This window comes from Mustela putorius, unplaced genomic scaffold (genome assembly GCF_011764305.1).
Source record: "Mustela putorius furo isolate JIRA1106 unplaced genomic scaffold, ASM1176430v1.1 tig00000056_pilon_pilon_pilon, whole genome shotgun sequence".
Lineage (NCBI taxonomy): Eukaryota > Metazoa > Chordata > Mammalia > Carnivora > Mustelidae > Mustela > Mustela putorius.
In genome coordinates this window covers 5,750,221-5,822,309 of record NW_025421263.1, presented here as the reverse complement: position 1 = coordinate 5,822,309, position 72,089 = coordinate 5,750,221, and the positions used below count along the sequence as shown (strand labels likewise).

Genomic DNA, 72,089 nt, shown 5'->3' with positions numbered 1-72,089 from the left:
TATAAAGATATATGCCAAAATGTTATTCCTAGATATATTAGTTTATTATTACTTCATAAAAAATTGCTACATAAACTTAGTTCCTTAAAACAACACACACTTATTATTTCACAGTTTCTGTAGGTCAGAAATCCAGGCACAGCTTAGGTGGATTCTCTGCTCAGAGTCTCTAGGCTGAAAACAAGGTGTCAGCCAGGACTGTGGTTTCCATCCGGGGCCCAGGGTTCTCTTCCAAGCTTACTATTTGTTGGCAGAATTCATTTCCTTGCTGTATGACTGAAATTGTTTTCCTGCCAGAATTTAAAAGCTGCCTGCAGTTTTTTTTTTTTTTTTTTTTGCCATGTGACCCCATAGGCAATTCACAACATGGGTATTTGCTTTTGTCTAGGCCAGCGGGATCATGTCTTTTAGACTTTCTCTTTTCCAAACATCCAGTGCAAACTCTACTTTTAAATGGTTCACCTGATTAAGTCAGACCCACCCATGATAATCTCCTGTTTGCCTTATGATGAAACATAATTATGGTAGTGATAGCTAACATCATATTTACGAATGCAACCTTGACTCAAAGGAGTAGGGATTACATCTGGACAAGGGTCATGGGGCATCATCTTAGAGTTCTGCCTCCTACAACAGTTTCTTTGTGTTTTAGATTTTCTTCTTTATCATTTCTTATTACATTTCTATAATTTAAAAATGCTACTAATAAAAATCTGTGAATTGTTCTCATGTAAATAAGTGCTGTTCCTAATCTCAATGCACATTTGCCCTTTTTTCATAATTATATTGGTAACAAAATTTATAATGCAATGTATTAACATCTGTATAGTCATGATCCCCACACTCAAGAATAGCTCTGTGCAAGCTGAATATTCAGTTGTCACCTTCCTGAAACTTTTGATAATTGTTATTTTTAAATTTATGTCTTATAAGTGAAGTCTACTGGGACAGTGGTGCAGAGGAGATAACGTGCAGTGTAAGTATCTACCTTTCCTTGTTGCTCTGTTCACAAAGAATGCTCATAATGCTCCCTAAGCACAGGATTCCCATACACCCATGATGCATGGGAGCTCAACAACACTGAAGGCAAGGAACCAGGCTACATCTACATCTGGTGAAGCAAAGGCACTGACAGGCCAAAGAGATCATTCATTCTGTTCAACCATAATTTACATCAAGGAGGAAAAAGCACATGGGAATTCTCAGACATGCTAATGACCAAAGAACCCTATCAGACCCTTTCTCACTATCTCAAATCCCTGGTTAAGCCAACCACTTACACTGAAAATGATAACATACAAGGAAAGGGAAATACAGGGTTTTCCATAGTTTCTTGTTTTTTGGCAACATACTTAGGTAGAATGTGCATGTATCAAGAAGTTAAATAAAAAACAGCAGAGTTCATAAGCATTTCCACTGTTCTGATAGAATGACTACATGTGCATATATGAGTTATGGAACATGAAATGTATGATTTTTGTGTTTCCTCATACTAACTCAGCATTCATATTTGTATTTAAAAAGTTATTATTGCAGGTTATAAATATGAAGTGTAAAATTCCTGCAAGTGATTATTTTTTTTTTTTTACTTAGAAAAACATTATATAGCGAATAAAACACAGGATGAGCCAAGAGACATAAAATGAGAGAAAGGTAAAGGTTGTATATTTTACTTGTTTTCTTCTTTTTGAAACAAGAGGCCCACGCTTTCTTTCTTTTTTTTTTTTTTTTGTCCAAAGATTTTATTTATTTATTTGACAGACAGAGATCAGAAGCAGGCAGAGAGGCAGGCAGAGAGACGTGGGGGAAGCAGGCTCCCAGCAGAGCTGAGACCCCGCCCATGCAGAGCTTGATCCCAGGACCCTGAGGTCATGACCTGAGCTGAAGGCAGAGGCTTAACCCACTGAGCAATCCAGGCGCCCCCACACTTTCATTTGTTACTGACCCCAGAAAATTATTTTAGGCTTTGTCTATGCTCACAGTTGGTGTAAGTCTAGAATCCTTTTACTGATGATGGCTTCCACCCCACCTCCTGCATCCAAGCAGTAGACAGATGAAGTCCCTAACTAACTGGGCCATAAAATAGAGGGTATTTTTATTTTGAAATTATAGAGACTATGAGCACCTGAGGTTCCTAACTTTTATTATTTACCTCTTCGCTTGCTTCTAGGAGTATATCTGCTACCAAAACTTCCACGGTAGGAGAAGACTTTGGCACCCTCTGGAGCCTTATTATTCGTGTCTGCTGACCAGATTCTTTCTTCATTTTTATTTTATTCTGGATGTATTTTGCCCCATATCCACATGATTTTTAGTAAAAAGGATCCTACTAGATCCGAATTTTTTCTGCCATATTTCCAAAATTCTGCCAGCTGTTTAAAATCATTAAATTCTTGTCATTTTGTTATTTTTCTCTAAATTAAAAGGATACTAACTCTCCTACACAATATAGTCACTTGTGCTAGAATTTATAATCATAGCTTTATATTAAAACTTTGTCAGAATTTATTCTTCTATAGGATTTCATATCCCTCATATAAGCTTTCCATTAAAGCCATGGTAATTATAAAAAATAATTCTCTATAGGTAATTATAAAAAATAATAAGCCACATTTTCATTGAATTCACCATACTTTGCTTTGAATCTCTTTCTGTCTAGAAAAAAATCTTCCAGTTTTTCCTTACTTTTTCATCTAAACTGATTCTAAATGTAACTGGATAAACCAATATACTGCTTTCAATTGTAGAAAATTGCACTGCAGAAAAGAATTATTATATGTGAACATAGCTTAAGTGAAAAAAAAACTATGTTTTTGCCACATACATTCTGTACAAATAAATGAGACAATGATAATAAAAGAATTAGGCAAACATTATGACTATAAAAATATTGGGTATTCATATGTTAAGACTACATTTGTCTACAAATAATGAGGTAATGACTTACATGGAATAAAGAAATTCCTTTTATTCATTCAAAAAAAAAAAGGTCAGAATTTGACGATTGCTGATCTCGGGCCAGTGGCTCAACATGTTTGTGATTGTTTTTACTTTTCTCACATGGAGCAAGAAGACTGCTAATTCCCCAGCTATTACCATTTTTGTTTGGGATTGGACACAATGCCATTCCAAACAAAACCGTGATTTTTTTTTTTCAGCATACAAGGGATAGGAACAAATATTGAATGGGCACTATTGATATTATTATTATATTATATACTATATTATATATTATATATTGTTATTGGTATTTTTTAAAAGATTTTATTTATTTGACAGAAATCACAGGTAGGCAGAGAGAGAGAAAGGGAAGCAAGCTTCCGGCTGAGCAGAGAGCCTGAAGCAGGTCTTGATCCTAGAACCCCGGGATCATGACCTGAGCGGAAGGCAGAGGCTTTAACCCACTGAGCCACCCAGGTGCCCTGTTATTGGTATTTTTAAAACTAATTTGATTGGCATCTTCCATTATTTATTATTACATGCCCATGAATGCACTTTTGCTTTTCTTAGATTTGGAACCTTTACCAATGGAAGATTGTAACCTTAACCACTTGAAAAGATGTATGTGAATAAAATTAACCAAAATAAAAGAAACAGAATCTATGCAATTGTCTCTTGATATTTAAAAATTTTTTAATTTATTTTTTATTTATTTTCAGCATAACAGAATTCATTATTTTTGCACCACACCCAGTGCTCCATGCAATCCGTGCCCTCTATAATACCCACCATCTGGTACCCCAACCTCCCACCCCTCTGCCACTTCAAAACAATCTGAGGGTTTTGATATTTAAAATTTTTAAAGGTGTACTCTGTCTTTTAGAACTTGGAAAGTCTTATTAAAATTCACATGCCGGTACAAAAACAAGAGCTGGCAATTAACAATTAACATTTTTACAACAATAACCAGTAAGAATTGAACACAAATTTAAAAAGACCATACATTATAACTTTTTAGGATCTTGTAAAGAAAAGAAAAAAGCTAGAAGAGAATATTTTCATTTGATTGGCATTGAAATAAGAGACACTTATAGCATTAACTGAGTTTTTGTTTTTTTTTTAGCTTTTTAAACATCAAGGCAAAATATGTGCGGAATCACTTGATATCTACAAAAGGCAGTCTTAGGAATGCCATTAGTCTTTAATTATAGCAATCAATGGAAACAATAAAATCATTAATTAAAAATTGTGATTTTGTCCTAATCCAAGAAATTATAAATTTTAAAATATAAAGAAAGAAAGAACACTTAGTACACTTCAATCTAATTGTAAACTGCAAGAACATTAAATATTAAAAAAATTCAGAAAGTCTCTTTCCATTGAATTAAACTCAGGTGTGTTTGATTTTCTATAATATGTCAAGGATAGAGGAATAAAGACTTAAAGACAAATTAAAAGAATTCTTTACTACTCCATCCTTTGGTCAAAATACCACACTAATCTAAGAATATTGTTTTAATACTCTGACTCTTCATCTCTATAAGTCATGACAAATTTATCTCCTTCCTTCCTCCTTTCCACTTTCTTTCTTTTTTTTTTTTTTTAAGATTTTATTTATTTATTTGAGAGAAAGAGAGCGAGCGAGAGAGACATGAGCAGGGTGAAGGGCAGAGGAAGAAGCAGACTCCCCACTAAGCAGGGAATCCAACACGGGGATTGATCCCAGAACCCTGAGATCATGACCTGAGTGAGCCAAAGGCAGAAGCTTAAATGACTGAGTCACCCAGGTGCTTCCTCTTTTCCCCTTTCAAATGAGAAATTTCCTATTTTCCTTCCTTTCGAGTGTTGAAAATTATGTCTTTTTCTTCTATTCGTTTATGTATATTATATATGTATACATATACATATATGTGTGTGTATGTGTGTTATTATTTAATATTGAATAATTCACAAAGGCTCTTTCTACAAGGTTAAACTCAAGTGTGTTTGGTTGTCTATAATGTGGAAAGGATAGGGGAATAAAAGTTTTAAGACAAATTGAAAAGTTTCTTTAATACTCCATCCTTTAGTCAAAATGTAATTTTAGGTACTTTTCTTAGTCCTGTTGTCCTTGTGTCATCAATATTAGACAATCTTTCTAATCAATATTAGACAATATTTCTAATCAATATTAGACAATCTTTCTTTTTAAAGATTTTATTTGTTTGTTTGTTTGTTTGTTTGATAGAGACTCACACACACACATGCACACACACAAACAGGAGCAGTGTGGAAGGGGAAGAGACTCCTCGCTGAGCAGGAAGCCTGATAGGGTCTCTGTCACAGGGCCCTGGGATCATGACCAGAAGCCAAAGGCAGATGCTTAACTGACTGAGCCACCCGGGCGCCCCTAGACAACATCTTAATAACCCACAGTAGAAGGTTGGAAAATCTGACTCTTACATTTTCCCCAACCTTTACTCCTATTACTTTTTCCACTTGCTGATAACTATATTTCTCACTTAAAGACGTTTGTGATAGAAAATGGAAACTCAGAGACAGTGGCAGGTCATATTGCCCATATTGGTTTACTGACTCATACACAATAGACTTTTTCTCTAACTACTTTTCAGTGGCTGGAGGAGACATATAATCCAACTCTGGTGAATCAAATGTAAGTTTAACCATATGAGCAGAGCATCTTGAAGAGGTTTAAACAGAGAACAACCCAGGTGATGGCATGCTGTTCCTTACTCCTCTTCCTCTTATCTACTTGAATGGTGACTATAATGCTCGGAGATGTATAAAGTTACTTGAATGCTAAGGAAAATCTTGAAAGTGAAGTCTTCACGCAAAAGTAGTATAAAAGCTATGAAAAGCTGCTGGGTTTCACCAGTACTCTTCGAGTACTTTTGTGGAACTTAACCAGAGAATTTTGGTTCCGTGACATAACTGATTAAACTGTTTCTTTCTTATTTTCAGGAAAGAAAAAAGTAAACTGAATAAAGTGATTAAAACAAATAGGATTTATTGTTTACTTAGTTAGAAATCCAGAAATAAGTAGTCCTATGGTTGATACAGCAGACCAAATATGCATTAGGTTTTCAGGTTTTTCTGTATTTCCTTTCAAGTAAACCTGCTATATGGACCTATTGGACTCGTCCTTGTTACCTGCCTCAAGGTCTCTAGATGAATACTGGAGCAGCCATGGAGATGCACTGCTCAGAAGTCCATCTAAGAGAATCTCCTGTGGAGAGTGGAGTTGTCTGACTGCTCCAACTGCTGCACCCCTGGATGACTCACCCTGTGAAAACTGAGACCACAGTTCCCCTGATCCGCTCCTAACTAATGACTGAGCATGATAGAGGTACTACAGTCAGGCTTTCCCAGACCAGTGCTAGATTCCACAAATGGGAAATGTTGGTCCAGGTTCACCCCACTGGCCTGAGACTTTTTAAAGCTGCATCACTAATCTTTAAAAAAAAAAAAAAAAAAAAGGGGGCACCTGGGTGGCTCAGTGGGTTAAGCCTCTGCCTTCGTCTCAGGTCATGATCTCAGGGTCCTGGGATTGAGCCCCGCATCGGGCTCTTTGCTCAGTGGAGAGCTTGCTTCCCTTCCTCTCTCTCTCTCTGCCTGCCTCTCTGTCTACTTGTGATCTATGTCTGTCAAATGAATAAATAAAATCTTTAAAAAAAAAAAAAAAACTGCATCACTTTCTCAGTCTTTTCCTCCCAAGCCTTCCTTCCCATGCTCCATTGATAGAAGTCAGAACCACTTAGTGGTGGGAAGTCGCTTCTTGAGTAATCCTGCTCCCTTTCCCTTTTTTGCTTTATAGACATTCCCCCCATAAATCTTTTGGATGTCTAGTTAGTCCTGACATCAACTTCTTGGAAGCCTCACACTAACATAGGTGTTGCTGAAAATGATTAGAGAAATAGGCAATAAAATGGGCTTTGAGGACTGGCTCACTCCATGTGGAAAGTGGGGCACCGGAGGGCAGCTAAGCACTCAAGTTTTCACCAGTGGAAAACTGGAAAAACATCCCAGTCACTGGAGAAATGTACCAGCATGAAGATTCGGGCATCTAAGAAATTGGGTGGGCGGGGCATGATGTTCCAAGGTCAACAATCTGCTAATTATTACTGAATTGTGTTGGTGAGCTGAAGACAGATAATGAGAAAATGAGAGTCATGAGCAAAAGGTTAGAGGCTGACTGACAGAGACAGAGTCTCCTTCCTAGTTTATCAAAAGGCAATAGAGGGGTACCTGGGTGGCTCAGTTGGTTCAGGGTCTGACTCTTGGTTCCAGCGTATGTCCTCATCAACTGGTTGTGGGCTCAAGCTCTGTGCCCAGCTCTGTGCTCAGTGTGGAATCTGTTTAAGATTCCTTCCCCGTCTTCCTCCTCCTCTGACGCTCACTCTCACATACTTTTTCTCTCGATAAAATCTTAAAAATTAAAAAAAAAAAAAAGTAGAGGAATAGATACATTTGAAGAGCAGGGTCAGGATTTCATCACTAGAGTCATAGCTATCCAGGAAAGGCAGACCTGTCATTGCTAAAGTCAGGTGAAATCTACGATCCAGGAGGATGGAATGGGAAATATTAGTGAACAGAGCCTTATCTGTTCAGACCCCTCTGAACATTCAAACTTGGAAAAGTAAGCCACTCCTTCATTGTAAGTTCATGTTGTTCTCCCAGGGTCCCCATTCTCCATATGCCTTTCTTCTAGAAAGCAAAGGCACCTCCCCTGGTGTTGTCCTTATCATTTTTCCTGACAGGCCAATAACTACGGCTAAATCTGCTGGGGACCTGCTGGACCTAATAAGGGAAAAAGGACAGGGCAACCTGAAAGAGCCATAGAATAGATTAGCAAGAGACATTTAACTGACTGCTGCCCCCTGGAAATACCTAATAGTATGCTTTAAATACAATTTCAAATAAAACTAACAGAATTAGAGACAAATTCAGAGTATGACTTCAATATCAAATCATCATGTAAGATCAAGAATTAATATTTTGACAAAACATATTTTTGTAAATTTAAATTGCAGATATTTTATAATCCAAGATATTTACTTAGTATTAAAATTTTTATAAAATGGTAGAACTTACTTTTTCCTTTTGCATACCCTTCTTTAGCTTCATGATGTGACATGAACTTTGTATGGAAGATTCTTACCATTTCTTTGAAAATTTAAACCAGAAATTGATCCATGCAATTTCTTTCAATCTATGAATTGACCATTCTGATGTTGTTTCACTTTAAAAATATAAGACCCCTGTTATTTCAATACTAGAACTATGTTATGAACTTAATTGTACAAAAGAATTAAAAGTTCTTTACATTATATTGTGTTGTAGAGTATAAAACAAAATGTTCCATTGCTCTCTTATTTTTATGGAAAAAACACAAACAATTTATTTTGGAAGGATTTTTGTTTGCTTGACCTTTTTTAGTCAAATTAGTATGGTGAGAAATATAGATTGGCTCTTCTTGACCATTTAAATTTTATTCTATTCTGTGATAAATGTATGAAACATGTAATTACTATAACATATATAGTAAATATATAACTATATAATATAATAATATAAATATAATACAAATATATAATATACATAGTAAATATATAATTACTATTTATATACTTATAACACTTAACAAACCCTTGTTATATGTGCTATTTTTGTAATAGACATATGTAAAGATAAATCATTTATATTCTGAGTACCTAAATAAACTTGATAATTAGATTTGCCCATAATTTCAAATTCTTATCTCAAAATGCTTCAAATTTTTTCTTGCTAAAACAAAAATGGGGGGCACCTGGGTGGCTCAGTCAGTTAAGCATCTGCCTTTGGCTCAGGTCATGATCCTGGAGAGTCGGGATTGGACTCGAGCCCTACATCATCCTCTCTGCTCAGCCTGCTTCTCCCTCTCACTCTGCCCCTCCTTCGGTTCATGCTTTCACTCTCTCTCTCAAATAAATAAATAACTTTAAAATAAAAAAATTCAAAATATGAAATGTATGACCATATTGTATTAAATAGATACCCATGTGAATCAAGATTTAGATATTTAGGTTGCTTATTTTAAAAACCAGTTAACTCATTGGAAAGGTTCTTATGGAACTGAGTATAGAGTATGGGAAACCTACTGAATTTGCAATAGCAGAAAGGTGTTTCTGATTCTTCTGGCAGTGTTTGCTGTATCAGAGCATGCAATATTCTAATGATCTTACTTATGCATGGGATCCCAAAACAAACCAAATTAAAAAACAAACAAACAAAACAAACAACAAAAAAACCCAACAGAGCTCATAGATACAGAGAACAATTTGGTAGTTGCCAGGCAGGGGGCAAAGGTGAGAGTGAGAATAGCTATGGGGTGAAATGGAAGAAGAGGGTCAAAAAGTATAAACTCCAGTGATTAAATTAATCAGGAGAAATAATGTAGAATGTGGTGAATGCAGTTAATAAAATTTGTTGCATATTTCAAAGTTGCTAAGAGACTGGATCTTAAAATTTTTCATCACGAGAAAAGATTTTTTGTAACTATGCATGGAGAGAGATTTTCATTAGATTAATTGTGGTGATCATTTTGCAATATAGACATATATGGAATCATTACATCTTACACTTGATGCTAGTAAAATGTTCTATGTCCATTATATCCCAATAAATAAATAAATAAATAAAGTGATTCTACCAAATTCTCCTTGGAATTTTGCAGAGCTGTAGGAAGCTGTGAACTTGTATTCAATATGTAGAATTTTATTAGGAGAGAAATGTTATCAAATCAACAACAGGGTTAAACAATGGCATTATTTATTGAGTCCTGAAACCATTTCCTGCCCCTTGAGGAGCGAGCAGTCTATGTCTGGATAACAGCCAACATTAAGTTCTCCCCATCTGAAGCACCATTCTCAGAACACAGCTGAAAAGGCACAGAAACACAGGTACAAATATTCGAACAGATACAATAAAGGAAAATCATTTTCCATGAATACATTCACTTTTGTGAGAATATTCAAAAACATAAGAAGAAATTTTTAAAATGGATTTGAAAGCAATGTTGGACTGATTCTCTGAAATGCATATGTAGCTGTAATTGTGTGGGTGCGCGCACACCCACATACACATTAGGCCATTTTTTTTTCTTTCAATATATTTCTGTGAACGTTGCTAAGCACGTCTTTATTTTATTTTTTTAAAGATTTATTTATTTATTCATTTGACAGAGACATAGTGAGGGAGGGAACACAGCAGTGGGAGCAGGGAGTCCCTGAGCAGGGAGTCCGATGTGGGGCTGCATCCCAGGACCCTGGGATCATGACCTGAGTCAAAGGCAGACGCTGAATGACTGAGTCACCCAGGTACACCACGTCTTTTCTTTAAATGTTAATGAGCTGTGAACATTTTAAGGAGGAAGCTCCAGGGTTATGAGAAACAGCTAAGCATTTCATTTCATGTAGTGACATAATTAAGATAGGAGTATTGGGTACATTCTCTTAAGATAAACTTATCCGTATTTCATTTAAAGAACACACAATTATTTTTAAAAATTATCATAGCTGGGAGAAGTACATATACAGAAAATATTCTCTGGCCGGTCCGCTGAGGAGCATTAATGCTACGTATGCTGAAAAATGTAAAGCAATTCAGTGGTTTGTTTTAAGAGAATTTTTAAAAAATCAAGAATAAATATTTCCTTTCTTTTATTTCTCAAAATAAAGCTTGGCTTTTATTTTTCTTTGGTAACTTAAAGAAGTCTTTAGTATAGCCAATTATAACTATGTGGTTAGAATATGAATTATGAGTTCAGATATGAAGTAATAACTGTAGGAGATTACTTGGTATAAAACCTCTCATCCAAAGATATAAATATGTAAAGGGAAAAAAAAAGTGTTCTAAAAACAGAAAGCTTCACTGCAGGTGCCTGCTATTGGCAATGTCATGTAATAAAGTAGTTGGCATTGATCTATGTTTTCATAAGCCCTGTGGTATTCTGCAGGCTTATTAGCAAAGTGTATTTTGTAAAGTTGCAGGTTTAAATGTCTTTCTAAGGGTGAGTGCTTCTCACAATGAAGAAATAAGAGTCCTCTTGCTTTTTCAATGGTTGTGATAAATGGCTCCCAAGGGGTTTGGAAAAGAAGGCCGGTCTAAGATAAAGCTGACCTTAAGATACTTAGAAGTCCTCCACCACCTGTATAATATCAACTGTAATAGTACTGAAGCATTCAGTATTTGGGCCGTCCTCATTATAAGTTAATGGAATAGCCAGATTTGAGCACAAATTGTGTTGCTAGGAGCTCCTCAACTGACCATGTATCATCCTAAGCCTTAATAGGAATGACAAGTAGTAGTACAAAAGCATTACAGGATCAGGGCTGAAAGAGGTTTCTTTGCTAGTGCTAGGACACCACAAAACCCTACTGTATGTCTTATTCATTTTAACTTTGACACTCTTTTTTACATTATTTTAACACAACTCACCTTTGCTTGTCTTTCGCAATACTTAGCATATGAGCCAAATATTTAGTAAATGATTGTTTTTATTCCTTTAATATAATGCATGCTTCCTTTTTCTCATGTAATCTTCTTATGGTATTTTGCAAGGTTGCCATTAGGATTAAATCTATAGATGATACAGCAACTATATTGAATACACTAAAAATTCATTGCCTTAGGGTATCTTATAATCTAATTTCTTATTTCATTAGGGTCTGCATGGAAAAGGCAAACAATCAAGCCCTCCAAGTGTGTGAGACTTGTACCTCTGTCTGATGTCCCCTTGAGCTTTATTAACATAACTTATTTAAGAACAGAACCATTCCTTTCAGGAAGAAACCAATACCCCGAAAAACATCAGCTCCGTTGAACTTCAAGGTCTCATTAGTGGCTGAATCTGGTTGGGGTCCACAGAAGAGAATCACGCCAAAAGTCTACCCTCACGAGCAGTGTTCATGAAAGCACATGCAATGGCAACATTTACCCTTGATGGGTACTTTAGTGATGTGCCTTTTTATGTCTGTTTTATACTGAGGAATGAGCCGAATTCTAGCCATGGCCTCTCTCTATGACCCTTCCAAACTACCCCTGTTCTCTAGTTGTTCTCTATCCTCTGTTCTTTTCCCACTTTAGACTATATTCCCCTGAGGATAAGGACCCACATCTGTTTTCCAGCTGGTAGAAAGAGATTATATTCCATTTCATGATTATACATTACTAAAGCATTTGTTTGATTCACTACAGGCAGAAATAAACTGAACATGCCAACTTTCCTTAGTAGTTTAGTGACAATCTGCTGTGCTCATCTTCTGCACACTATATTTTGGGGACTCGTATTAGAAAAGTATAAAAACTAAAGGTTAAATATTGGATTATACTGACCCACTTCTGCTATTACTATTGATTTTCAATATCTTACATGCACACTGCTACTGGAATTGATGAATAACAGAAAAAAATCAATTTAACAAGATTTTGATGGGATTGTTCTCGTATGGGAGTGATTATGGCAAAATTCTTTCCTATGGACTTAAAACATGATACTATATTCAAAAAAATAGTATTAGTATGTATTTGTAATATGAAAAGATAAATACCTATTTCTTTTAACAAGAGAAACAATTCTTGATTTCGTTCAATTTTGAGAACAATTGAAGTTATTATTACATATTATTACATTATTATTTTTTACTACCTCAGAACTTTATTTCAGAGTATTTCTGAAGCACTTATTCGGTTACAAATCAGGTAATTCCATCATAAGAAACTTTCAAAAATTAGTTATAAATTAGAGGATATTATAAAAAGATTCTTTGCAAAATATAATTGGAATTATTAGTATTATGTTAGTACAAATCACACTAAAATAAATCCAATTATAGTGACACTAGAAATATCCAGTTTAAAAATGGTACTTTTATGCTAATCCTCAAAGCTGGCTACAAATATTTGTCACATTTGCTGGTGGACTCTACTGTTGGGTCAATAATAAATGAACAAGTAGAATGCTTATTTGAATAGAGACAAAAGTCATGCTTATAAAATTTACAAAGAAATGCTCTTGTAAAACATAAATTGGGACAGGATACACACACACACACACACACACACACACACATATACACACACAGTATAAGCAAGAGTAGGACCATATTTAAAATAAGGCAGATTCCCCAATTAGAAAACATTTTAAAATTTGGTCACCTGCAAAATATTGTCACCTGTAGATCATTTTTTTAAATGATTTTATTTATTTATTTGACAGACAGATCACAAGTAGGCAGAGAGGGAGGCAGAGAGAAATGAAGAAGCAGGCTCCCCGCTGAGCAGAAAGCCCGATGCGAGGCTCAAGTCCAGGACCCTGGGATCATGACCTTAGCTGAAGGCAGAGGCTTTTTTTTTTTTTTTTTTTAAGATTTTATTTATTTACTTGAGAGAGAGTGAGAGAGAGCATGAGAGGGGAGAAGGTCAGAGGGAGAAGCAGACTCCCCATGGAGCTGGGAGCCTGATGTGGGACTTGATCCTGGGACTCCAGGATCATGACCTGTGCCAAAGGCAGTTGCTTAACCCCCTGAGCCACTCAGGCAACCGAAGGCAGAGGCTTTAACTCACTGAGCCACCCAGGTTCCCCTAGGCTCATCTTTTGATATTCTTTCAAAAAGATTATGCTCTTAATGATTTTTGGTAGGAGACACAAATTGCCACAACACAGGGGTATATGAAAAAGAAAATACAGGGGGATATGCTAGGGATGGTTATCAGTCACTAGGCAATTTTGAAGTTTTCATATGAAGAAATGAAATTGTAACATCGCCAGAAAATTTTGAAAATACATTTTCTAATTAAGTTTGAGCCATGAAATATAATGTTACCTTTGTTCTTAACAGATTTTAGTAAAGATGAATAATAGAAAGTCAATAGCCATTAGTAGTATGTTATTAATTGATCTAATTATATATCTAGTATCTAAGAGCTTCTAATTCTAAACGCCTATTTCTCCCAGATTGTTAGCAAGCATGTACATTTGGGAAATTTAGAAAAAAGTACTTATACTAATCTCTGTCAAAGGTTTTTTCTGCTTCTTTATTGCCAAATACTAAAATTAAGAAGTTTTATAATTTTTATTCTTCGAATAAAATACTGTTATTGTGACTGATATAATACCTGATGAGGAAACTTCATTTGCATTAAATCCGTTTAGTCTGTGCCGAGGTATATATGTAATACAAATATGAAAGGTTAATTGCATGGGCTTCGATTTTGAATGTTGGTTGATTCTGACTGTCCACTCTCAACATCTGTGAAAAAGGTAATAATATATAATAGTACCTTACTGAACTGTTGCAAGCACTGTCTAAAAAATAATAATAGACAATAACTGTTGTATTGATTGTTGTTTTTATTGAGACAAAGGGTAAAGGCTGGCTCATAGACAGACTTGCTTTTAACTTTTTTTTTTTTTTAAGATTTATTTATTTATTTGACAGACAGAGATCACAGGCAGGCAGAGAGGCAGGCAGAGAGAGGAAGGGAAGCAGGCTCCCTACTGAGCAGAGAACCCTATGCGGGGCTCAATCCCAGGACCCTGAGATCATGACCTGAGCCAGAGGCAGAGGCTTAACCCACTGAGCCACACAGACACCCCCGACTTGCTTTGAACTTTAAGGCCTTTTTATATTCTCTGACTTTCTAGTCATGCGTATTTATAATTTGATTACTGCACACTAATAATATAGGTCCTGCCATTGTGCCCAGGCATTGATTCCCTAACTCCCCACTGGAAGGCCATTGGTTTTCCAGGACAACAGATCTATCAGACTAGAAGATTAAAGAGCCATTCAATAATAATATTCCTATGGCCAAGTTCCCATTGCTGAACTTCCCTTCTGGCTGAGGCTTTAGTTTTACTGATAAAGTTCCATTGATTTCCCAAGTCCAAGTTTCCTAGCCTCCCCTCCCTGGACAGAAAGGCTCTGGCCAGTATTACATTTTCAGGGGTGGAGCAGGCCTGGGAGTGGAGCAGACTTTTGTAGACTTTTGCATGGTGGAAGTGAAAAAGAAATTAACATAAATCATGAGAGATGTGGGGCTCTAGCTTCGGGACTGGCTGTTTTTAGGAAAGAAAGCATGGACCATTAAAAAATTAGGGCCAAAGTTGTGTACCGTGAACAAACCAAGATCCAAAGCAAAACAATGAGAGAGAGAGAGAGACAGAGAGAGACAGAGAGAGAGAAGAGTTTAAGAGTTTATGCTTGTAAGTGTTCCCTAAAGCAGTGGCTTGCCCCTGAAATACTGGTTTTTTTTCCTTTTTTAAGATTTTATTTATTTATTTGACAGAAAGGGAGATAGCACAAGCAGAAGGTGCAGCAGAGGGAGAAGTATGTTCTCCACTGAACGAAGAGCCCAAGGACCAGAGGCTCATGACCCAAGACGAAGGCAGCCACTTAATTGACTGAGCCACCTGGGCACCCCCTGAAAAACTATTTTTTTATGGAGCATACCTGGAACCTGTAGGCACCCAGAGACACTTTGGAAAGCTATTTCCTTCAGGACTTCATCCAGGGTTAAGCCAACCAGCATTTCTGAGTCTTGGGTACAGGATCATGATGCTGACTACTTACCTCTAGTAATGTTCAGAATTTAAAATTCCTGAGCTCATTGATCCTAGTAACCGAGCTTCAGAGACCAATTTCCTCTTCCAATTTTTCTGCTTGGAAACACTTCTGATAATAGCAGGCCTCTTTTGTTCCCAAGTGTGAATTTCAAAGTCTAATTCTCTTCTGGAGGTACCCTAGACTCCATCTAGAAATTTTTGTTTCTTTGTTCCTATGAATTCTGTTTCTATAATCTACACGAGGATCCAGGCCAGCCTTCCTTCTGCCTCTTCTCCAAACCATCACAGTCCTGTGAATACCATCTTGTCGCTCGGTGGACTAGGGAGACTCTGGAGCCCCGAAGCCTCCACCCAGCCCTTCCCAGGGAAATCACCAGAGGCTCTGGTCTCACTGAAAGAAAGAATTCAAGGACAGACCAGACTCAGGGTTGGGCGATGCCAGTAGGAACGTTTATTCAAGTGACAGTATACTCTCGAGGTATGAAAGCAAGCAAGCTCAAGGGAGAGCAGTGCCTGGAGTTTGGGTCTTGACCTTTTATTGAGAGCTGGTTAGTGAGGGCATGGGATATTTACTCCTTGGTGAGGGGATTTTGAGGGGATCAGGGCTTCACATCTTTTCTCCCTTACTTAGGGTTTCTGCCTTCTTTGTCTTGGGCCTGCCTTATTTAAGCTGACGTCTTATGGTTTTGCTTTTGGAGTGCTGCCAGAACAGGTCTCTAACTTTCCTAATTTTCCATCTGCCCCTTTGCCGGCCTCCAGACACCCTGTTCAAGTCTAACTAACTGCCCGCTCTAGCAATCTCACTGTCTGCAGTTAGTGTCTGCTGAAGCCTTCCAATTCCCATATGATCCACAGCATGTATGCCATTAGCATGTCTTCCTCATTGTTGAATCCCCCATGACATTCTTTCTATTGATGCTATTTTTTAGAATTAATTCATTTATTTTTACTTGTTTATACCCATGTGAGTTTCTGTCATCATCATATGCCTTTGGGTTTATTCTCTTGGGCCTGCATACCTGTTGACCAGCTCTTTGGGTTCTAAGCTATAAAGATTTTTTTCAGTAAATTCAAACAAATGAGGATTTACATAAGACTATGCATGCATAAGCAACTAGAACTATAGGATCCTAAAGAATTGAAGTATCCCTAAGGACAAAATTATCATTCGTTCCTGAATTTCTATCTTCTTGCACATCTGTTTCCTTTACTGATGACTTTTACCTGCTAAATTGTGCTATTTGTACCCTCATGATTTGCCTTATATTTTACTTAGGCTTCTGTGGTCTTTCTGTCTCTCCCTCATAGCTGTTTTGTTTCTAATCTCTCTTCAAAGGACAGCTGGGTGGCTCAGTGGTTTAAGTGTCTGCTGTCATCCCCGGTCATCATCTCAGGGTCCTGGGATGGAGCCCTCCCTGTTCAGCAGGGAATCTGTTTATCCCACTCCTTCTGTCTAATGCTCCCCCTGCTGTGCTCTCAATTTCTCTCTCTCTGAGATAAATTAAAAAATCTTAAAAAAAAAATCTCTCTTCAAATTGACAAATTCTTTTTATGTTGTTTAGTTCAACTATCTGGTCACCAAATAAAATTTTTTAACTACATTTCCTATAGGGCCACATATTGTAAGTTATATATCAGTCTACTTAACTGGTTATGCTTGGATCAGATGTTTAACACTGGACCAGTTGTACATATGGAGATGAGGTCTCAGAATATAATATGGCCGCCTAGGTCTATTGCCTCAGAAAGGTATAAGAACAAGATGAGGACTGTGGCATCTCTAGTGTACTATTCTTGTGAGGGTATTTATTCCACATTTTTGAATCCCAAGAACTGACAGAAACCACATTTTCAGCATCACATGGGAGCAAGGAAACTTTTATCATTTCATTCTTTTAGCAATCTGTTTGAGTTTGATCCGGATTATAAAGAAATGTTAGTTAGCAATAGCTAGAAAAATTTGTTTTTAACAGTTATTATGCAGATAAAAATGATATAAGGCAAGCCATGTCTTGAAAATAATTATTCAATTTATTTGTAAGTAACCCATATAAAATGAACAGCAGCAGGAAGACTAGCTCTTATAATTTCTATCTGCCAAAGATTATAGATTTGTGTGCTTTATAATTAATCAGCTTTTAAAAGCTTTCAGATGATTAAAGAGAAATACCTCAGAAGCCAAATTTCCTTCCACAGATGGAGATGTATGAGACAGTCTTTAATGAGGAAAATAGACCAAACCTTGTAGTTTGAGCATCCAAAAAGACTTTCTGTAAAATAGAGCTGAGAATGAACACAGAGTGCCATCACTTGGTAGACATCTTTAACATCTTCCAGCTCTTTATTAAATTCTGAAGATAAAATACCTAAAATAGAGTTTTAAAACTATTGTAAGAAAAAAATATTAATTAAAGTAGTTAAAATAAAATAATATTGTTATAATTTACACATATTTTGCACTACTCTCAAGGAAAGAGAATACATACCAACGTTCAATGTCCATCATCATTTTTTACACTAATTGTGTTTTTTTTTTAAGATTTTATTTATGTATTTGATAGAGAGAGAGACAGAGACAGAGAAAGAGATCACAAGTAGGCAGAGGCAGGCAGAGGGGGAGGGGGAAACAAGTCTCCCGCTGAGCAGGGAGCCCGATGCAGGGCTCAATTTCAGGATCCTGAGATCATGACCTGAGCTGAAGATAGAGGTTTACCCCACTGAGCCACCCAGGCACCCCTACACTAATTGTGTTTTTGAAAGAAACTTCTAGACTTTGATTCAACAAGTATCAAAGGAAGAACTAAGTGCATAAATAATTTCTCTTCAGTCTAAGGAAGCCTCCAAGAAAGTGAAATGAGACTTCTAGGGAATTCCTTTCTACATAGTGTGCTGGACTCAAAACAAAGAAACATGTCTATTTAGATCATTGTAGAATTGTCTTCATCATTAACCAATGGCCTCATCGAGATGCTAGAAAAAATCATGTCCAATTCAATATTCCCAGTAATTTAGGGAGGTCGCCAAGGGCAATGCCTGCTTCTCCATGCTGCCTGTCCTCCCATTCAGGTCTCAGAAAAATATTCCTATATTCAAAATAATTGCTTGATTCTTAATTTCCATGGAAACTTTGACTAAATAATTAAGCATGTCTTTTTCTCCCCACTCCTCTACCTCTCTCCCTCTTGCTATTGGGCAACCTCAGGCCAGAACGGAGGTCCATCGAGAGGAACTCAAGATCCTCCAGCGGGCATGTCTGTGTGCATTCACCACACTGGCTTTGGTGTTTGTCCCCATGTTCTCCTTTAATCTTGATTTCCTCATTATGTATTTTGAGATTTATAAGCCAATTCAAATCCTTTATGGAACAAAGTGGTAAATACATAAATACACTGGTATTCTGCAATATGGGAAGAATACGGTCACTCGCTTTGTTCAGGTTTATATTGAGGATCAAATCTTGGGGACAGATTGGTTATTGTGATCCATGGACCTAGGCCCTGGCTGTATAAACACTGTCTCAATAACACCATTATTATCAAAACAGTTGAAGAACTGTTTTACATTTTAAGATTATAGAAATGCCATTAAAGAAGCTAATTTGAGGGGCACCTGGGTGGCTCAGTGGGATAAAGCCTCTGCCTTCGGCTCAGGTCATGATCCCAGGGTCCTGGGATCGAGCCCTGCATCAGGCTCTCTGCTCAGTGGGGAGCCTGATTCCTCCTCTCTCTCTCTCTCTGCCTGCCTCTCTGCCTACTTGTGGTCTGACCAATAAATAAATAAAAAAACTTAAAAAAAAAAAAGAAGAAGAAGAAGCAGCTAATTTCACAGGTTTAGACCTGTCATGTCTATTCCACTTGCCAAAAACAACTGTAGCACCCTGCTATCTAAAGACTGCTCACAGGAGGATTCAGCTTGGTTTCTTGGAAGAATATAATCAACCAACACAAATTGACCTTCATATCTATTTTTACTTTTTCCAGTAATTCTTAAAATTTGTGCGGAATTCCTTGTATAACTGGTTTTGAAAACACTGAAAAGGCGTTCCACCTAATTAATTCAGAATAATTGGCAGAGATGTATTAAATTTGGAAAGAATTAAAAATGATGGACTATATCATAGAAAAATAATTATATAATTTCCAAGTACTTATGGGAATAGGATTCATAAGCCAGCAGCAAAATGCTAAATATAAATTCTAGAATATTCTACCTTTCCAGAAAAGTTGTTTAAAAATTATTTTGGGTTTATGGCTAATAATGATGAATATAATTTTATGTAATAAAAAATATCTTGCTTTAAATTATGATACTATTTCCCTGTTTTTTTTTATTTTTGGCTTATTTTAATTACTATGTTCATAAGCTTTCCTTCCCCTGATGATTTAAATTTAAACTTTACCACAACCACATCTGATAAACCCAAAGTTCAGTATTCATAGAAATTGAAAAAATAGAGCATCTTACTGTATCATAAAATCTTTTTATAGTCTATTGATCTGAAATATTCTGAAAGTATTTGAATCTCTAATTATTTTTCTCAAGGTCTGCCTGGTGTGAGGTGCATTAAGTTAAGTGGGGTTATGTGGAATTAAATTCTTAGTATCCCACTGTCATATTCCAAAAGAGCAAGGTGGACATTATTCCTACAAATAAGGCTTCAGGAGAGCAGGTGAATTGTAAAAGGAAGCCCAGTGTTCACAGGAAGGTGAGTGTACAAGGATAATTCTTGTTAAAAACACCTCTGCGTGTTTTGCATGCCACTCTCACTTAGCTGCCCGGGAAACCACACAAAGACGTTCTGTTTCATGCACAGGACCAGACTCAAAATATTTATTGAGCTTTCCTAAAACCATACACACATAACGTGCTGAATGTCTAGACAGGAATAATTAGCATTTAAAGTGAAGGATAACTTGTGATGAATTGTGAGCACTGGTGACTAGTTGATTAAATGTGTATAGATGTTTTGATATTTAAGTTCCATGAAAAACATCGGTTTCCTGAGCTTGTCTAACTCCTAAGATTCTATTTCCACTCAGTCTCACCGAGCTTTCTCTCATTATTTCCAGCCCGAGACTCCACATCTGTCAAGTTCATTTGCTTGCTGTCATCCACTCATGAGATTTGCCTGCCTCCTCAGTACTATCATGTATGATTTGCTTTAACTAGAATTCTCTTTCCACCCCACGTGGCTGATCATATCCCTAATTTCCTTCAAAATGCATTCTCTACAGCTTACCCTATCTGGAAAATTTCCATAATTGGTTCATCCCTACTCAGTTAATCTCTGCAATAAATAAATACCCCCTTTTTGCAGGCATAGAATGGATGGCTCAGTGCATTCTCTATATATGTTTCTTGGGTCTGTTATGTTAAATATATCTAAATTCAAAAGTCAAATCTCCGGATATACCCAGGTGTTATATACATTGGAACAAACTATCATTTTAACTTTATGTATGATAATTATCTTTGGGTATTTAATTCCTCTTGTTTATTGATCCCATAAGTTTAAATGAATATGAGAAGTATTACACGGAAAAAAAAACCCTCTAGATCATGTAAATTCAGAAAGCCTCTGCTGAACAGTGTTGGATAAGTTTCCTTTACTGCAGAACATTTTGCGGCCATTCATGTGCTGCAGTGTAGAACCTTTCTAAGTGGGACTATAGTATACAATTGTTCCTAAACCTGTGTAACCATAAATCCTTTTATTTTTTTAATGTTTTATAGAATATCATTGTACCACTTTGGAAAACGTTATGTTAGTCAGTTCAAGGTGATCCATCCATTGAGGCTAGAGTCTCTGATAATACAGGAAATGAGACTTAATATTTGTTTTCACTTTGTAGATTACTGTTATTCTTCAATCAACCTCATTTCATAAAACAATCTAGGAAAGGATTTATGATCTTTTGAGGAATCTGTTTCTGTTAAACTATTGATTCCATGCAACTCATGATAGTGTTAGCTCTCAAATTCTGACCATTAAATTTCAAACCCTGATGAATCCCAAAGGCATGTGACCATTCAGCTTCCATGCACATGAAATCAGTTCTGAGAAAATTCTTGTGAAGCCCAGCATTCTATACAAAAAAATATCACCATAGATATGTTGGTTGAAATTAATTACAGATCTATATAGCTGGTAAGTTTTCATGACATTTTCTTGATCTTAATAGACAAAATTTTAATTAAAAAAAATACCATTTTGTCTCCCAAACAAGAGGGAAAGAATACAATTCTAAGAGGAAAGAACTAAGATTTTAAAAGAAAGAATAAGGAAAAAATACATGATTGTATGTGGTCAAAATATTGTGCAAATCATATTGACATTTGAGAAATTTGACCTTTTATATTACTTTTCTGTTAATTTTAACATTTTAACAAAATTGAAATAAATAGTATTTATTTCTAGAATTGTGTTCTAAAATTTTGAGGAAATGATATACAGTGTTTTTGAAATAATTTTAAAATATGTATTTTTGAGGAGTATGCTAATATCTCTACTAAATAAATTAATACACAGCCAATAAATAAGTGTACCTCAGGAATAATGGAGAAGCTAAAGACATATTCTTTCTCTCAGAGGAAATGGAATTTTAAATACCTGCCTCTATCTGGACAGCATGAAATTTATGCATGAATAAAGACTGTGCTTAAATTCCTTTTCCTATGATTATCTTTATTTTCACACCAAACACCTGCTGACTAGAAGATTCCATTCTGTTTCCTCTCCACTACTTGAAGTAGTTTTCTGGGATACATTCTTGGCTGGTGAGCATTCTTGATACCATTTCCTCCTTTCACTTGGAAGCTCGCATCCATCCAATATGAGCCCCAGTATTCTTCAAACCTCTGTGGAGAAGACTGCTGGAGTGGAAACAAGATGAGAGCAGAGGTACCAGGCAGGAAGAAATTGCATTGTCTCAACTTGGGGAAATCAGTGTGCAAGCCAAGATAGTGGACCTATGGAAGAAGAAGAGCACAGAGATTTAAGGGGTTTTAGACATGTAGCATTGATGTGGTAGAGTGAGTAATTAAATCTGAAAAATATGGGAAGAACGAATCTGATATTTAAATTGCATATTAAAGAAAAATGCCTTTTATCAAGATAGAAATCACAGGTGGGAGAAAGGAGAAGTCTCTTGGAGGAAGTAGAATTTCTGTAGGATGAAGACAGAGAATTTCCAGAGAAGCCATTTATTACAGTCACACATACTTGGAGATCAAGAGGCAAAGACCAAAAGAAAGCTGAAAAATAGAAGTTTGGCAATCACCAAGGTGTAGGTGATAGGTAACATTATAAAAGGAAAATACGGAAGTAAGTATAGCAAAGGGCCTTGCACACATTTTTTTAAATTTATTTTTTATTTATTTTCAGCATAACAGTATTCATTATTTTTGCACCACACCCAGTGCTCCATACAATCCGTGCCCTCTATAATACCTACCACCTAGTACTCCGACCTCCCACCCCCCACCCCTTCAAAACCCTCAGATTGTTATCCTAGCTTAAGAATGACATAGGCAGAGAAAGATGAGCACAAGGAGGATATTGGGAAGGATGGACTGGACAGAGTCGATGGACCAGGACCATCTGATCTCAAGCAGAACAAGAAAGACTGAGTTTCCAGGACCATCAATAGGCAACAAAACACAATAAAGCAGTTGTGGCACAAGAGATAATAATTCAATCAGAATATAAGCAGTAATGCTTTATAACCCACAAAACATTCCCTCTTTTTACTTGTTCACCCCAGTTTTTTAGAAAACTTAATTTATTAATGTTTAGTATATAAACTATCTCAACATTTAGCATCATGTATATAGCAAGAATCAAGAAATCATAAAGAAAACTCCTTATACAAAATAGTGTAGAGTGACTTTCTTTCAAAGAATTAAAATGTCATGCAGTGATTTGTCACACAACACATTTTATGGAGTTTTCCCACAATTTTGAGGGGGAAAAGATCACCTAAAACAAGCCATCATCCAAGTGGTTATCATGAGTAACAACAAATGTTTTAATAACATAGCAGGGAAATACATGGGATTGTCTGTCTGAGGGTCAAATATTCTATTGTGTAGTGATTTCTTTATTTCTAGTTAGTGAATTTTTCCTTCCGCCAAAGGTAGCAAGAGTAAATAAATCACTTGGTAGACAAAGTGCCCTGACTGACATTTGCAAATGAGCTTAAAAAGATTGAAGCTTAAATCTTTGAAATTTCTCGTATGCAATTGGTTCTCTCCGTTGTAGTTCATCAGCATGCAAAGACAAAGGTCAAATTCCTCTCACTTCTACAAGTGTTGATTTAGAGAACAAAATTTCAAATTCATTTCACCTTGAAATTTCAGAAGTGGAACAAAATGCGATTTGTTTCGGCCGTGAGGGAGTAGTTATTGACAGTCTTCCGATTTTGAAGAAGACCGTAGGAGGTAAAGTCACGCCAGGGACAGTGCTGAAATGCTTGTTCAGTCAGAGATGGGATCTCCGCTGTCTGAACAGCTCTTCACATTGTCAAAGCCCTTAAGTAAACACGGCTGCTTTTGGCCTTTCATTTCTTTGAAAAGCAGTTTTTCCAAAATCTTTGAAAATAAAAATAAAAAACAAATTGTTTTTTAAAGATCTTAAGAAGCATATCCACCAGATCATTGCACCACAAAATGCAGCTTGATGTCTTGCTGGATTCAATTTTATAACTCAGTCATAAAAAAATATGTGACAGGCATTTTATGCACTAGTATATTTGGGTCATTTTCTCTCAACTTTTGGAATCTTTCCTTACAAAAGTATTCAATTTAGCAAAACGGAGTTAAATGCTCACTTTCAAGTACTAAATGTTAAAATAAAGACAGAAAATTCTACCTTCTGTGGAGCAAATCAGGTTTAAGAAAATAAAAGCAGTGAAAAATCACAATGTAGTATGTGAAATTGACAAGGTAGAAATAAAAAATCTGAATTTATACATATACTTAGTAGTATAGCATGATAGATGTGATTGGCTGATTTGGAGAATTTAGTCTGAATTTAACATAGAATGAAACCCACCAAGAAGGAAACACATCTCTCTGTTAGCCTAGTAGACAAGTTAGAATTTTTGTCCTTTAAACTTAGATCTTAGGGCAGTAAGTGACCATTTTGAACACAACACAACAATGCTACACAATGATGAATAATGCCATCCATTTTCAGAAATGTTAAAGAAGATGTTGTAATCTCAAATTGATGCAGTCAATAAAGTTACAGTTACAGCTTTTACAGGATCTTGGTGTATAGTTTTTAATAAAATCATTTCAAATGTGTTTTCTTTGTGTTTTGTCTACTCTAGGTAGCCTAGGAGAGAAGCAAGTATAGTTATTTACATAACTCAGAGAATTACTATAAAACTTGCAGTTCCAATGTATTTATGTGGATCTGATTGAAAACATTGCAGATTTGGGGCATAGTCATTGTATTTCATAGTTTTTCATCTATAAAAATGCATTCTTCTATCTCCTTAAAATATTTGGTGTATTATAGTTATTTGTCTACTTATAATTTTCTCCAAAAGTATTAGATTTTAGATCTCTAGTGCTTTATTTAAAAAGATCATATCTTCTATAAAAATATTAATTTGGGGATGGTCTTACTATCATAATTTTTACTTTTGTTAGACTTGAGGCTGAAGGAATTTTCATTTTCAATAAAACAGAAGAATGAACAAGTATAGTCAATATCTCCTTTACTATTGGAAGCTAGAACTTTAAAAATATGTATTTTGTTACTATAAATTCAATTTCATCATCAACTAAAAATCAAGAATCTTACATATACTCACTAATTTCCTATCTCTTAAAATGCACACAGGTAAAGTATTCTAGTCCTGTAGAAAGTCTATCAGACTGGGCTTTTAAGAGAAGAATTTGTGACATGTCAAATGTCTACCAGGTGAGAGGCTTTATGATAAATCTTGGAATCTCATGAATAAATCAGAACAGAGAACCTCAGACAATGTTAGAATTCCCACAGGGCACTTGGTCTGTTTCACATTTTTTATTTTCCATCACTACTATTCTGATACTGATAAACCATATAATGAGTCAAATATGATTGTCTTTAAATTGGCAGTGCATATACTAAGCATATGCTATGCACACATATAAACAACATTCATTGCGAAAGAAGAAAATGTACATTTGTAATTATATAACAAACAGAACTAAATGGACATTTTTACATTTAAATAAATTGCTTCAAACAATTCTTCTGTTTAACTGGATTTTCCTCATTTTCCAAGAAGATGTTTTCACACCTTCTTCTCGCTGCTCAAGCCTTTACCACTTCTTCTCCATTTTTTTCTCAACTAATGACCAAGGTTCACATTTCACAGAGGAAAAGAGAAGTCATCAAATACAAGCCGCTCTCCTGCCTCTAACCATAGTCACTGATGGCATTTCTTCTTTAGTCTCTGTACAACAGAGGAAGTATCCTCTTGTGAACTATGAGTTATTTGTTTTGCACTCTAGATCCCAAGACTATTTCCTTTCTCCAGTACTGCTGTTGTCTTATCTCTCTCTCTCTCCTATTATCAGATGCAGCTTCTCCAATGGGTAATCCTAATTAGTGAAACATACTACCTTTACTTCCAATTCTTGAACTCGAAGGCCTCTTTCAAATGCCCCGTGTTCCCATCTCACTGTCAACCTGTTTGATACATTTGCCTAAGCTCTGTTTTTATTTCCATACTTGTGATTCATTCCTCAGCTCATCACAAACAGGAGTCGAACCCCAAAATCCACTAGGTTTACTCCTGTTAAGTTGTCAGACCCTCTGTGTTTCCAAATTCAAACTCCTCACATCCAAATCTCCCAGCAAAACAAATTCCAACACAACAAAAACGATGAAAGTGCTCATGTAATAAACAAGTAGATCTCAAATGTCTTCTTCACATGGCACCACAAGGTGGTAACATCTGTAGAATCACATCTGTAAACTTTAAGAGAATGTGTTTGTGACACAAGGATTCTAAGGCCAAGTGACAAACTTGTATGTGAAGGAAGAATAATAAACTTCTCAGGTTTTACTTAGAAAATATGTCATGCATGTATATTTCTGCCAAAAAGTACTCATACCTATAGTTCTCCTTATTAAAATAAAACTTATGAATTAAAAATTTAAGCATAAAGAAATTGGAGTTTTATGTAGACTTGCTGGAAACACAAAATTCAGTGAAATATTGAGTTACCCAAACCAGTATCATATACCCACACAGAACTAGCCATCTATTGACATATATTTATGGAACAAAATGGCATAAGTGGTATCCAAATATTAGTAATTGAATAACAACAAAGTTCTGGATTTCAAATTATTTCTATATGCAGTCATGAATAAGAAAGCAGGAGAAGGATAGAAAAGCTTATTCAAGTTCTTTCTTTTTTAAGTTCTAATAGTACACAAAGGAAATGAAAAGTTAAATTGCTCAACAATAGAGACTCAATTAAGCTTTTCAAAATTTTAAATGTAAATTAGATTTTTTAAGGAACATATATAAGTTCAAAATAAAAATAGCTGTCATTTGAATTGTGCAGTTCAGTCTGGATAGGGAAGAACTTTATAACCATGAAAGTACTGGAGAAAAAGACCTGCAATGGAAGAGTATGATAAACTTGACTATATAAAAATGAGAAACTCGGAGCACCTGGGTGGCTCAGTGGATTAAGCCTCTGCCTTTGGCTCAGGTCATGATCTCAGGGTCCCAGATCAAGTCCTACATCAGGCTCTCTGCTCAGCAGGGAGCCTGCTTCCTCCTCCTCTCTCTCTCTCTCTCTTTCTCTACCTGCCTCTCTGCCTACTTGTGATCTCTCTCTCTCTGTCAAATAATTAAATAAATTTTTTTTAAAAATTATAAACTCTGGAGCATCAAAGTACATCACAAATAAAAGGCAAATAAGCCATGAAAAATGTTTGCTAAAATTATTGCAGACAAAATGTTAAAAAGCCCATGTAAGTTAGTAAAAGGAACTGGGACACACTAGTTACTATTAATATAACTTCTTCACATTTTTCTTTATAAATATTAATTAAATATTATTGACTTATCCCCATGCCAAATTATACAATTAAATTGAGTTCCGATCTATAGTGAGTAGCTATAAGCCCTTATTTGTTTGTTCTTTCTTTTGTTTTTCAGAAATGATTCTTTATTTTCCCATTTATTTCTAGGTATTTCTGAAGTATAGAAAATAATGACTCGGTTCCAAATAGTCTAGTTCCATTTCCAAAATTAATTTAATCATTGATCTCTTGCATTACTTTCATTATGTTTTTATTTTTCCAAGTATGCCAAAATTTGGTTCTTAAGAGTAAAGCCAATAAAGATTGTGTCTTGGTCCAGCCCAAGTGGAAACATTCAGTCATCTAGAACTAACATAGAGGAGGGAATTACTTCCTTTTGAAAGCATACCTTAGAATAGGTCCCTATTTCTTGCATGAAAAAAATAAAAAAGAACTTTTAATATTGAGCCGACTTTTCTCATACTCCTGAGTGTGTGTCTACTGCGATGTTTCTAGCAGTTTCTTTGGTCTGTGGCAGAAGTGGACTTAAAATGAAGTTAATAAAACATGAGTTTCAGGCTCTCTCACTGGCAAAGAACTTCTCTTTCAAGCTGTCAGAGGGCATCTAGCCACATGTTCATGTCATTATCTGTTTTTGTCAAGAGTGCAGAAAAAAATATTGGAAGTACAAAGCTGCCGTGCTCCTGTCACTTCACCCTCCTCTCTTGTCCGGTGTCATTGGAGTGGCAGTGACACTTGGGGACACTCCACCAAAGAGGAAAGTGAGTTTGGTCAATTGTATTTCTGAGGTTCACAATCATTTTCCTGCATAAGTTCTTGCTGGCTGCCTGGTAAGTAAGACAGGCTTCTGGGATATCTGTGTGGAACCCTGAGTCCTCTAACAAGAAACTGTAGGGCCAGAAGTCATCTTGCCATGTATGTCCTATATTTTCCTGCCCCAGAAATAGTGTGGCTAGCAGAGGACCAAGAAATTTGAAAAGCATGCAGCCAGAAATAATATGTGGAAAATTTCTTCTTTTCCACTGGAGAATCAAAATTTTAAGTGGAGGATTTTATTCTCATCAGTGCCTTGCTGAAGTTTCTCTTCAGTCAGAAATATGTTTGATAATACAAATAATATATTATTTATATATATAATTATATGTATAATTATATATATAATATATAATTATAAGGGCTTCATATTTTTTCTTCCTTTTTGATAAGAATCTATATCATTGAATAAATTCTGTAAGAATTCCTGTGTTGGGGGCGCCTGGGTGGCTCAGTGGGTTAAGGCCTCTGCTTTCGGCTCAGGTCATGGTCCCAGGGTCCTGGGATCGAGCCCCGCATCGGGCTCTCTGCTCAGCGGGGAGCCTGCTTCCCCCTCTCTCCTGCCTGCCTCTCTGCCTACTTGTGATCTCTGTCTGTAAAATAAATAATAAACAAAATCTTTAAAAAAAAAAAAAAAAAAAAGAATTCCTGTGTTGGCTGGGAACAGATCTGTGGCAAAATGGCAAATAGCAACTTTTCCCTCTTCCTGAGCAAGTAACGTTTTGTGTGTCTTGACCTTTTCATAAAACATGTAGCACCCTAGCATCTCTGACCCATCCTGTCCTGGCAATGTCTGCTGGTTCCAGATGAAATTGCACACAAACTTATGATTAGAACAGCAGAATAGCCAGAAAATGGAAGTGATGGGGACAAATTTCCTATACGTATTCGTCATGGTAGGTATAGGCAATATAAGACTCATTTGGTTATGCAAGTGTGTTGTTTGATACAGTGAGAAAGCAACTTGAAAAACCCTGAATTGGGGGCACCTTCGTGATTCAGTCGGTTAAGCTCAGGCTATGATCCTGGGGTCCTGGGATGGAGCTTTGCATGGGGCTTCCTGCTCAGTGAGGAGTCTGCTTCTCTCTCTTCCCTTGCCTGTCCTTCCCTCTTGTGCTCTCTTTGCCACATGCACACTCTCTTTCTCTCACTCAAATAAATAAATAAAATCTTTTAAAATGTAAGTGAATTTTTTTTAAAACACCTGAATTGCTCCTATATGTCCCTTATATTCATCGCTTCTCTGCCTTTTGGCTAAGATCAAGTGTTGTATATCCCTTATATTCAGATTAATTTTATATACTTGTAAGAATTATTGATCATAAGCAAATTCAGAAAAATAATTCACTTGCATCCTGAAGCTTATTAATAAATTAATCACATTATTTTTGGAGTTTGCTATGTTGTGATATTTGCCATTTTTTTCATGTCTAGTTTATTGTCCTTTTTTTCCCATCTTAAATAATAAGTAAGTATTTGCTACTATTCCTAATTTTTAAATTATTTTTCTTAAAGGAATCTCAATATATAAAATAGACATTTACATCCTTCAGAGTATTGTAGTTAATAGCCCAGTGTTAGATTAATGGAAAAGCCTATGCATTATGAATAGATACATGGAAATAACCTAATTTTCAGAGCACCAACAAAATATGTAAGTCCATTTACATTTCACATTTGTTCTATAGTGAATAAAGTCAATAATTTCTCCCAGCTCTCCTTTATAACACTCTATTTTAGTTACAGTACCTGAATTATTCTGGTATTTAATCAATATATGCATGCCATACAGAAGATGGCAAATATATTAACTTTTTTGATTCAGTAGTTAAAACTTCCATATCGTGAGTGTCCTGGTATAAAGGCTTGGAATGCAAAAATTTGTGCTAATTAACTATGTTGAAGAGACATCTTTCCTGAGCTTTAGGCTTATGTGTAATGCACTTGATATCTTCACATGAAAGTCAAATAAGCACCTCAAACTTAACTTAATTCCTTGGTACCATCTAGTGCCTCTCTGTAGTATTCTGTCTCATTAAAAGTGCCAGCAGTTGTTCAAGCTAAATCCCAAGGAATGGACATCAATTCCTCCCTCTCTCTCACCCACCACAACCATATTCAATCCATCACAAAATCCTGTTAGTTCAAACATCAAAATCTGTTTCGAATACAACCACTACTCTCTATCTTCATGATTACCACTCCAGGCCAAGTGATCATCTATTGTGTGGATGAGTATTATGTAAATTTTTGTTCACAAAATGTTTAAAAATACTGGGAAACTTACATACTATTAACCTAGTATATAACCGTGTTGGCATTTTAAAGATTTTTTCATAAACTTAATTAGCTAGAAAGAACATAATTTCTGAAATACTGTAAATACTGTATTTTAAAATAAATCTGTTTCATGGGATCTAACACTATAGCAATTTTTTTTTTTTTTTTTTTTACTTAGTACCATCCTTTTAAAAAATTGATGAACAGATGATTCTTTAATGTTTGGAAATTTAACTTTGTAACATTTTTCCTTACACCTATATTTTTACTTCTCCTCAGAACTTTAATATAAAAATCACTTACTAACGAACAAAATATTTTTTTCTGAAAAGTATGTATCACAGTTTTTCATCATTCTTTATGATCCCAAGGACCCAAAAAAGGTTCCAAATTATTAGTACACGAATTGATCAAAACACCAATGTACTGGATGTTTGCATGAAAAATATTTAAATGAAAAAATATTGTAAATGCATATCTTAATGTTCTGGATATTTTTTCTTCTTGATTCATATGTGGATGGATAAATACTACTTATTGTTAAAGTGAGAAAATATATGGGACACCCGGGTGGCTTAGTTGCTTAAGCATCCCACTCTTGGTGTCAGTTCCGGTCATGATCTCATGGTCTGGGGGTCAAACCCTGCATTGGGCTCTTAACCAAGTCTGCTTGAAATTCGCTTTCTCCCTCTCCCTTATCCTCTACCGCTTCCCCCACTTGCATGTCCTGTCTCTCTCTCTCTCTTCAAAATAAATAAATAAATAAAATCTTAGAATAAAAATAAAAGAAAGTTTATAATCAATGGCAGTTTATTTCTCACATCTTAGATATAGACATTACAATTTTTTTCATATAAAAAGTAGATGGGAATGGAGAACAATTAATTATAGCAACATCACTATATTCACTGAACAGAATTACATAGCAAAAATCACAAAGTCATCTGTGAAAAGAATGTATGAAGGTTGATCAGTTGATTCCCTCTGCAATTTTGTTAAAAGAAACATTTTATCACCTGACTTAAAAAAGGGCTTTTTGTAATCAGTAAAATAATTTTCATCCTCAATATCTATATCAGCATTTCAAGCTGCTCCCTAGTGGTGCTTTGAAGGATTTGACAACCTGAAACAATGCTCCATGTATGCTTCAGGGTGCGTAAGAGGCAAATTTTCTTTCTTTCTTTCTTTTTTTTTTTTAATTGCTTCAAGTTTTTATTTAAATTCTAGCTAGTTAACAGATAGTCTAATATTAGTTTCAGGAGTAAAATTTAGTGATTCATCCATTATGTGCAACACCCAGTGCTTCTCACACGTGCCCTTCTTATAGCTCATCCCCCTACCCACCTCCCTTCTAGCAACCCTCAGTTTGTTCTCTATAGTTAAAAGTCTTTTATGGTTTGCCTCCCTCTCTCTCTTTTTTTGTTTTAATTTTACTTTTCCCTCTGTTTACCTGTTTTGTTTCTTAAATTCAAAGTATGAATGAAATCATGTGGTATTTATCTTTCCAGCTGACTTACTTTGCTTAGCATAATACATTCTAGCTCCATGCACATTGCTGCAAATGGCAAGCTCATTCATTCTTTTTGATGGCTGAGTAATACTCCATAGTCGATATATAACACGTCTCCTTTATCCATTCATCATGTGATGGACATTTGGGGTCTTTCCATAATTTGGCTATTTATGCTAATGCAACTATAAACAGAGTGCACATGAACCTTCAAATCAACATTTTTGCAACCTTTTGATAGATACCTAATAGTACAATTGCTGGGCCATAAGTAGTCTTATTTTTAACGTTTGGAGGAACCTCCATACTGTTTTCCACAGTGGATGCACAAGTTTGCATTCCCACCAACAGTGTAAGAGGGTTCCCCTTTCTCTACATTCTAGGCAACACCTGTTGTTTCCTATGTTCCTAATTTTAGCGATTCTGACAGGTGTGAGGTGGTATCTCATCATGGTTTTGATCTGCACTTCCTTGATGATGAGCAATGTTGAGCACCTTTTCATGTGTCTGTTAGCCTTCTGGATATCTTCTTTGGGAAAATGTCTATTCATGTCTTCTGCCCATTTCTTAACTAGATTATTTGTTTTGTGGATGCTGAGTTTGATAAATTCTTTATAGATTTTAGATATTAATCTTTAATTAGATATTTCTTCTCCAAATGTGTTCTTTCATTCCAAAGGTTGTCTTCAGTTTTATTGATTGTTTTCTTTACTATGCAGAAACATTTTATCTTGGTGAAGTCCCAATAGTTCGTTTTTGCTTTTGTTTCCCTTGCTTCCAAAAATATGTCTAGTAAGAAGTTGCTCTGGCTGAGGTCAAAGAGGTTGCTAACTGTGTTCTCCTTCAGGATTTTGATGGTTTCTTACTTCACATTTAGGTCTTTCATCAATTTTGAATTTATTTTTGTGTATGGTATAGGAAAATCGTCCAGTTGTATTCTTCTCTGTGTTGCTGTCCAAGGCAAACTTTCAAAGATCATAGCCTTCTCAGGTGAATCTGTTCTAGGAAAAAAAAAAAAAAATGCAAATGGTTTCTTAAAACAATCCTTGTTTGCCTACTTCTTGGTATACAGAAGGAAACTCCAGGTGGGTCTGTTGAAGATGTCCTTATGGGCTGCTGCCGACAGCCTCCACTCTGGCTGGGCCCATGCTTCCAGTGGCTTAGTTCATTTTCATTTTCCACAAAGTCACCATTACTGTTTTAAAATGCAAATCAGATGTTGTCACTCTCTGCTTAAAATACATCAATGGCTTTTTTTTCCTAGTTACAATTGTCTTGTTTATGTTCCCAGAACAGGGCAAGCTGTTTTCTGCTTCAAAGCCTTTGCCTTGTGTTTTTTTTCAGGTTGGACAAGCTTTCTCCCAGTTGTTAGAAACTGCATAACTCTTACTCTTGAGATGTGATCTCAATGTTTCCTTCTCTGAAAGGCTTTTCATAAGCATCGCATCCAAAGTAGGGTTCACATTCTTTATCCCATTGTAACCTTCTTTTCTTTATTGAAGTTATCATAATCTGAGGGAAAAAAATACCCTTTTTGTGTTTTGGTATGTATTTATTTACTATATTATCTAACTGCCTGCCTAGGCTCTAAACTCTGAATGGCTGAAATTGTACCCTGGTAATTGGCACCTTGCCTATAAGAATGCATAGTAGGTGCTCAAAAAATACTTGAGTTGGAATGAATGACTTGTAACTCTAATTTGTCCTCTCCTAATGGATAAATGAGAGGGAGATTTGTAGGAAAAGGGAAGGTGCCAAAGAAATGAAAACTGTTTTGAATTCCTGATATATAGTCTCTAGAGGATAGTTATTTTTCAAATCTTTTAATCACATGTGAATTCCTTTCACTGTTCTCTAACAAGCTCCAAACAACTAAGGTAAATGCTACACAAACACTGAGGGATTCGGTTCCCCTTATTAAAAAAAGCTTCTTAAAAATATTAAAGACTTCTTTAAAATGTTATATACAAACAAACCTTAGAAAATAGATATTTTATCCTTGTCACATAAATATTTAAATTAGTGTGAATTAAGTCTTAACATAACATTTCTTGAAATTTCTATTAAATAGTGTTTTTTGTGAACTTTAAAATATGGATTTGTCTAGATCTGCCTACACTGAAGAACACAAACCCATGCATACCATATAATAAGTAATTGACATTTTCTCATTGTATGTCTAGTATTTTCTGTTACCATGTTATATATTTATCAGATGTCTGTACAAAATTTCAGTACAGATTTTCCTTCTCTTAACTTTGAAAACCAGGAGCACAAGCCTAACTGTCCATAAATCTTATATCTGCATTTATTAAATAAAAATATGTGTGAAGCTTAATAATTCCTGAAAAAAGCAAAGAACATTTTTATATCCAAGCTTACTCATGGAAAATGTATTTTTTAATTGTTTTACTTTTAAATAATTGTATTGTCAGTGAGCCATAAACTTGATTTTTCCTAATAGCTGTGATGATTTGTGAATCAGATATTAAGATGAAGATAAATGATGTTTTACAGACAAAGCTAGATCCTTTTTTAAATCGTCTGTTGAAAATACTCTTCATTTGTTTTATTTAGTATGAAGTCTAATAGTGTTTTTCTTAATATTTAAGATGACTTTTAACTTAAATGTACAGCTGTTTTCCAATTTAAATCTTGTACCACTCCTGTGAGGGAGAAGCTAATGACAATTTTAAAGTATCTCTTCTCTGAGTAAAAAGTTTGAGAGGACTATAGAGTTTGAAAGGTCTCCCTCTTATCTCCACAAACTCTAGAAGGAAAATAAGGTAAAATATGCGATTGTCTTGTTAATTTGGAGAGAGCTATCATCACACAGAAACTTTATGAAATATAAAAGATGCAGTGCAGATGGGTTCAAGTTAAAGTGGGCCTCACTTGCTCATTTGGAAAGTGAATTCCCAGAGAACTAATTTGGTCTTAGGAGGAAAAATAAAATAGAATAAGGACTTCTTTACTCCAGAATGATCTGTCTTGAAAGAATAAGAAGTGAAAGCTAAGCAGACTTGAGAAATTTTAAATTTCAGACAACCTGGCTATCTTTGTCATGGCACTAGCCTGTCTCCATTCCTGCAAATATACCCAATGGTAACATAGTAACTCTGTTAGTAGGTGGTCTAATCGAGGTAGTCTAATCTAATGATTTCTACTCCAGGATTCTGGGAACTAGGAGGCCAGGTGTCGTCCATGTATAGATGGTCTTTCTCCAGCAAGAAAGAAGAATGAAGCTACTATGTGGAGGGCCATGATATGAAGAAAAGAAGAGCCCAGCCTGGGTGACTCAGTTGGTTAAGCCTCTGCCTTTGGCCCAGGTCATGATCCAGAGGTCCTGGTCAGTAGGGAGTCTGCTCCTGCGTCCCCCTCTTCTGCTCCTCCATGACTTGAGATCTCTCTATCTCCTTCTCTCTCAAATAAATTTTAAAAAAAGAAAGAAAGAAAGAAAGAAAGAAAGAAAAAAACCACTGTCCACTGTGGAGTAAAGAAATCAAATGCGGTCATGATTAGAGATAGTGAGACTAGTTAAGAGGCTTTCACAGTAATCCAGTTTAATTGACCATAAAAGTTGAATTGACAAAACCTTCAAATTGGTATTTCGAGGAAGTGAAAAAAAAATTGATAATAAAACTTGATGCTCTGATTCAGGTTAGACCAACTGGGTAGTGGCACTCACTGTGCCGGAATGCCAAAGGTGGAGGGGGAGTGTTAGTGAAAGGTTAATGTGTTAAATTTAAACGTGTTGATTTTTAAGTGCAAGTGGGCAGTTTAAGTGGAGATTTCCAAGGTCTGTCTCAACCATGAGAGACTGTGGACTCTGAAAAACCACCTGTGGGGGGTGGGAGGTTGGGGTACCAGGTGGTGGGTATTGTGCAGGGTACGGATTGCATGGAGCACTGGGTGTGGTGCAGAAACAATGAATACTGTTATGCTGAAAAGAAAAAAAAAATGTAAATATATAAATCTCAGTCTGCCTCAAAAAAAAAAAAATACAAGAAAGATAAAGGCAAATTATCTGTGAGTTTGATTAGGTAGTTTGGATCTGGAATTGTGCACAGGAATTACACCAAAATGTAGAAGAAATTTTGCAAATGTCATCCTAATAAAATTTGCCACGGTACTGCCTCCCTCCTCACTCTGCCAAAATGAAATAGCAAATAAGACCTACCCAAGAGATTGAAGAATGTTACAGTATACCTACATGACATTGAAAGTGCCTCAGAAAAATACAGCAAACTTCTCTATAAAAAAACAATACACTAGTTCAGGATAAAACTTGATCAGGTTCAAAGATAACTAAACAAAGCAGGAGCATCCACATGTAGACAAAACCCATAGAGGTCTACCAACATACAATATGAAAGATTCACTACAGAAAACACAAGGAAATTTCAGATGGCATATGCTTTGTAATCTTGATAAAGCATAATTATTGTGAAATAATGAAGGAAAGGGGATATGATAAATCTACAGGAAAAGGGAATTAACCCACTGAGCCACCCATGTTCCCTACAGCAGAAGGGAATTAATAGCAAGCAGACATTTAAGTGAATTCAAGTAAGATATTTATGGAACATTTTTAAATGCTAGCTATTATAAAGAAGACTTTAAGACCATATTTGGAAATAATGTTTTTTGGAGGGATGGCCCAATAATATTTGAAGGTCTATAATTATTCTAAGTTATCAGTTAATATATGTAAATGGAGTGTTTGAATACATTTAAAAAATATTTAATGACAATATTGTTTAGATTTCTGTTACTAAACAGGGAGACCCCTAATGAATTTTATGCATGATTCTCTTTTCCTCCCTTACCCATAAAAAGACTTGAAAAATTCCTGAGTCTGAACTTCTCAGGGGGATGAGCTATACAGGCCACCTCCCATCAGGCTGTTCTTATGGTCTATGGTGGCAGTTGCCCCTGCAAACTAGAGGGGAAATTGAGGTCAGAGGCATTCAGATTTGTTAGTCAGTTGATCTGAACTCATTCTAAATCCCCTCCCTAGAGCTGTGCAATGGCTTATAATTATTATGGAGCTGGAATAGTAGGAAGATTCTAAACTCAACTCTAAATTTCTGAAAGAGAGAGAGAGAAGGAAAGAAAAAAAAAAAAGGGAGGGAGGAGAAAAACCACCTATGATTGACTCCTGTGTCCTGTTAGTTCTCTGCTGACACAAGTTAGATTTGCTTCTATTGAGACCTACATCCCTACATCAGGCAATATGATCTACTTGAAAGAGAAAAATATGCCCACAAAATTAATTTGCCTCAATCACATTATGGTGACTAGAAGTTTTGTTTTTGGTTCTTGTTGTTGTTGTTGTTGTGTTTTGTTTTGTTTTGGTGACTAGAAGCTTTAAGGTAAAGGTTTATGAATGTCAGGGTCTGCCTTGACACAGTGATCCTCTCATCAAACAACTCTCACAGAAGCACTCAACTGTAGGTCTGAAATGTCCATCAAAACCTAACGAGCCACAGGCTGTTTCTGGAAACTAGGGGATTTGAAAAAAGAAAATGAGAGGTTCTTACTGCCTGGTCAGTGTCATCATTCCTAAAACCAGGCTAGGTATTTACAAGTGATTTCCCAGGATTACGATCAATGATAAATACAGAGGAGACTCTTTAAAGAGGCTTAAGGATTATATGGAAGCCAGGAGTCCGTCGTGGGATTGGATCCTGGGATGTGTCCCCGACTAGATGTGATATGGTTATGGCCTTTGTCAATTTGGTTTTCCAGAATTATTCAGTTGCTTTATAAAAATGTGGTTAATTTTCAGTTAGAGGGAGATTTTTCCCCCCCATTCTGACTTCACTATCAGGTGGTATTTTACAATGAAAAATTCAGATCAAATTCTATCACACATAAATATTTATCACTAAATAGGTAATAAAACAGTCATTCAACCTATTATGTAAACTCAATGCGGCCCAGTTTCCTGAACTTTTACCTGACATGACAGCACATTGCACAAAAGTTTTATACCAAGAGAGCTATAAAAATAGGCTAGTGGCAGAATTTAATTCTTTTTTTCTTTGAGGAATCCTAAGTAACTAAAAGTAGCATGAAGGAGTCTTAAAACCTGAATGTCATTTTGAATACTATGTGCTCCTGGACACACTGTGTTCTCGTACTTTACTCACACAAGGGCAGGAGAGCTTGCACAATATTTCCATCTGATCTACCTATCCTAAAAATCACCCTTCTCACCAATGAAAAGAAATTTGTAGCATTTCCATGCTAGTTAACAACCAGGTAGGGGTGCCTGGGTGGCTCAGTCAGTTGAGCATCTGCCTTTGGCTCAGGTCATGCTCCCAGGGTCCTGGGATTGAGCCCCACATGGGGCTCCCAGCTCAGCAGAGAGCCTGCTTCTCCCTCCCCTTCTGCTGCTCTGCCTCTTCGTGCATGCTCTCTCTCTCTAATAAATAAAATCTTTAAAAAAAAAAATGCTGTGTTTAGGGAAGATGAAATGTTGGGAACAGACTCTTCTGGGGTGTGGACTTAGAGTTTTTTGTTGTTACTGTTTGGGTTTATGTTATTGTTTGTTTGTTCTTCTTTTGAAATGTTAACTACTCATACATTTTTCTAATACTTACTAATCACCCAGTGTGTATACTTTTGACTAGAATACTTAGAATGTTAACAAACTGCTCCTATGATATAAATTGAAGTAAATATATATGTCATACCCTTTATGTTGGATATTTTAAAAATAAATTAAAGACAATGTAACAATCCTGGATCACAGGCTTTCTGAGTAGCAGTTTCTTTATCTTTAACTCTAACAGTTTGAAATACACAGTGGAAATAGAAACCAGAAAACTATTTTAGACAGGAACTAACACATCTTTTGCCCTTTTTGCCGACAGTTTAAGAAAGATAGAAGTCAGGTTACTCCCATGAAAAATTTAACATGTTTCCAAGAACTTAAAGTAGATAATATGAAAATAATAATTTACCATTTATTAAGTGCCTACTGTATGCCATTCCTTCTAATCCTCATCACAAAATCACAGCATAGGCATTAATATTCCCCTCATTCTCAGGAAAGTCCCCACCTTGTGAGTCATGCCTGTCCTGATTAATGTCAGAACTTTTCTTTAAGGATAAAGGTGGTTGAACACAGAGGCGAAGAGCAGACTTTGAAAGTTACAGCATACAACCACAATGATTAAGGTGATTATCGCCTCTGATTCTTTGGGACATGAGGCAAGGACAACATTAGTCATTAGCCAAGACTAATATAATATTATTATATATTACATATATTATTAGTTGATGTTAATACAGCCAGCATAACTACAGAACAATCTAGATCACAGTTCAGACCACGATTCCCACTCCTGTGGAGTTATAATAAATAGCTTCCAAACTGTCCTGTTTTTATCATTTGGGGGATGTTGAGCTGCACTTTTAGTGGAATTTAGAAAAATTTAAAAAGCTGATGTATCGCTCAGGAGCCTAATGTTATCTTTAATGAGGAACATGTAGTTTTTAAAAATTACGTCATGAAGAGAAATCAAGTGGGCTTTAAGTGCACATGGCTCTTTATACTCTTACCTCCTTACTAAGGAGAGACATAAATTGACCTGGGAAGACAGAGCCTCAATATTTCTATGACAAGCCATTTCCAGATTCTGTGGGAAAAAATCATCAATTTAAATTTTCTCATGTCCCCTCAATCAGATTTTATTTTAAAACATCTCTCTATTCTCTTGTGATTCTGTCATCATCTGAAATTAAAGGGAGTCTAAGTAAATCAAGGGTGACCCCAAGGAAGCCTAGAAAATGCTCCCATGCCAGAAAGTATCCCACATATTTTGAGGTTCTCTTTTTACTTCCAATATTAGTTTACCTCTTCTTATCCCGGGGGCTACATAGGAGCAGAGGAGAAAAAAAAAAAAAAATCAAGGATACACAACTGGGTTTGGCTTCCATGGATACACCATCTGTCTTTCCCTGTTCTCTCCATTTTTGGCAGCATCGTGAAGCTACTTCCTGGAGTGGTGCCACCAAGGCAGCGCGTGCACGTGTGGGCTCCCTGCACACACACACACACACACACACACACACACACACATTCTGATCCTTGTCCCTCACAAAAGAGGACCCACTAGAAGTCACTGTCCAACTGCTGCCCTCAATAGATTTGAAAACACAGGGACTGTGTATTCTTGGCCCTATTTTTTCCCCAAAGTCAATAGGCTTCTTGATTGACAATGAAATTAATAATTAAGGACTGTGATAACACTTTTGTCATTGGCTGACATGCTACCCTGAGAGATCCTGATTACTCACAGCGAGTATGAAAATACCCCGAGAACTCCCCACAGCTTGTCATCCTTTGCAGACCCCTCAATGATGTCAGAGAAACAACAGGGAAAAGAGCGTGTCTGTGCCCTAACTGGGAGGTCACCTTAGCTTAGAATGGTAGACGGCTTGACATTTTACCGGATGCATTTTTCTTGAAGATGTATTGCGATGTAAAGTGCAGTTGAAAATATATGTATAAAACAGGATCCCCCCCCCATCTTAGGAAAAAGAACCATATTCACAGCCCAGCTCTTTTTAACTGTTTTTATTGTTTTGTTTTTTGGTTTTTTGGTTTTTTGGGTTTTTTTGGCTACTGTTTAATCAGGACAGCCATGCACCAGGCAGCAGAGATTGGTTGGGAGTCAGGATATCATAGTTTCTGCCCAGACTCTGTCCCCGTGCACATTGCAACTTGCTCGTATTTCACTGCATGATTTTTCTCTAACAGATGAAAATGCCCCTGCCTCCCAGGAAAGTTCTGGGAATTCGTAAGAGAGCTTTGATGTACTCTTCAGAGAGTTCAGGTTTGTCCTGGAAAGATACAATGTATCCCATTTGGAGACAAGCAGGAGAAAACAGTAGATGGTAACCTGGAAAATGTATTAAGAGGCAGAGACAACAACAGGAAAGCAGGAGACTTCTCTCTGCAGGCAGATGGACTGAGGGAAAAGGCACATAGTCCCCAAAGTAACAAAGAATTGCTTGCAGCACTTTAATGCAATGCCTCTAGGGTCTGGCTCATATTTCACTTGTATAATAAACTATAAAGCATTTATGTTAAAAGCAATGCCAGGTTATTGTTGGTCTTTCCTCCTCCTTTCCAATCCTCCCCCCCAATAAAACATCAGCATCCATTTATAGACCCATATTTAATCAGATACTTCCAGAATTTATTTGATCCTTCTCTTTGAAAAATGCCATAAGCTCCAACTCCGAAATCACTTTCATATTTGAGTATCTAACCATTACAAAGCAGAAACTCTCCTGTCATTTTTGATCAAGTGGGGCCCATTAGATTTTATTTACTGTGTTAGCTTGTTTCTTGGAACCCGATTCTGTAATTATCATCCCTTCTAACCTTGTGCAAATGCAACTTTTGACCTTCCTTCTCCAAAGCTTTTTAGGATAGAGAGTCAACCAAGTGTGATGGGTGGTTTCAATAGCAGTGACTCAAAAAAATTAGCACAGAGGGTGGTCGAGGGAAATGTGGAAATTCAATTCACCTCTGCTGTTCAAATATGTCAAGTTACAGGTACGTGTATGTGTGGTTATGTGTGTGACTATGTCAGGGCGGGGGGTTAAGTTAATAGAATTCTATCTTGTGATTCAGAAAGAAAGCAGTCCAATATAAACTGTGTTTTTGACCCAGACTGCATTGACCCCCAAATATCAGAATACTAAGCAAGTTTCCCATTACATTCAACTCTCTAAGATGCACTGGCAAAACAAAATAAACTTCAAAGCAAACTACCACAGCTTTCTCTCAACTTTGCCAACTCACTTTACAGGCAGCTGGGTACTTTGAACTTTTAATTTCATTTGCAAAGCTTAATTGGGAGCATCTAAATCATTCCCGATTTAACATCACCAGCTGAATACAGTGATTGGATCACAAAAAATGATGAAGCCTCAGTCTTTGAAGTCTGGCTCTTAATGTAACTGGGTCAGGAAGACTTCAAAGGACCAAGTGGGGCTTCTTGGGCACCTTTGCTTACATGGCTAGCCTCTCAGCACAACTTCACAAACAGGTAGGCTAGAGGGCACTTGGGTTCTGCTAAGGAGTACACATCCATGTTGGAATAGCAAGGCTTTAGAACAAGTTTTGCACCTGCAAATCACTCAAAATCAACCATGAATTTTGTTCTTGAAAACTGAGATACTTCCTTGTTCTTTGTTTCTCGGTGTCCATCTAATTAGCTTGCAAATATTAACTATCCTGCTTCTGAAATATGAATTTCTTTTCTATTCAACGTGAAGTTCCATAAATCTTAATTTTAAAAAATGCTTTAGACTATTATTCCTACACTTAGATAGTCTATCCTTGCTCTTTTCTCATATGTCCATCCCCTCATCCTAACGGGAGTATATGTACACTAACAATAATTTTGCTTTTCTGTGTTTTGGCTTTGTTTTTGTTTTGTTCTTATTTTTATTCTTGATGTTTCTGCTACCATTTAAAGTATCTGACTATCCAACAAGATCAAGGGTTGGCATAATTAATAGTTCACAGATGAAAGAGTGCTAAAAATTATCTATAGCAAGCTTTCAATAGCCAAAGGCTCTCCACTTAAGGCCCAACACATGCATGTGGGTTTCATTGTTCAGAGATACATCTAAGAGAGATGAAACCTGAGAATAAACTCACTGACAGTCAGTTAGAATAACTCTTCAGATGCCTGGCCTAAACACAAACGTATAAACCAGTCTGTTCAAAAGGGTTTAGGTGAAATCTTGTCTGGAAGTTGTAGAATGAGCTGAAAAATCTCTTCACGTCCCACGGAGTCCTTTGATTCTACATTAAGCAGGCAGGAGACCACACACAGACAGGCACTTTTTATGACATCGCTTCCTTGAATATTTGTTTTCTTTAGGGAGCAGATGGGAAGGCAGAAGGAAAGGTCCTCTTTATCACCACAGAGACTTTCAAATGAAAATGGCTCTACAATAGAGATAAAATTACTACAGGAAAAGATAAATTATTTGTTTTTATCCACTTGACATTGAATTCTGGCTAAAGTTAAGAATAAAGAGTAAGAGTAAAGAAGTAAGTTTCCTGCCTCATTTTGAGGTAGAGTGTTTATCTTCTCCTCAGTTACTAGACCAAGAGAGAGAAAAAAAAAAAAAAAAAATATATATATATATATATATATATATATTTTTTTTTTTTTTTTCCCCCTTCTGGTCAGGGTAGTGGAAGTGTGTTGCTCATGTTTAGTCTGCACCATTACAGATTTTATGGTCTGATTTTGACTCACAAGGATAATTCCAAATAAGGAAGTATAAGAATTTATAAGCTCAGTACCGCAGAACAAACATAGGCTACATTCAAGCAGAAGAAGCAAAGTAGGGACTTTCCTTAAAATGATTAATTCTATGCTATTTTTGTGGTCCAAGAATGATTTGTAAATAAGTCTAGGAATGAATATATTGAGTTTCCTTCTTTTTTTTTTTTTTAAGGAGAAGCTGACCATGCCTTACTGAGAGCTCTTTTCACAAATCTGTGAGGCTTCGAGGACTTTTCTAAGCACAGAATTACTTGTGAGAAATTACTTTGCATACTCTAGGCCAAAGAGAAAAGGCACCTCATTACAGTAATCCAAAACTTCTTTTTTTCTTTTTATCCAAACATTTGTATTAAATACACTCATTATAAAGATTAAAATGAAGAGAAGTAAGCTTCCCTTTGATGACACCATACACCTTTACAGAAGCCTTCATACAGAATCCTTATTCATTCCACTTCTCCTTCTCCAGGACAGTCTCTTTGCACTCCCAACTGCCTAAGGTTACAGCAAGGGAAATCTCCATTTTGCCCTTGGGCTTCTGGGCTACCCGTGATTCCCTGGCTCTCAGTACTTGAAGTCATCTGAGAGTGATGGGTTTAACAAGAAAAAACCTACGTTGGCTTTAAATAATGAGCATATAAAAGTAATTATAACTGTTATTAATAAAAATAATGAATATAATTTATTGCACTTCTATTACATGGCAGGCATTTTGCTAGGCACTTTGCCAACATTATTTCATTCAGTTCAAAATATTAGCCCTTATGATAGAAATTACTATCTGCATTTTATATACAACTAAAGCTCAGAACAGTTCAGCAAAGTGTAAAATTTACACACCTAGCACTGGGCAGAGTAGGGATTCAAAACAAGTCTCATTAACTATAAAGCCTATGTGATTTCCATTCCAACCTTCTCTTCTCACTATATCCTTTCATCCTATAAAAATGCTAGATTGTTAAACAAAGCCCTGGCCAAACTTTTCCCCGGAGCTATTACTCTATCTTCTCTTTTCTTTGTAGCCAGCCTTGTTAACATATTCATTGTACTACTGCTTCTCCTTCCTTACCTCATGTCCCCTGTCTAACCTAGTTCAGTCTGGTTTTCATAACCACTTCTCCACTGAAACTTCTCTAGGTGAATGTTACTTACTAGTGGATTGTCCCATGAATGAAAAACCCCCAACTGAGCTTATCTCCAGCAGTTAGTACTCTTAACCACTTCCTGTTCATTTATCACCTTCTTTGTTCATAAGCTCCCTTCTTAAGCTTTGAAACAACATTCCTTCTGAAACTCCATCAACTATTTTGTCTTAATCTTGGGCCATCTGCCTCTGGCTATTTTAGCACCTCTTCCTCAGTGACTCACCAACTGGTTTCAACTACCAAACTAATAACATCTTTTTCTAGCCTAGTGCTTCCTCTCCAGCTCTACACCCACATATGAAAGCACCTTCCTGATTTGGCCGCTTATTTCTCCATAATCACCTCAAACTCAACCAATTTCAAACAGAATGTATTATTAATGGTCTTCTTCTAATCCCTCCATCCTGCATTCCCTATCTTTATGAACAAGCTCAAATATATTCTGGATGCCCAATTCAAAATCTGATCATTCATTATCCCATAGATTTCTTTTTTTAATTCTGTACATGCCACCAGGTAATAGTTCTCTATGACTTCTCAATAATTTAACCAATTTACAGTCTCTTGAATCTACCTCTTCCTTTTTATTCTTACTGACTTTTTCTGACTTTAGGTCTAAGCTTGTAGAGCATTTCAGGTTCAACAATTGCTTAGTTGGTGTCCCTACTTCTTCTTCTTTTTTTTTTTTTTTTTTTAAGATTTTATTTATTTGACAGACAGAGATCACAAGTAGGCAGAGAGGCAGGCAGAGAGAGAGGGGAAGGGAAGCAAGCTCTCCACTGAGCAAAGAGCCCGATGCGGGGCTCAATCCCAGGACCCTGGGATCATGACCTGAGCCGAAGGGAGAGGCTTTAACCCACTGAGCCACCCAGGTGCCCCGGTGTCCCTACTTCTATACTTGCCATTTTCTTACTGCATTCTGCACAGCATAACCCAATTCCCTTGTTTAATGTTTATCAGTAACATTTTTCTTTTCTTCATGGTAACATTCAAAAATTTTAGAAAGGCATGAGATCTAGCCTAGAGCTGAGCAAAGTTTTTTGTTAAGGGCTGAATAGTATTTTAGGCTCTGAGCACCACAAGATGTCTGGTGTATCTCCTCAACTCTGCTGTTGATGTACCAAAAGCCACGGAGCATATATAAGTAAACAGGCATGGCTGGGTTTCAATAAAATTCCTTACAAAAATAGGCTTCCAGGCTGATTTGGTTAATAGGCTGGAACTGACCAACCCTTAATGTAGTAAGTCCCTCCCCACTTCTTCAGGTCATTCCTCATGTTTCCATACCTAACGTGTTATGGTCCAGCCTACATAAAACTATTCTTAACTCTTCAACTTGTCATGCCTATTATTGCTTCTAAGCATACCTGCTGTTCCTTCTCTCCTGGAGGAATATTCTTCTAAATTTTCTTCAAGGATGCACCTTCCAATTATCTTTCAAACTTCAGCTTTTATATAATCCCTTTCAAGAAGTTCTCTTCAACTTCTCCCACACCAACTTCAACACGTTACCATGTAATTTTTAGACGCTGTTATAATCATCAGTTTAACTGTGTTTTCCCTGCACTCTGCTGTGCTGTCCCTGAAGACAGGGAGTATGACTTCCATCTCACTATTTTTTAAGATCTCCAAATACCCTTCTATGGTTGGTGTTATAAATTCTTGATGGTGAGTGAATTAGTACACATCAAATCCATTAGATCAAATCCATTCATGATCAGCCAGGTGAGAAGATTTCAGTGGTTCCTTAGCAAGGAAATCTAGTTGTGGGCAGAAGACAACTGTCAGTAAATCTTAAAGCTCTGCATATGGGTCACTGCCAACTCCTATAAGAACTCACAAGCCAATCGCTGTTATCCTTAACTGCATCACTGAGGTAAACTTTCCAGAAAAAAACATAAACAAAACAACCAAACAAAACTCAAGGATGTGGCTTCAGTTCTAGAAACTAGGCCATATAGCTCACATTTTGGAGAATTTTCAAGGATCAAGACGTTATTTCTAAAGAGACCTGGATTTGTGGGCAAAAAATTAATCTCTACAACAGGATTAATTTTTAGAAGAACCAGTATCTGAAAGCACAATAGGAAAAAGAAGGCTTTAGCCAGCTGGTTTTAAAGAGAAACAAGTGAAGTAGAAAAACAGAAGCAAAACTGAGAGCAGTGTATTATGATATATTTTGATCAAGAAAACTCTTTCACATAAATTATTTTCATTAGAAAATGCATATCATCTACATTATATGGACTGTATTTAATATATATATATAATATATATAAATTCACTGTCCTGTTTAATATATAATATACATATATATTATATATTAAACAGGACAGTGAATTTACTTTGTATCCAAATGAAAAGTTTGTTGGTTGTTTTAGAAAATGTTATGGCCACTTAAGTAGTCCTAAAGTAAGTGCAGTGCTCTTGTTATACTGTTAAGAAAAAAATAGCTCATTGTCAGTTGCCATTACAATCCTAGATCAGCTGACTTTTATTCCAGAAATCTTAGTTTTTATCAGGTATGTGTTTGGACTTTTTCTGTCAATAACGATGTTAAGGTTTCATGTGTATTGTGTTGAGAGCTCTGATATTGCACTGGACTGTCTTGGTACATACATTATACCATTTATGAGCTATGTAACTATATACAAATTACTTAATCTTTTCTGCTTCTTTTTCCAGGAGATAGTAGTTGAAAATAAATGTGACAATATATTTTTTTAAAGATTTTATTTATTTATTTGACAGACAGAAATCACAAGTAGGCAGAGAGAGAGAGGAGGAAGCAGGCTTCCGGCTTAGCAGAGAGCCCGATGTGGGGCTCGATCCCAGGACCCTGGGATCATGACCTGAGCCGAAGGCAGAGGCTTTAACCCACTGAGCCACCCAGGCACCCCAAATGTGACAATACTTTAAGCCTCATTATATTTCAGATTCACTTGTACCAACACTTTATATGATGCAATGAAACTGTTTGGCAGAAATTCATTTAGGGTTCTCTTCCAGTTGAAGTAATAACAGCAATAATAATAATTGTAATAATAATCAAAGCAAATGCCCACATTGAGCTTATTATGTAACAAACACTCTCAACACTTTACAACCATTCATTCATTTAAACTCCATTCATTGCTTCTGCAATCAATGAAGGTAGCTATGATTGTCCTCAGAAAAGGAAACTGAATTACAGAGAATTTACACAAAGTTACACAATGGCAAGGCTGAGATTCAAACCCAGGCCAGTATGGCTTCTGAATGCATGTGTTTAAATACTACACTCTACCAGTTCTCAAGCTTTAAGTGGAGTGTCTGTTTTGGAGTGTGAAAGCTACTTTTCATTTTTATGGATGCTATCCACATTCAAATAATGAAGAGAACAAGAATGGATTGAAAGTTTATGATAAATGGTTGTTATTTTACTGTCAGTGAACCAAATTCCGATTTTAACACTAGAAGCCACTGGCCTGTTTCTAATAAAAACAGAATACAAAATAAAGCATAAATCACCAAAACTCTTATAAAGCACTTCCTTAAAGTCAGCATCTAAAGGAATACAGCCTCTATATTTGCAAGAGACAATAAAGAAGTAAAATATATATTCACATTGCCTTGGCATACGATTCTAAAACCTGATAAAATATCTACGGTGACAAATAATCTTTGGGAAATTGAAAAACAATTATTACCTTATCCATTGCCTGGCAAGAAAAATGGAAGTCTTGTTAAATGGGCCACAAAAGAGATTAGTATGTTCATTGAGAATATTCTAAATTGAATAGAAAGGTAATATATTTTTTCTGCATGAGCATTCAAACAGTTCCTGGAGGAAAATTGAAAAGCTAAAGTTTATGTAGCTGGAATGAATTCTGTGGTGGTGGTTAGTGCTATTCACCCAAATGCATGGTATGTTTGCAATGATTTCTGAGTTTGAGGGAGATCATGTGACATGTGTCACTTCTGGGCACAAGCTTGAAGAACCCCCCGGACTTTTGACCACATTTCCTTCCTCTGCTACCCTGACCACAGGCAGGCACATCATGAGGCTATGTCTGCCAGGTTGGAACCTTCCATGAATATGAGTAGAGCCCTGTGGCCAACCAGTGCCACAGGAATAAGAAATACATTTTTGTGTGTTAAGCCTCTGAGATTGGGGATTTTGCTCTTGGTCATCGTAACACAACCTCTGCACATTCAGGTTGGCAAAAAAAAAATATTTTTTAAATAAAAACAAAAGATAATTCGTAAAAGGAAAGAAAGAAAAGAAAAGAAAAGAAAAGAAAAGAAAAGGTCATTCCTTTATTTTCTTTGACTGAACCAGAATCCAGAATATAACTTGAAGCCTCCATCTTAATTGGGCTGGCAGTGAATTTGATGTTACTCTATACTGGAGGTCATTTCCCGTTTCCTAAATTTTGCCAGTATTTTCACATAGTATATAACAATATAATGTCAGGGAATCCTGTTTGGGTCTTTGCTTCCTGATGATTATTCCTGGGAAGTACCCTCCAGACTTATCTGGCGTTTGAACAATCAAGACTAGGATGCTTGCATGAATCCTGTTTGTGTACAGTAATCTTGCAAACTACTCGGCCACCCTGTACATCATGTCAAGAGTGATCTCTTGGCCCTCTTCCTTCATCTCTGGTCCTGTCACTTTCCACATTTAAAACCTAGAATAGAATAGAATAGGTGAGGATCCAAGTGTTCTACAGTCCTGAACTTGGACAGTTGGAAAAGATCTCTTTGAGAAAAGAAAATAATATATAAAATTTCTTTACTTGATCTGGCTGGTGGTTCCAAGAACACATGGATTGGTACTACTTTGATAAGAATTTGAGTATTTTACTCTATGAATATTATATGGTAATAAAAATTTAGGGGGAAAAGTATGATTTAGAAATCAGGCTCACAACCCAGTAAGGTTTTCTTGCACCTCAAGGCCCCAAAGGGTAAGTTTTATGAACTTCAAGGAAAGGCGGTGCCTCTGACCTTGAAGCTTCCTTCCTGACCTCCACAGCTTTTCTGGTCTGGGTAAATCTCTCTCTTATCCCTGAATAATCCTGGCTCCTGAGCACGGAAATTTAATAACAAAAGTCAGAAAGAGGGCTTCTCTTTAATTTCCCCTGAGGCAAGGGCATTTGTAGTCCTTCTATTGGGAATACATGAAAGATGGTTATACCAAGAACTGTCAGAATTAATGTCCCAATAAATTATCCTGCCACATACAGACAGAAAGAGAAAGCTACATACATCTAATAGAATTGTACAGCAATTGATCTTGTGAATTATGTACTTGAAATATTGCATTTTTCTTTCAATAAAAGAATAAAAGAATCTTTAGTATACATGTCATCACTGGCACATACTGCCTTAGAATGCTTATAACTGTAAGAGAAATTGAGAAAAATGCGGGGTTGTTCTGGATGTAAACTTCTTTCTCTTACAATACCTAAAGGTAAACATAATCCAAACAAGGGAGAGCCCATTTGATTAAGATGTTGCCTGTCTTAACTCTGCCACATCATGAAGAAAACTTGTCATAAATGAAAGTTAAAGGTCCAAAAGAGAGTGAAATATTTGTAACCTTACTTGGAAATGATCACTTCTGAGGGTTCTGAAGCAATTATAAATCCTCCGTTGATTCTGAAGTTTCTATAAATCTTACCACCTACTTTTCTGCTATACCCTAGTTTCTCTGAAAACAAAATTATGAATTATATTTTTTTATGAATTACATTTTTTAAAGATTTTATTTATTTATTTAATTATTTAGAGAGAGAGAAAGAATCTCAGGCAGTTTCTGTCCTGAGTTCAGAGCCTGAGGCAGGGTTCCATCTCATGACCTTGAGATCATGACCTGGGCTGATATCAAGAGTAGAGGTTTAACTTACTGAGCCACCCAGGTGCCCCTGAATTACATTCTTAATGTAAAATTTCCTAAAGGGAAGAAGAAAAGCAAGTTTTCCAAAGTCTCCCATTACAGGTACCAATATTAGTTTAACAAATTAGAAATTTTTGAAATAACTTTGCCATAATAGGGTTTAGTGATTGGGTCAGTCATGTTAATTCCTTTATTTATATTTCTTTTTTTTTTTTTTTTTGAATGGCAGACCTTTCAGCCTTGAAATAATTCTATACTTTGTTCATGAACTTGATTTTGTAACATATTCTGCTACTTTCTTCCTTTCTTAATACATAGCATTAAGCTATGACACATCTTTTATTTCTAATACATGTAATTGGTTCTATAGTCCTTATAATAAGAATGAATTCAACACTGCACAGCCTCCCATGTGAACAGGTTTTGTGGATACAAATAACTACTAGGTTAAAATTGTTTACAATAAATTTCGTGGAAAGTACCAAAATTTAAAGAAGGAAATTGGACTGGCTGATTATTCATAGAAGACCACTTCGAAAAAGTCTGTTTTTTATAGTGTTTTGAAGTCTAATAAAATAGTTGAATGCAGATAGTAATTTTTCACACATGACTTATAGAACCGGTAGTTTTAGAAAATTAACACCAAAATTACAAATTGACTTAATCTGGTATGTTGTTACCTCATGAGTAGGACATTAATATTCTCAATGTGATCCTTAGAGTCACACTTTCCAGAAGCTTTCAATAAATGCCTATATATATGTATGTGTATATACATAGATAGACGATAGGTAGAGATATGATAGATAGATGTGTCTGGTCTCAAGTACACTAGCAAAAACCACTGCTTCCATTTCAAGTACCTTATTATTTGAGGGAATGAAAGCAGCTTTCCTTGTAGGCTAGTAGTTCAGAATTTCTCTCTCATTCTCTTTCTCTCACTCTCTTCCCCTGTCTAATTTCCTAACAAAATGGTAAAAGAACACTAAACAAAAACATCTGGTTGGCCTGCATGACTTCACCAGTTCACTAGGAGAGTTCAAAGCTCTCTGTAAATATTTCACTGCCTTACTAGTAATTAAACTATGTAAACTACTTCCTGAGTGTATTGCTCACCTATGAAACTTAATTAACTCTTTTAGTGCATTGGGGTATCATTAGGGCACCATTACTTTATTACATAATAACCATAACTTTAGAAGTTGTATAAGCTGAACTATGAAAATAAACATAGACCCAGAGGCTCAGAACCTAAATGAACTTTGTTATAACTAAGTAAGAATTTCATTGTAAATAAAACAAAATGAATCATCCTTACAGGTTACTAATAATCATATCACATCTATTATCTCACTCTATGATATCACATCTACTATCTCACTGTATGATATCACATCTATTATCTCACCATATAATATCTATATTCTGAAATCATTAAAATTTTAGCAAGATGACAACATTTATTTATTTATATGGCAATGTAAGACTTTTTTCTCTATAAATATATTTTTAATAAAATATTAATACTGTGACATCTGAAGAGAAAATGTAGATGGCAAAGAAAATATAACCAGAAAGAAAGTATAAAGTTAAATCAAAATTTTTTGAAAAAATAAAAATAAAAATTTAATATAAAATATTAAGTTGTTATTTATTTCATAAAATTAATTGTATAAATAATATCTGCTTACCATTTAAAAAATCTGTTTGAAAGTTATTTTGCTTATAGAATGGCTATCTGTATTTGTTTATTTTCTTTTCTTTCATTTAACTATAATTAACAGGTAGTGTTATATTAGCTTTAGGCTATCTGTATATTATTTTAAAGAGAAACAGTACATAAATGCATGGTCAAATATCAATGCTGTCTAAGTAATGTTTAAAATAAAAGCAATACCGATATACATAGTAAAATTATAATCCTATTCTTTCTGCCCCCATCAATTCCCACAAATTAGCATGTTAAGTGTTTCATGGGCTATCATTCCAGGTATACTTTTCATTAACTCAGTATATGCCTTTAAGAATATTAAATAAGATAATGCTTTAACACATATGAGTTCATGGACCATATGATATTCTGACACTACCGTATTTTTACTGGGTGATATATTGTAGATATTGTTTCATATTAATTTATAATATTTTAACTCATTCTTTATAAAAACTGATGATCATTGTATAAATACTACATCTTTATTCAAATAATCTCCTAGTGATTAAGATTTAAATTATTTACATTCCTTTCTCTCTAATAACACTGGAATACTTAATCAATAATTTGGATAGAACCACAGAAAAAATTTAGAAATGGAATTGATATGTCAAATAGTTAGAACATTTTAAGTGTTTTCTGCTGAATTGCTTTCCTATGAACACTGTATGATAGTTCCTATTTCTCTTAACACAGCTAATATCAAGTATGAATGATCTGTGTAGGCTTTGTAAATTTGACAGCTGAGTATCAATACCTCAACATTGCATATATTTATATTTGTTTTATTTTGTTTTATATTTAATGATGCTATTTTGTTTTATATTTTGTTCTATATTTTTGTTCTATATATTTAATGATGCTATTTTGTTTTATATTTTGTTCTATATTTTGTTTTATATTTAATGATGCTATTCATCATTGGCCATATATAATTCTTTTCTGTTCTCAGCTTTCATACTTTTGAAAAAGTTACAGAGGTTGATCCTTTTTTCTTTGATTTATAAATGCTTTTTAATATAAAGGATATTGGTTTGCATCTTTTATATAAAATTGAATAAACTGTGTCTGCTTTGAAATTTATCCTTTTATTTTCACCAACTACATATTTTTAGTTATGGAATTATTTTTGTTATACATAAGTTCTTAAAGAAATTTTATATGAGTATTTTAGTAGTTTCTTTCTTTATTCACTTCCCACCAAGATTATACAAAACAAAGAAAGAAAATACTTCTGTTTTAAACATTTCATGACTCAATTTTCAGCTTGAAAATCTTGGATGCATCTGAATTTTAAGGATTGATAGGAAGATACAACTATTTATTTCCAAGTACTGAGCCACTTGGCCCAGCACAATTTACTGAATACTCTTGATTTTCTTCCCTGTTTCATTGTGCTTTCTTTCTCTCATCTTTCTGATCTCTGCTGGCGCCCACAGATGCATCAGTCGATCCCTGCAGTGATGCCATGTTTGTAAAATGAAAGTGAGTTATAAAATACGTTTGAAACCTAGAAGACTGGCAAACCATTGCTACTTGCTTGGTTTTCTCTCCCAGAATTTGATAATGAGGATTCTTGAATGTTTGGTCTTCAGAGAAACTTTATGGCCACATTAGGATATTCCAAATAATACATGCTATAATTTTGACTGATGTTATATTGAAATTAAGATTAATTTTGGAAACTTGGTATGTTGAAATGTCATTTGCAACAACAGTATGACAGGGTATTAATTAAATAAGGCAACTATCATAGATTTTAGTCCTCTCAACCAAATAGCCTTAGGTGGCACATTCCTGCATCTCTTCCTAAAGGGCAGACCCAATATTAGCATATGTTTTAAAAAAATATATTCTCATCATGCACTCTCTTTATTCCTTAAGTTCTGGCCTAATCATTCTAATCATTGTGTTTTTGATGATCTTCTAAGACCAAATTTCATAATTATTGCCCAGTATCCATCCTTTTTTAACATGTGAAATCTGGGGGAGCCTCAGCATTTCACCTCAAGTGTACAAATGTTTGGGGCATTCAGTGGAATATGAGCTGCTGATGGAAAGGGCCTTGGTCTAGATCTTGGTTACTCCTCTTCCAGAGTGACTCAGCAAATTAATCCATCTGTTTCAACTGCTGTATCCTCACTTGTAAAATTCAAACACGAATTCTACCTGGAAGGATGGGTTTAAGGATTAGAGCACAAGAATTGGGTGCTCCATAAGGAACATTTCTATGGTTTCCTAATGAATCACATCTTCATATACATTTATTTAATGTGACTCCAAACTGATTGATCGTACCAAAATTCTTCCTGTATCTAAAGGCTAGAAATCGTTGGGTCAGCTATTTATATTCTTTTCCTTTTCTTGGACTTCTGATATCTTATACTAAATCTCTGTATGGATCACTCGTCCCTAACTATTATTAGCTATGCCCCTGGATACCACTCCACTTCAGACCAATGGTGCTTTGCAGATGGATTCTGCAATTGAAGCCTTCCTAACCTCCATGACTCTAAGCTTCAGAAGTACAAAAAGCATTTCATAAACTGCAAAGCTGTTAGCAAAAACTGTAATAGTGTAATTTTAGGCAATGTGCTACACATTGTTATATTTAGTGTCTACCTCTTTGTAATATCTAACCATTTAAAAATCTTCAGGGTTGTGTAAGGTTAAAGATACAAAGATAAGGAGCGGCTGAAGGAAGATGCAGATAATTCTAACTCAAAGATTGAGGCTCTTTTGTCAGGACTCCATTGACTATGACTTTTTTTTTTTTTTTTTAAATCGAAGAGTTAGGAACTCTAAGTGCTAAACACACTTGAATATATCTAGACATACAGGCCATTATTGTTATCTTGTTTCAGATTAATCTTTCAGTATCACATTTATTATGATATTTTCCAACTCTGGTAAATAAATAGTTTTGCTCTATTCTGCCACAGCATATCTAAATGCAGGAGCCCACATAACCTGGCTCAGTTCAACCTTGTTTTCCTCTAATCCCCAACTAGTCCTTACCCTTTGTTTACCCCGTAATTATGACGCTCCCATTGATAGTCCCTGCTTATAGAAAAATATATAATCTGTCGTACACACTAAACACTCTGAAAATGAGAAGGGAATGTATCAAAAATTATAACAAGATGATAGTCATATCTAATTTTATTCAATGTAAAATGAAATGTATAGTAAACCCTATCTCTTCATACCCTCCTTATTCCGCAAGAAGAGTTTTCCTTCTCTTTTATTCACACATATGAAATGTATCCTATGAGACCTGCCTAGATCCTGCCATCTGCGGATATCTTCCCTCACCCACGTTTATCTTTTCTCTAACCACTTTAGCATTTAAACTATTATCACATGTTTCAAGTGTATTAATGTTGCTCATGATCAAGACTATGAGCTCCTTTTTTTTTTTTTTAAGATTTTATTTACTTATCTGACAGAGAGAAAGAGATCACAAGCAGGCAGAGAGGCAGGCAGAGAGAGAGGAGGGTAAGCAGGCACCCTGCTGAGCAGAGAGCCCAATGTGGGGCTCGATTCCAGGACCCTGAGATCACGACCTGAGTCAAAGGCAGAGGCTTAGCCCACTCAGCCACCCAGGCGCCCCACTGTGAGCTACTTTATGGCAGATGGTGCCTCATCATTTTATACAGTCTTCTAGAAACCTATGTAGGGATGAGGGAGCAAGTACTGGATATTCAGTGAATACCTCCAGAATCAAGTGGCTAAGTCTTCATTGTTAGCCAGGTGGGAGATAAAATTAGCTGTAATTAATTCATAATAATTTAAGCTTAATAATTAAGGAATATGTGTATGTGTGTGTGTGTGTGTGTGTGTGTGTATAGATATAGCTTTTTTTTTTTTTTAAGGTAGGTTCCATGCCCATCACAGAGCCCAGCATGGGGTCGAACTCACAACCCTAAAGTCAAGTCCTGAGATAAGATCAAGAGTTGAACTCTTAACCACCTGAGCCACCAGGCGCTCCAAGGAATGTTTTAGTTGTCTCCACTCAAAATGCCTTTAAACAAGAAGCTAATGGAACACAGAATGCATATAGTTTAAAAAAAATTAAACTGGGCATCAGAACATGCAGTGCTGTATGGGTGGGAAGAACTTCTTTGGCTAGCTCCAAGCAGGAAGTCTCACTTTCCAAAGGAGGGGAAAATGGCATAGGGAAAAAGGCCAATAATGGGCAAGACAACTTTTCCTTACTTCAGAATTGTTCTTGAGGCTGGCATTGCCTGAACTCTTTCTTTCTAAGCACTTACAATGGTTTCTTCTTAACATATGATCCAGAGGCTCTTTGAAGTGTGCAGCCCTCTATCAGTCATCCATGTCCAGGCTGTGGTGGGAGACTGCCGTCATACAGGCTATCAACCAGCACTTTCATGTCAGCCATTCTTTATTGGTGCTGGAGGTTATGGTTCACAGAAGATACAGAGCAAAACTCCCAAGAACTGTGGGAGTAAAGCAACAGCCGTCGGGTAACACCATGGTTCCAGAACTTGAGACCAACCATCACCAGGCACAAACATTCATCTCCTATGAGTAAATTCTACCTTGAGCACATTTCAGCTGGATGCATATAACCCAGACACATTTTAAAAAGCTGGTGATCGAGGGTTGGTGTTAAGCTCTATCCTACTGATAAAAGTGGTACAGCTGGGTTTTCTCAGACCCAGATAAGCACGAATGCAGGCTGCCCCAACTTTGTTTCAACTTCTAGAACTGTGCTTAATTTAGAAAAATTGATACATTATCTTAGTCTAGTCATTCTGTGAGCAGTCTCAGGAATGTTTAACTTCACTGAGGACAGGAAATGGGATGAAAGCATTCATTCTATCGGCTACAGTGTTATTGGCCAGGTAGAGCTGTGTAGAAAAAACCGCATAATTCTCTGAGCCAGCCATCTCCTTGAAAAGATGCTGTTAGATAAAAACTAGTCTTCCCGTTCAATAAAGATATATATGCAGTTTCATGCTTTTTCTGATCACTAACCTGAGGTAAAGAAGGCTTCAGCTTGTCACATTGGGTAACTGGTCATTCATTAGCATTCAAATCAACATGCAAAATCTCCAAACTACTGATTTTACGATAAATCAAAAGAGGACTTTAAAGTTAGGCTTATATGGCTCTTTTAAATTAGAGGAAAAAGTGAATTAATCCCTCCAGAGACTTTGCAAAATTTCCATAATCCCTCACCTATAATAGGCAACATTTTTAACAAATAAAGTTAAGGAATTCATGTCGTTTTCCGCATGTGTCTATATTTGTATTCTAATTATGTTCTGTGTGAACAGCAAGAGAGAACATTTTCATTTGTCAAGAAATGCCTGCCCTTCCTATGTTATTAGTGAACAACACTCTGAATACTGTGTTGAAGCATTCTGTTAGCACATAAAATTGCAAGGCACTGACATCTTGCTGCCCCTTATCTCTACAGTAAAGACCTGACATTTCAGCAGGAAATGTCATCAGCATTTCTTACCTATGGCTACATTCAGCACGCTGTGTAAGCTACTTCTGTAAGGAAAAGGACAAGTGCGTGAAATGCAGGGACCGGCCCTCTAATTTGGGGACCATCTACTCTCACTGGTTGTTGCATGAATAATTTAGCTCTAATCCATTTGAAAGGCTGTATGATAGCTGTATGCAGTGTGCTTCAATCAACACAAAGAAGTAAGATACAAATGCCACACGGTGATGTGACCTTGACAGAGCAAGAATTCATGGGATAAAGTCATTAAAGAGTTCTGCCTTCCTGAATCCAGCATTTTCTTCCGTTCTTTCCTCAAGTAACATGTATTTACCGAATTTTTGAAAAGAAAAGAAAGAGTAACTCGTATTGTTCACAGAAAATTTAGAATATCAATTACATAAGGAAGCAAAATTAAATTGTCCAATATTTCTACCTATTGTCATTTGAGGAATTTGGGGGGGGGGCTCTTCTCTACTTCTATATGTAATATGTGATGTGTATGTGAGTGTCTGTATCTGTACATCTTAGTATATATGTTTTTATAAAATCCAAATTATATTGACCGTGTTGTTCTGTATACTACGGTTTAATTTTTCTCTTGGACACACCTATATTTTCATTCAGTCACATCTAAATTACTTCTTCACAGAGAGGACGAGCACTTGAGGGTTTGGGGTTTGAAATTCACTATTTACTAGGTACTTCTAAAACGCAGAGCTTTCATTAAGCGTAAAGAAAGAGGTGGTGAGGTGGGCTGCGAAGTTCAATTGTGCTCACCGCCATGACCCTGAAGCGTTATAAAGGACTCCTCGAAGGACTGTGAAGACAGGTATGACATCACTTCCGGTGAGGTACTTGGCCATGGACAGAGAAAATAAAACCTCCTTTTGTGCCCATCTCTCCTGAGTAAGAATAAACTAACAGTCACAGGTGGGAACAATGGATTTCCCAGGCTCCCCCTCCCGCTTCTATAAATCAGAAATGAAACCAGCAGCCCTGTTATCCCTTATGTCTCACCTCCTGCCCAGATGAACGTGCAATACTCTTCCCAGCATGATGTTCCAGAAGGAACAGGCACAATATAAATTTGACCACAAGCAAATTCTCCTTTGTCTTTTTCCCTTAGGTTATTATTTGCTTGCTTGCTTGCTTAGGATTCAGGAGTATGTTCTCATTACCCACATGGATGGTTTTATATGTTTTTTAATGAAAGATTAAAAGTATTTAATATAGTATATGTAAAATATATTATTTTACATTGTGGATTGCTTTGTAGTTTTTGAAATGTCTAGCATCCATTATAACGTGGAGGCATCAGCTTCTGAAAATCAGGAATTTTTGTATTAAAAAAATGACATGGTTGATGATTATAATCAGTTTGTTTAAGACACCAACATCTATGCTTAAAAAAATAATTAAGGATTCATGGACACTACGTACTTTTCACACGAAAGAGGCACTACACTTAAAACATACATGCACGTGCACACACACACATACACACACACAGGGGCACCTGGGTGGCACAGTCAGTTGAGCCCCCAACTCTTGGTTTTGGCTTGGGTGGTGATCTAGGGGTTGTGAAATGGAGCCCCTGGGAGTCTACTTAAGATTTATTTATTTTAGAGAGCACTCTCTCTCTCTCTCTAAAATAAATAAATCTTTAAAACAAACAAACACACAAAAAAGTATACAATCTAAAAACACAAAACACATATATACATATATATCACATACATTAATATGTATGTATACTAAAAATACAGCATAGTTAAAGTCATTAAGATTGTCTTTGCTTCAGTAAGGTCTATGATAAATCTATTTATTAACTTACAGTCCTTTGATATAGTAAGCAAATAGTCCTGATTTCTTTGATGAGTACCGTTTCTAACATATTATATCTCCTAAGCTTATGATACAAATTAGGCAGGGGAGTGCTATCAGTCTGAAGGCTGCCTGCTTTTTTCCTATGTCTCTGAACATCCCTTGGTCTCCTTTGGGGGCTCCTGTCCTTTTGCAGCTGTCAGCATCCCATTAATAGCCAAGATTCAATCCTCAGCCCTCTTTTATAATCCCCATGCCCTTTCCTCCATCATTTTTTTGTATCACCCACATAGTGACAATTCCCAAATCTCTATCACCACTTCACACTTTCCTCTGTGTCAGGTTTGTATATCCAATTACCCACTGGTCCTCTCCCACTGAATGCCTGAAAAACCAAGCCTGGTGCTGGGGCCAACTCTTACTAGCTCAGAGGAGTCAACTGTCAAACACAGACAGTATAAAAAAACTATACTAAATTACAGTAAAATGCATTATAGAAATAGAAATATTTTTAATAGAAATATTAAATATGTCAAACTTATTTTGAATTTTTTTATTTTGGTATTATCTATACACTCGAGGTTATTGTTGTCTATTGTACTTGCATAGCAGAAATACTGTATAATAATGTGCTTTACCAGCTCCGTGGTGAGTGACATGGGTGTTAGTTTCTTGACATCAGTCACATTGAGAGTAGTCACACCAGGGAAGTGGACAAAAGCTGCAAATTAGGGCTTTCTTTTTTTGTGAAAAGCTGATTGTTATACGTTCACCACCATTCTACTACTTAGACTGGAGTATATCTCTGCCAGTCATAGATTTTTTTGTTTGTTTGTCTGTTTTGGGTGTCTTTTTTGGTTTTCGTTTTTGTTTTGGGGGTTTTTTGTTTGTTTTGGTTTTTTTTTTTTTGCTCTGGAATTCACTCTCCCTTCCCCTGATACCCAGTCTTATAAAGGAGCCATCTCTATGAGTTGCATCTCTCAGACTCCCTCGTTAGCTTCTTTCTTCTTTCCACCTGGTTTCCATTAACAGCACATACCTACAGGAAACTGCCAGATGAAGAAAAGGAAAAGGCAGACAAGTACTCAGATAGTAACGGTCTCTCTGCTATAGTTCTTCTAGATCTTGCCGAAGAGGCCCATGTAGTCCTTGCTTCCAGTGGGTAATCTTAGTTCTAGTAACATCGCCTCTTTTTTGACCTTCCAGACCTGTGAAAGCAGCAACTTCCTGCAGATGTTAATCTCTGGGTTGCCTGAGAGCTCCTGTTTGGCTTCTCAGCTCTTCAGAGCTTCATGGTCAATAGCCTATACAAATATTTTTTTAAGGTTATTTTTTTTTTTTAAATCTCTACACTTAAACATGGGCCTCAAACCCACAACCCCAAGATGAAGAGTTGCACATTCTTCCAATGAAGCTAGCCAAGCACTCCTATTCCTTATTTTTAATTGCAAGTTTGTGTATCATGAATCTAATTAGGAGACAGAAACCACACAGTAATTATAGCAGGGGAAGGTTAGTATTAAAGAATATTTATTCTTGAGCTGTGAGAGGAGAGTCATTATGAAGATGTAGGAGGAGCTGTAAAGGAAACCTTAGAGCTGAGAGGGAGTAAAATAAAGGGTAATCTTAGAAGGAAGGACACTCTCCCAGGTTGGGTTCAGACATCATTAGAGAAGGTATAGTGCAGCCCACAAGATAGCCAAGGAATTTGCTAGGTAGCCCAGGCCAGAGTGGGGTGTAGTTACAAAAGAAAGCAGAAAAGGAACCCAGGGTAAAGGGGAGCCATGCTGGTAGGCAAGCAGGCAGAGAGAGTCCAGGTGCCACTATGGGAGCAGGGCTAATATGATGGGGGTGGAAGGAAGAAGCTTTAGGAAATTAACCCTAGAGCATGAGCAAGGTCTGTGAGGTCACCAAAAAGACTATGCCTTCCGGGTATGTGTCAAGACAGAGGGTTACTACTTCCTGAATCTATTATAAAATATAAAGGATACAGAGATCAGGAATGGCAACATATTCATATTATATCAATTGGTTATATGTTCCCCAAAATAGTGTGTGTGAATATGTGCATTTAAGTGGGAAATATATAGGAGATCAGGTCACTATCAGAAATCAGGAAACCTTGGGGCACCTGGGTGGCTCAGTCAGTTAAGCATCTGCCTTCAGTTCAGGTCATGATCCCAGGGTCCTGAGATTGAGCCCCGCATCTGGCTGCCTGCTCAGTGGGGACCCTGCTTTTTCCTCTTCCTCTGCCTGCCGCTCTGCCTACTTGTGCTCCTTCTCTTTCTCTCTCTCTCATTGTCAAATAAATACATAAAATCTTTAAAACTTTTTAAATTAAAATTTTAAAAAAGGAATCAGAAAACCAAGAGCTCGAGAGGCAGAATAATTACTGAATAAAAAGTCATAGGACAAATGGAGAAAACAGACAACCAGCCAAGATCAAAATTTGCCGAGTGTCTGAGAGAAGAAATAGAACAAGAGATTGAAAATCATGAAATAAGCTCTAAAAATAGGAAATGATTATATTTTTTGTCTGCTTTTTGAAACCAAAATCTAAAGTATTGAGCTTTGTGATTGTTGTAAGATACGACATCTAGAAAAGCTTTGTAGAAGTGAATTTTTTGGTACCTTAGAAAGAGAAGAGATTTGCCAATTAAATGTATTTTGTTTCAAGGAATACTACCTGTCAAGCATATCAGCTCAGATGAAATAGAAGTGCAATGAGCATTCTCTCTTTTCTGGTTCCAGAAGAGGAATGTTTGCAAATCCATATGGTACAATAATAATGCTCTTAGTGTGTCTGAGAATTTCTCAGTACCAGGTAAACTATGAGACTTTCCTCTAGACTGATTAACTAAACGATGATTCTGCATCATAATTTCCTATCAAAGTTCGGTATACAACTTACCTATTTCCAAAAACAAACAAACAAACAAACAAACAAAACAGCAACAACAAAAATCCATGAAAAAGAAAGAAAAAAAAAGACATCCTAAACTACCCCATTCCCACCTGAATCCAGTACATTAGAACCAAAACTGTAGGGCCCCTGGGTGGCTCAGTCGTTAAGCGTCTGCCTTTGGCTCATGTCATGATCACAGGGTACTAGAATCGAGTCCTGCAGCAGGCTCCCTGCTCAGCAGGGATCCTACTTCTCCCTCTGCCTGCCACTTCCCCTGCTTGTGCGCGTGCTCGCTCGCTCTCTCGCTCTCTCTCTCTCTCTGACAAATAAGTCAATAAAATCTTAAAGAAAGAAAGGAAGGAAGAAGGAAGGAAGAAAGAAAGAAAAAACCCACAATAGTAGTGTTGCATAGTTGTGTGAAATCACAGGGCCTGCAAAGTCTAACATACCTACTAACCTGGTTCCTTGCAGAAAATGTTTACTGATCCTGACCTAAAGTAATAAGAATGTTCTACAGGTCACATATGAAAATTCAATATTAGGGTAAAGCCCAGTAATAGGAATTCATGATAGCACAGATTGACTCCTGTCTTCCACACAGACTCATTCTCAAACAAGGTACAGTCTAAAGATTTTTTTCTTGTTTGTTTGTTCCTTTGTTTAATTTTCTATGGGGCAATACGAGAGTTGGAAATGAGTCTTCTGGTGATCACTTGGCACTTTCTCAGTCCATGTAAATAGTTCAGGTTATTTAGGATTGTTAGTCAACTCCCTTTCTACCAAATAAATGAAAATATTTTTTCCCCTTTTCCCCTGGTAGAAGATTGACAGGAAAAGATTGTTCTTCGTTAATCTAGTGATGATGTATCCCACATTTGTTGTGAATAGACCCCATTTACATTTTATGACAGAATTTTGTCATTTTATATGGAATATCCAGGATTTTAAAAAAGAATTTCTGAAAATATAGCTTCAGGAACAAAGGTAAGTTTTCCAATAAGATGCAGGACTTTGACTACTACTTATAGGTGATACAAAGTAGAGGTTTCACTTGTCAGCCATAAGAACATGTGTTTGGAAATACTACGTAGGTGAATATTAATTTATCACATAAAAAGACATTAATGTACCAGGTTGCATAAAAAACCTGAGAAAAAAGACACCTGAACAACATTTTATGAAGAAAAGTCCTGTAGTCTCTATGATTCTCCTCCGTGGACTCTATATTAAGTACAACAGTATCAAGCAGGGTCTAAACTCAGACATAACATAACTTGTTGAGAAACAAGAAATTTCCTTTGTGGGAAAAGTACCAGGGTATTTAAAATCACAAAAGTTGAGACTGATAATTTGTTACTTTTAAGGAATTATAAATCTTCTTTGTCTCCCCAAGTTTCTAAAAACGTAAGTGAGTTAATCATCTGTCTGCGTTTCCTGCTCTGAATTCCAGGCTCCTAAATCCACCTGCCTTGCTGGTATTCTAAAAAGACATTTCAAAAGAAACATATCCAAACCTCAATTCCTGATTCCTAAATCAACATAGTCAATATCTTCCTAAACCTAGTCTTCACTCTGTCTTCTAATTTACTGTAAATTATGTCACAACTGACCCAATTACTCAAGTCAGGAAAACACACACACACACACACACACACACACACACACCCCTTTATTACTTCTGATGTATTCTTTTCCTAATGCCCACAACTAAGATATCAGTATGTCCTATTTACTCTACCTTCAAAGTATTCCTGAATCCGCTTACCTCTCTAATTCTTAGTCACCATTCTGTCAATGTCATTATTATCTCTTCCTCAGCATGCTGGAAAACTACCAATCTAGACCCGCTTCCCATCTTGGTGCCCTCTAACCCACAACCTATACAGGAGCAAAAATAAGTTTTTTGTAGTGTAAAGCAGATCGCATCACTGTCTTGTTTAAAAGGACCCTTTGTTGCACTTGTGCTGTGATCTATATTTGTAACATGCCTTACAAAATCTTGTATGACCTGCCTTCTCACCAACTTTAACACCTCATCTTACGCTACTAACCTCCCCTCATTGTGACCTGCAGAAAGCAATGGGAAGGCCCCATGCATTTTTCGCTATCAAGGTTTTTATAAATCCCTATCCTTGCACTTAGAATGCACTGATCCCTGATGCCCAGATCTGCACCAGGCTGACTCCTTCTCAAACTTTCCACTTGAAGGTTATGTGCTCAGAGACAGCCTTTCCTCACCATGCTCTCAGAGGCAGTGCCCCACTCTGTGAGTCATTATTCTTCTTTCTGTGGTACATTTTATTGTGTTATGGTACATAGCATTCATTTCATTGATTCATATGCATATTGCCTGTCTCTATGATTAGATGATCCATCAGGACAAAAACCAATTTTTTCCTTCAACTAGAGTTCCCCAATACCTTGGACCTAGTAGAATAAATAACATTCAAATATATTTGAGAAGCAAATAAATATGAATTAGGTTCCAGATTTAATTTATTCCTAATTAGTGTGAAATATACAGAGTCTTGCACATATCCATCTAGAATGGAATGAAAGAAATTCATTAGTTGGGCACCTGGGTGACTCAGTTGGTGAAGCGTCTGCCTTCTGCTCAGGTCACAATCCAGGAGTCCAGGGATCCAATCCTGTATCTGGCTCCCTGCTCAGTGGGGAGCCTGCTTTTCCCTCCCCCCTTGCTCCTCCGCCTCTGCCCATGCTCTCTCTCTCTCATTGTGTCAAATAAATAAATGAACAAATAAAATCTTTTCAAAAAGAAAAAAAAAAGAAATTCTTTAGTTGATAAACTAGTGGTAGGATTGCAAGGATTCACTCCAACACTGAAAGACATTCTATTGTGGGGAAAATGTTATCAAACAACATCACACGCTATGGAGAAATCATTCATGAAAAGAAAATCCAATCAATGTGGCAAACTTCATGTTGTCTTACCTTAGGAAACTGCCACAGTCACCCGAGGTTCCAACACTCTGCTGAATCAGCAGCATCAACACTGATGTGAGACCCTCTTACCAGTGAAAAAGATTACAACCCACTGAAAATCAGGTGATGGTTAGCATTTTGGAGCAATAAAATATTTCTTAAGGCGTGTACATTGTTTTCCAGACATAATGCTATTGCACATTTAAGAAACCATAATACAGTGTAAACCTAACAATTTTTAAATGCACGGGGGGGAAAATGCACTAGGAAACCAAAAAATTCATTTGACTCACTTTATTGTGATATTGTGCTTATGGCGTTTTGGGACCACACCTGCATTGTCTCTCAGGTATTCCCACAACAAAACTGTAAAAATTACATGTTTAAAAATGACGCTACTCTAAAAAATTCATTTAAAAGATGCTAATTAGTACTTTCTTAGGTATATATCCTGTTCCAAATAAAGAACACAGGGTTTAGCATTTATAAGTCTGCCCTAAATTTTCACTTAATAGGTTCCAGGAAGTTTTTTCAGACATTTCACATACATCAACTCATTTAATGCACGTAACAATCTGATAAAATACATGCTAATATTACTTTCATCTTTAAATGAGAAAATAATTACAGAGAAGATAAGAAAATTTACATAAGACCACAGATTTAGTGAGATACAGAACAGAAATTCACTGGGCACCTGCTCTGTCAGTTGGGCATCTGACTCTTGATTTCAGCTCTTGTCCTGATCTCAGGGTCATGAGCCCTGTATCAGGCTCCATGCTCAGCAGGGCATCTGCTTGGGGTTCTCTCTTTCCCTTCCCCTCTGCCCCTCCCTTCATTCATGCTCTCTCTCTCTCTCTCTCAAATAATAAGTAAACTAAAAAAAAATTCACACCAAGGAAATATGTCTTCCAGAATTCAGACCTCCAACTACACTGTACTGCCTATCTAAAACATTTCAATCAATTTGAGAGAGCTGTCTGGGACCATCTCCAATGAACCAATAAAATGAAAGCACACAATACAAGTCATAGTAGTCTTGAGAACAGAAAGTTATCAAAGCAATAAGGACTCCTAGCAAGTCAACAAAATACAGAGCGACTGAGATTCTCAAAATCAAGTAAGAACAAAAACAAGATGAATGCAATACACTTATGTAATTCTCTGAACAGAAAATGGGCCTCTAAGCTATATTTAGCTGATCTGAACTGTTAGGCTCTATTAGAATTGGCTAGCACTCTTAAAAAAACATGTAAGTGTCAACTTCCCCAACTCTTTTTGACTAAATCTTTCCAAAGGAAAGCTTACCATAGAGAAAGCACTAACTAAAACTTGAACATAGTAGAAAAGCAAAATAGAGTGACCTTTCATTTTCATCATGACAGCAGACTGTAGAGATTATTGTTAGACATTGCATTTGTCTACATACAACTACATTTATACTTGTAAAGCTGTATCCCAATGTGGAAGGTGAAGTTCTGTATGTGTGTGTCTCCATACGTGTTTTTATTGTACTAGCTGATGGGGTGCAGGTCCTCTTAGTTTAAGCTACCGAATTGAGTATGGAGATTTCCAAGGAAAAATTTTTATTGCAGGCTAATCCTCTCCAAAACAATACTAGCCATAGCTTTTCTGGAGATACCCTTTACGAAGTGGAGGAAGTTCCCTTCTAGGATTAATTTAGTGAGAATTTTTATCAGGAGTGGATGTTGGATTTCATTATTTTTTTTTTTCCTGCTTCTACTGAAATGACAATATGGTTTGGTTTTTCTGTCTTATACCGCAACAGTTACATTCATTGACTTTCTTTTTTTCTTTTTTTAGAGTATTTGTTAACTTTACTTTTTAATTTACTTATTTTATTTTAATTCCAGTCTCATCGATTGACTTTTATTTCAAAGTTTTATTTAAATTCTAGTTAGTTAACCTACAGTGTGATATTGGTTTCAGGACTAGAATTTAGTGATTCATCACTTAAATATAACACACAGTGCTCAACACAAGTGCCAAACACACATAAGCACATACACAATAAGTGCCCTCCTTAATGTCCATCATGCAGTTACCTCATGCCCCCACTGGCTGCCCTTCCAGCAACCCTCAGTTTGTTCTCTATAGTTAGGAGCCTCTTATGGTTTGCCTCCCTCTCTTTTTATTCCCTTCCCCTATGTTCATTGTTTTTGTTTCTTAAATTCCACACTTGAATGAAATCATATAGTATTTGTCTTTTTCTTACAGACTTATTTCACTTATAATACACTCTAGCTCCATCCATGTCATTTCAAATAGCAAGATTAGATTATTTTTGGTGGCTAAGTAGTATTCTATTGAACACATATATATCACCACTTCTTTATCCATTCATCAGTAAATGACATTTGGGATCTTTCCATAATTTGGCTATCATTGACAATGCTGCTATAAACATTGGGGTGCGTGTGCCCCTTTGAATCAGTATTTTTGTATCTTTTGGGAAAAGGCCTTGCAGTGAAATTGCTGGGGGATAAGGTAGCTCTGCTTTTAATGATCTGAGGACTTTCCATACTGTTTTTCAGTGTCTGCACCAGTTTGCATTCCCACCAATAAGGTAAGAGGGTTTCCTTTTCTCTACATCCTTGTCAATACCTTTTGTTTCCTGTGTTGTTAATTTTAGCCATTTAGGCTAGTATGAGGTGTTATCTCATCATGGTTTTAATTTATATTTCCCTGATGATGAGTGATGCTAAGTATCCTTTCATGTGTCTGTAACCCATCTGTGTGTCTTCTTTGGAAAAAGGTCTATTCATGTCTTCTGCTCATTTTTAACTGGACTATTTGTTTAGGGGGTGTTGAGTTTGATAAGTTCTTTGTAGATTTTGGATACTAATCCTTTATCAGATATGTCACTTGCATATATCTTCTCCCATTCCATTTGTTACCTTTGAGTTTTATTGTTTCCTTCACTGTGCAGGTTTTTATCTAGATGAAGTCTCAATAGTTAATTGTGCTTCTGTTTCCCTTGCTTCCAGAGATGTGTCTAGTAAGAAGTTGCTCTGGCCAAAGTCAAAGAGGTTCTCCTCTAAAATTTTGATAGTTTCCTGTCTCACATTTAGGTCTTTCAACCATTTTGAATTTATTTCATGTATGATGAAAGAAAGGGATCCAGTTTCCATCTTCTAAATGTTACTGTTCAGTTTTCCCAACACCTTTTGTTGAAGAAATTGTCTTGTTTCCAGTATATATTCTTTCCTTCTTTGTCAAAAATTAGTTGACCTATAGTTGTGGGTCCATTTCTGAGTGTTCTAGTCTGTTCCACTGATGCATGTGTCTGTTTTTGTGCAATACCATACTGTCTTGATTACAGCAGCTTTGTAGTATAGCTGAAGACCAGAATTGTGATGCCTCCAGCTTTGTTTTTCTTTTTCAAAATTGTTTTGGCTACTTTGAATCTTTTGTGGTTTCATACAAATTTTAGGATTGTTTGTTCTAGCTCGGTGATGAATGTGGTGGTATTTTGGTAGGGATTGTGTTAAATGTGTACATTGCATTGGATTGTGTAGACATTTTTAACAGTATTATTCTTACCCCAGTAACCTTGATTGACTTTCACAGGTTAAAACAACCAGGACTTCCTATGTTAATCCCAGTTGATTATAGTGCATTTTCTTTTTTATAAATTATTGGATTTGATTAGCTAAAATTTTTTAAGAATTACATCTATCTTCATGAGAGATACTAGTTGGCTTTTTTTTTTCCTTATAACATCTTTGGACTAGAGTAATGTTTCTGTCATAAAATGTGGTATGAAGTATTCCTTTCTCTTCAATTTTCTAAAGGAACTTGTGTAGACTTTGTATTAATTTTTTCTTTAAGTGGTCAGTAGAATTCACAAGGGAATTCATCTAGGACTAGAGATTATTTTTGAGAGTTTTTTAAAATTATATATTCAATTTCATTCATAAACATGAAATTGTTAAAGATACCCTTTTTAGGATGTCTTTGTTATTTTTCACATCTCTATTTCATTAATTTACAGTCTAATCTTTATTATCTTCATCCTTCTGTTTCCTTTAGGTCTTGATTGCTCTTCTTTTCCCAGCATCCTACACTAGAAAGTTAGGTTATTGATTTGAAGTCTTCTTTCTAAATATAAACATTTATAGTTATAAATTTCTAAGAACCATTTTATCTGATTGCCATAATTCCAGTATATCACTTCTTATTTTCATTCACCTGAAAGTATTTTCTCATTTTCCTTTTAATGTCTTCTTTTGTGCCATTGGTTGTTTTGGAGTGTGTTGTTCAATTCCCATATATTTGTGAGTTTTTCCATTTTTTTACCAAAATTGATTTTTAATTTCATTCAGCTGTGGTGAAAAAAAGTACTTTGTTTTACTTCTATTCTTTTAAATTTATTGAAATCCATTTAATGGCCTACCATATGGTCCTTCCTGGAGAATTTTCTGTGTGCACTTGGGAAGAATAGATTACTATTGAGGTTGTGGTGTCCCAAGTCTATAGTTTTTGATAGGTCTAGTTGGTTTAAACTCTTGTACAGCTTCTATTTCCTTGTGATTCTCTCCCTGGGTATTCTATCCAATATTACAATTGGGTTACTGAAGTCTTCAACTATTATTAGAGGACTCTCTATTTCTTCTTTTATGTCTGTCAATAGCTGATTCTTATATTTGACAACACTTCCACAGTTGCACACATTTATAAATGACATAGCCTCCTGATGAATTGATTCATTTACCATGGTAAAATGTCCCTTTTTATCTCTTAAAACATCTTCTATTTAAAGTCTATTTAGTCTACATCAGTATAACCACTCCAACTTTCTTGTGTTTGTGTATCTTTTCCATCAGTCTACTTTCAATTCTCTTAGGTCTTTGGGTCTAAAATGGGCTTCCTTTATACAGCAGAGTTGGATTATTTTTTTATCCAGTTGGCTAATCTCTATTTTTTAAATTTTATTGTTTAATTTATTCATATTTAATGCTATTTTTGTATAGTTGGATTTGCTTCTGCCACTGTTTCCTGTATATCTGTTTTGTTAAAGAAAAACATTATATTTCAATACACAACTTCTGTTCAACCAAAGGTAGAATATTGCAGTAAAATGTTGTCTAGAAAACATGATATTTCATTTGCAATACATGGCAAATAATTAACATACTTAATCACATATGTTTTATGTCTTTGTTTATTTCTCTGGATCTTCTTTGCTGTTTATTGTGTGATAAGTCAACTTTTTCAAATGTTACATTTTTCATTTCTTTCATGGTATTTTCATTATATTTCTTCAGTTAATTTTCTTGGTGATTATTATCACACTTACCATATACATCTAAACTTACCAGAATCTACTTTGGATTTACATTAACTTAAGTCCAATGATATCTCATGCATAGGTTAATAATCTTTTTTTTTTTTTGAGAGAAAGAAAGAGAGAGATCACATTCAAGTGGAGGAAGGAGCAATGTCAAGTGTCGGAGGGACAGAGGAAGAGGGAGAGAGATGTGGGGCTTGATCTCACAACCCTGAGATCATGACCTGAGCCAAAATCAAAGTCAGATGCTTAACCAACTGAGCAACCCAGGTGCCCCAACCTGAGATAGTAATCTTAAAACAAACAATATGCTGCTACCTTTCCCTTCCTGGCCTTTGGCTATTACTGTGATGCATATGTTATTTTATATATTATAACTTATTATATGACCTTAGATTTTGCTTTAAAATATTAAGTATCTTTGGAAGAGATTTTAAAATTTAAAAACAATTTATGGGGGCACCTGGGTGGCTCAGTGGGTTGAAGCCTCTGCTTTCGGCTTGGGTCATGATCCCGGAATCCTGGGATCGAGCCCCGAGTCGGGCTCTCTGCTCGGCGGGGAGCCTGCTTTCTCCTCTCTCTCTGCCTGCTTGTGATCTCTGTCTGTCAAATAAATAAATAAAATCTTTTAAAAAAATTTATGTTTCTCCATTATGTAGCTACAGATTCCCTTCTGCTCTCATTTTCTTTCTACCTGAAGGATTTTTTTGAATATTTCTTAGAGTGGTTCTGCTAGTGGACACTAGCTAGTGTTGTGGTTAGCTTTCATATATCTGAAATTTTTCTTTTGCACCTTTACTATTGAAAGATATTTTGTAGTGGGCACAGAATTCTAGTTGAATATTTTTCTTTAAGTACTTTAGAGATATTTTTTTCACTGTCCTTGGATTTACACTATTTCAAATGAGAAATCTACCATTTTTGTCATTATTATTCTATACACAATCTTTCTTCTCTTTCTGATTTTAAGGCTTTTTATCACTTTTTTAAACAAATTAATTATATCTTTGTGTACTTTCCCTCCTATTTCTTACCCTTATGATTCATTGCATTTCTTGGTTTATAATTTTCATCAAATTTGAAAATGTTCAGCCATTATTCTTTCACTTTTTCCCATTCTGCTGTATGTTTTCATATTCTCACAAATATCCTTGCTTCATTCTAGAATACATCTAAGTTATTTAGAAGCCATTTGATTCTTTCAATGGTTACTTTTAAAGCTTGTTAAAGAGAACCAGAGCATCCTTCAGCTTTTGGCTGATTCTTCCCTATTGCTGAGGGAAATCAATTCTGGTTACTCTACCCAATGCTCATGAATTCTGCAGTTTTCCAATTTGGTT

General features: G+C 36.0%; 1 pseudogene; it reads left to right on the top strand.

Moving 5' to 3' along the window:
- Positions 1-29,652: 29,652 nt before the first annotated feature.
- LOC123394729 lies at positions 29,653-29,771 on the top strand (annotated as a pseudogene).
- The last annotated feature ends 42,318 nt before the right edge of the window (positions 29,772-72,089 follow it).